The sequence below is a fragment of the Myotis yumanensis genome, unplaced genomic scaffold (assembly GCF_028538775.1).
Source record: "Myotis yumanensis isolate MYYU_CA2020_CCGP unplaced genomic scaffold, mMyoYum1.0.hap1 SCAF_10, whole genome shotgun sequence".
Lineage (NCBI taxonomy): Eukaryota > Metazoa > Chordata > Mammalia > Chiroptera > Vespertilionidae > Myotis > Myotis yumanensis.
Genome location: NW_027223761.1, coordinates 25615134 through 25687222, shown reverse-complemented (window position 1 = coordinate 25687222; position 72089 = coordinate 25615134). Strand labels below are relative to the sequence as shown.

General features: G+C 37.8%; 1 protein-coding gene across 1 annotated transcript; it reads left to right on the top strand.

Moving 5' to 3' along the window:
* The first annotated feature begins 34906 nt into the window (after nucleotides 1–34906).
* Nucleotides 34907–36016, top strand: LOC139018342 (heat shock transcription factor, Y-linked-like). The gene is given in 2 exon segments (XM_070426979.1): nucleotides 34907–35419; nucleotides 35843–36016. Coding segments are annotated over 2 exon segments (687 nt in total).
* Nucleotides 36017–72089: the final 36073 nt, after the last annotated feature.

The following is a 72089-nucleotide window of genomic DNA, read 5'->3' as shown; positions in this document are numbered from 1 at the left end:
TGGGGATGTGCCCGCAACCAAGGTACTTGCCCTTGACCGGAATCGAACCTGGGACCCTTCAGTCTGCAGGCCGATGCTCTATCCACTGAGCCAAACCGGTTAGGGCTATAGTGACATTTTAGATGGATGAGGAAGGAAGAAGGGGGAGAAATGAAAGAAAATACATAATTACTCTTTAAATTAGCTTAAGGATGCCATGCATATGATTAGCAAGGAATTCATAATAGTAATATTTGAAATGTTCATATGTCCTAAAATATGTAGTGAATTTAAATAGTTGTGATTATCTAAAAACGGTAAAATTGTAATAGTTTAATGATTTAAAGTTTTAAGAATCATTCAGCTAACCTTGATCTTAGACCATCAAATTCAGTCTGTTTCTAGTTGCACATGAAGATAAACCAATCAGCCAGTCTATAGGTAAATGCTCATTTGAAACAATATGATCACTATATGAATTTACCAAAATAGAGTAAAACTTTCTCCATATAGAAGATGTGATTTCCTTCTATGTACTTGATGTGTTCCTTCTATTATACTTGATGTGAGGTCATGGAGGTCTTTAGGAAACAATAAATCCTTGAGGTATGACTACATTGTTTTAGACAAAAAACAGGCACAGAGTGTACAACGAGGAACCTTTTTTTTAACGTTGACTGTTATCCCCCAAACTCTACCATTTCCACTAGCAGCACTCTATTTCCATCTGAGGAGTCCAAGACACACTACTTTAATAGCAATATGTGGGCAAAGATGGAGACTAAGATATCCGCAGATAGAGGCTGAGTCCTGGTTATATTCAGGAATAGTTCAGGAACCCTGCAATACAAAGGGGCTGAGGTAGAATCCCAAAAAGAGGGGCAAAAAGTTTAGGTTGATCATTCATCCTGCTTTGCCTAGAACTAAAGCTTTTCCTGGGACTTTCAATGATAAAATAAGAAATTCTCGGGAAAATTGAGGTTATTGTTAATCCTAGAAGAGAGAGATGGAGAAGAATTAAACTCATAAATGATTCATATAAGACAACTGCTAAAGACCTAAATGGCTTTGACTTGGGACATTGCCTGGCTCACTTTGCAATCTTGTGCAATAAGGCTCAGTCACTTATACTTAGGAGCTTAAAATCTAGATGAGGGACACAGTTACTTGTCCTACTCCTTCCCCAACGTCCAAACCATACACACAGTAAACAAAAACCTTTTATAAAAATCTTTTTATTCTTTTTATGGGTACCCCCCACTGTGCACTTACTTTGGGGAAACATATATGTGTGTACACATGACAATTATATAATTGTAGTTATATTTTACTAGGAGCTCAGCGCACTGTTCGAAATCGCGTGGCACCGCCTATCCTCTGGTCCAGACCTGCCTCCCTCTCCGGCCCTTGAAGCAGCTGTGGCTGCTGCTGATCAGGCCCTCCCCAGCACAGGTGCATGGAGGCCCCTGCTGCCCCGCCCCTGACGCTGCATGTGCAACCTCCTGTCCAGTCTACCTTACGGTGTCTTCGTTAATTAGCATATTTCTCTGTTTTATATATAGATGACTTATGTAGCATTACAAAAGCTTCTTTTCTGCATAGTTATCCTTTATTTTTTTAAAAAAATATATTAAATTAATTTTTGGAGAGGAAGGGAGAGGGGGAGAGAAAGAGAAACATCAATTGAGAGGGAAACATCAGTCATCAGCTGCTTTCTTCACAACCCTTACCAGGGATCAAGCAGGCCACGAATTGACCCGGCAACCTTTTAGTATTTGTTAAGTTATAAACCCAGAATAAATTTCTGGGGTCAGATCACAAGCTCTTTATACATGTATTTGTTTATAAATCTGGTGAATTGTTACCTTGCTAGTTTTAAGGAGTTTATATCAACTTGAATGCTAATGATACTAGACCCATACTTGAATTTTACTAAAACTATGCTTAGCAATGTGTATTTTATTTTTTTTTCTAATAATTTTGCTAATTAAGAAATAGTAACTCAGGGTTATTTTAATAAACATTTATTTAATCATCCCCCAACGTGAACATATTTTCCTGTGTATGCTTACTCTTTTTTTGTGTGTCAGTTGTCTCTTTTCATTTACTTAATGTTTACAGTTGCACTCCCATATGTGGAAGTTTACATTTAGGCATTTTCTTCTTTGGGTAGTTATAAATTTGCTGGCAAGGCTAAGGAGGAAAAAAAAGGTTTCATTTGGCATTTCCATTTGCAACACTGTTACGTCCATTAGGATGAATGACACATCATGTCATAGTGAGTGAAATTTAATAGATGGCTGGGACAGTTGGAGAACAAAACTCTGTAGATCATGTTTACAGCTTCAGTGAAGCCAGATGCTCTTTTCCTAAAGCTGACTAAATTTGAAATGGGTAACGGGCAAAACAAAATTAAAGAGAAAAAGTATGATAAATGAGTATTTGGAAGGCAATGTCAAGGATATAAACAGGTAACCTTTCCCTTGAAACCACATTTTTAAAGGCAGACTGTAATTCTTCTGAACCACATAATGTAAATAGGATAGAAGTTGTCTTTACAGTGTAATTGATTGTACTGTGTACAGGAAAACATAAATCAAGAGGCCGGTGAAACAAGGTGGGACATATAAAAAGCAACAGAATATAGGATTATGGCATGAGAATGATGAACAGAGATCTTGAGTTGTTAAGGAAATTATAAGCCGTTCATTTTTACTTTTCAATTGTTTTTCTAGGTAGTGTCAGTTAAAGTGATTAACAGTACCTGGTAATTGAAAAATAGCGTGCCTGGACTAGGAGTTCCATAGACTGTAGTGTGCAGTAATTTTTATTTGGCTATAATCAAGCAACCTCTTTCTCTTGCTTATAATGGAAGACAATAGATAAATGCTAAAGAAAGGTTCTGAAACATTGGGAAATTCCCCTAAGTCATGTCTGCCACTTTGGCTGATAAAACATCCCCCGTAAAATCCAATTCTTGCATTGAGACTGATTCGTGCTACTTGACTTCAGGAAAGTACACTAGTATACCTGTGCTATTTTTGCCATCCATCTACCTCGGATAAGGGTGTTCCTTCTTTCACTAGGCACCTTTAATACATTCTTGTGTAGTTAGGAAACAGTTCGAAGTATAAGTAATTGTGTGTCCTGGAATTTTTTTGCTTGTGATGATTGGAGACTGAATGGAGGCCGAATGGAGACTGATGCTCAAAGAATTCACTTGTCCTTCCAGATGGCCTAGAGAGACATTCAGTGCACCAAGTTCAAATTCCAAATCTACCATCATTCCAGGTGGTGTGGGTCCTGACAAATGACATAATATTTCTGTGTCTCCATTTTTCTTTTCCACCTGTAACATTTAGATAAAATGCTGTGTGATATCATTTGGAGAATAAAAGAGAGTTCTCTTTTAGAAATCTTCTGAAGTAGCCCTTCAAATGGAATATTTTCTTTCCTTTTATTTACATTTTAGCTGATGGTAGTGTTCAGGATATTTAATTTGTTCTCGACATTTTTCTGTGTTTCCTGGATAATTGCAGAAATGTTCCAGTAGACTTTAACTATGCAATTACACCTACATTTGGAAGACTGGTTAATCATTTTAACAAAGTTTGGAAACAATTAGTCTTAACAAAGGCCATTCTGATGAGGTCAAACCTGGGTAAATATACTGTAGAGACTGACAGATATGTATTTATGCTTATATGTGTGTTCCTTCACATAAACATACTCAGAAAATGAATTCAACATATAAACATACAGTATCATGCTTTTCTTTTTGTAACACTGATTCATGAAACATTTCCTATTCCTTTTTTTAAATATATATTTTATTGATTTCAGAGAGGAAGGGAGAGAGAGAGAGATAGAAACATCAATGATGAGAGAGAATCATTGATTGGCTTCCTCCTGCACACCCCATTCCTGGGATCAAGCCCCCAACCTGGGCATGTGCTCTGACTAGGAATTGAACCGTGACTCATAGATTGACCATTAACCACTGAGCCATGCCGGCCAGGCCTTATTGCTTTTTAAAATTATTACTTATAAACCTCTTTAATGGCTATAGAATATTTCATTTTTGAATATCAATTATTTAAAAATTCCTTTATTGAAAGACATTTTTGTTACTTTGGATTTCATGATTGAAATTTGAAAGAAGTTCTTTGCAATAATCTTTAATTTGTATTTCTATGGTTTCTTTGGGATAGATTCATAGGAGGAGTTTTATTATCCCTACGGATAGAAATTTGTTAAATTATAAGGATAGACATTGCCAAATTACCTTATAGTGAACCATATTTTAAATGCAGCAGCTACAGAAATATTTATAAAAGGTAAATAATAATTTGAAACTTTCTAGCTTAAATCCCTGTCATTTTCTGTTGCTCTCAGAGTAAAATGTACAATCTTAAACATAATTCAGGGTGTCGTATAATCTGGCTTCTGCTTATCTCTCGAACCACACTCCCACCCCCCACTCTTCTCCAGCCACCCTGGACTGCATTTGCTTTCTCAACATATCAGGACATTTCTTGCCTCAAGGTCACTATACTTGCCCTTGCTTGGATATTTCACTCTTATCTTTATCTCTTCCTTCACATCTCAATTTCAATACCACTTCTATAGACTTTCTTAAACCACCTTCTCTAAAGGTAACTTTACCTGTGTGCTCTCTATTGCATCAGAGGGTTTATTTGTTTTATACCTCTTATCCAAGGAGAAGAGAGGCTCTGTGAGGACAGGAACAGGGATGTAGGTACAGGATATCACATATTGCAGGTGTTCACTGTTTTTCAAATAGATATTGACTGCTAAGCATAGTTGCAAGGTAGCTGTCATATATGCTGCACATTGTTTCCTATATCATTTACTTTTATTTCTGTTTCTTATTTTATGGAGATACTTATGAATTCAAATGACAGAGTTATTCATTACCATTTTTAATTTAATCATTTTGCTTGCAAAGTCCTGGGCTACTGGAGATGAGTTCCTGATGATATTTTCTTCCAAATGATTATAACTTCAGCTTTTACACAAAACTATTTTATCTTCCTAAAAATTATTTTGGTATATGGCGTGAGGTAATAGCTAACTTTTTTTCTACTAGAGGCCCAGTGCATGAAATTCGTGCAGGTGGGGGGGGGGGTGTCCCTCAGCCTAGCCTGCACCCTTTCCAATCCGGGACCCCTCGGGGGATGTCCGACTGCCAGTTGCCCCTTACTGCCCCCCTTGCCGGCCTGGTTGCCCTACACAGCCTGCTGTTGAGTTGTTTGGTCATCCATCACTAACCCCCCTGCTGGCCTGGTCGCCCCACACAGCCTGCTGTTGAGTTGTTTGGTCATCCCTCACTAACCCTCCTGTGGGCCTGGTCGCCCCACGCAGCCTGCTTGTCGTTACTGTAACTGTGATGGCATCCTGGACAATTTGCATATTCCTCTATTATCAGTATAGATAATATTTTTTCTAACAAAACTCCAATTTTATTTGAGATAGCCATATGCTCAACTAAAAGTGTACATTTTTATCCATTCTTGCTAATAGGTATAATCCATAGTTTGGAGTATGAAATGGGGAGTTTCCAGTATAGCTATAATTTTTCTGAAAAACTGGGACAGATTCAGCTGGCCTTCATTCCCCCATCTACAACAAAGATGGGATTCCCCCAGAGGTGCCTCAGTTTGTGTATGAAGCAGACACAGCAAGATGGAAGAGCCTTGTTCTTTTAAGATCTTACTAGAGGCCCAATGCATGAAATTCATGCAAGAGTAGGCCTTCCTTCCCCTGGCTGCCAGCATCAGCTTGCCCTCTGGCACCTGGGACCCAGGCTTCCCTCCAGCTGCTGGCAGGCATCTGGGACCCAGGCTTCCCTCACAGCCTGGCTTTGTCCAGAAAGTCATCTGGAAGGACGTCTGGTCTAATTAGCATATTATGCTTTTATTATTATAGATAGGAGTGTTAGTGTGTTCAGATAAAGCCACTCCTAACTAATGCAGTTTAGGATTGCTCCAGCCATACCTCTAGCATTCTCTTAACTTTTAGGTCTTTTAAAATGATGATTCTGCATAAACTTTCAAAACAAATCATTTTTTAAATTTCCAAGATTATTTAAAGGACCTTTTATTGGGATTTGTAGTAACCCAAACAGTAAATGATTTTGAGGAAACTCAGCATGTTTGTAATATTTGTCTTACCATCCAGGATCATACATGATATACTTATTCACTTACTCATATATTTTTTTTCTGTTTCTCAGGAAAATTATTTATTTATTCTTACAAAACTCCTTAGATTGTTAGGTTACCAGTTCTCTAATAACTTTGATTTTTATTGAACCGATGGAACATCAGGATTATTGTGATCATTTAAAAAATGTTGTGTACCCAGAAACCCAAAATGAATAAACTTCAAATTATTCATATTGGTAAGAGGAATTGTGGTCATCAAATATAAAACAAATATCAGAAATTGATATATTTTTATGTATAACTAGTAACCAAATGATATGACAAACAGTTAGTTACATTCCCTGTATACAATAGTTACACAATTGTTAAAAACTTAAAATATTTAGAAAAAGAGAAGAAAAAGTGGGTTATCTACCAAAATATAACAAAATTGTCTCCCTGGATTAAATTCAAAAAAAGTATTTGTCTTTTTTTGTTTGGCGTATTTCACATAGCATAATGTCCTCAGGTTTCACCCATGTTGTCCCAAATGACAGGATTCCCTTCTTTTTAAGTCTGTAAAATATTCCTGTGTGTGTGTGTGTGTGTGTGTGTGTATGTGTATGTGTGTGTGTATACATTTAGAGCCTGAAATGTGTCTTTCTTGGTAAGGGTATTTTTTTCTGGTATACATGAACTGAAAAGTATATTTGGAGAGCTTTCTAGTGCTTCTGAATTCCTGGTGACATTTCTTAGCTAGAAATTACCAGCCTATAAGGCCTCCTGATGAACCCCTGATTTGAGACCACCCATAAAGAGGACAATGAATCCATCTGGAAGTTGAGACAGCAGGGGGACATGTTTGTCAGCAAATCTATGACCTAATTCTTTTGTTATAATTTTATGAGGCCAATTTTTAGACAATGAGATTGGCAACGTTTGTTTTGTTGGCGATTGTAATGAAAAAAAAATTGCATGTCAGTAAAAGAGTCAAATTTTATTTCATGCTAAATATAAAATCAGATTTTCTAGTCCTTCATACTAATTAATAGGCTGCTAAAACTTGCACAGTCGTAAGAATGAATACCTTAGTCTTGAATATTCTATTGTACTTTTATACAAGAACAGCATGCCCATGCTTATTTTAATTAAGTTTCGAAAGTGTTCAAGATGTGAGCATGCAGTTTCCTAAGTGTTGTGTACTGTTTTCAGCTAGTCAATAACCAGTGTTGTGGCTGGACTGGCCTTTGTGGTTTTTATTATGATTGCAAGTCCTCAGCAACAATCATCAGGAACTTTTGGGCGGGGGGTGGGGAAGGATTTATTTCTCACAGGTCCTTGAAAACACATGGCATACCTGGGGCCAGACAGCAAGGTTTAGATTAGAAACAGAAAGGGCAAGAGCCTGCTTTTATTGGGATTGAAGGAAGAGGCCAAGGGTTTTATGGGTTCACTCTTTACTGGTGAATTTGAAAAGTAAGAGTAGGAATTTAAGTGCAGGAAGAGCAAAAACATGGGGTCTACATGGTAAGTAGTCAAAATCAACCAAGATTTCTAAAACAAAGACGCCAGGGAGGGAGGACAAACCCAACTGTGATAGCTTACACTACACACAGCAATGTGCAATTATTCCATAAAAGTGGGAACTCAAACAGCATAAGGAGCCACACAGCAAAGGCTTGGGTGTCACACACAATGCATTAGTTTAGTAATAGAGCACAGTATGTTCTGAGTAATCATCTTTCGAAACCCGGTACATTCATATAACTTGCCTCCTGTACTGACTGCCTTTCATCTCTCTATGTCAAGAAACAGGCCCCCTTTTCAGTATGGAAACACTGGATGACAAATTGCCAATAATGCTCAGAGTATATTCTTCAGGCCACCTTTCAGTGGCTTTTTTTCTATTTTCTTAGTATAAGCGTTGCAAACCCTGAAATAATGTCACACATTTTATTTTATTTTTTTTAAATATATATTTTATTGATTTTTTACAGAGAGGAAGGGAGAGAGATAGAGAGTTAGAAACATCGATGAGAGAGAAACATCGATGAGAGAGAAACATCGATCAGCTGCCTCCTGCACATCTCCTACTGGGGATATGCCCGCAACCAAGGTACATGCCCCTGACCGGAATCGAACCCGGGACCCTTCAGTCCGCAGGCCGACGCTCTATCCACTGAGCCAAACCGGTTTCGGCGACACATTTTAAATTCAAGTAAAAATTTTCACGTAAAAATATTTTGCAATTTTTAAAATTTAGAGCAGTCCCTAATATTTTAGAGTACTTTATAGCTTTCTAAACTTTTACATATGCATTATCTTCTTTTGTTTCTAATTCTAACAAAAAATGATGGAAAAAGAAAACATCTATTTTCTGATTCTTTTTTTAAACATAAAACAGAGCATTGGTCAGACCATCAAACCTCAGAGGGAAGGTAGGGGAGGGTGGGGGTGAGGGGGAGAGATCAACCAAAGGACTTGTATGCATACATATAAGCCTAACCAATGGATACAGACACCAGGAGAGTGAGGGCATGAGTGTGGCGGGGGGGGGGGGGGGGGGGGGGGGGGTGCAATGGGGGGATAATGACACATATGTAATACCTTAATAAATAAAGAAAAAAATACTGAGCATTGGTATTAGAAGAATGTGACGCTCAGAGGTTCTAGAGGAAAGACTGTAACTTGCAAATACTAATTTGTGGTAAGAATTACTGCACAAAACAACATAAATACATGGGTTTATCCTCAAAAAAATGTTTTGGAGAGGTATATTAATATCCTGTTCCAAAAATTAAAAAAGGGTGGGGGGGCTAAGTAAAAGTTTGTGAAAGATTACTGGTGATAACAAGAGTAGATATGATAACGGTACTTCTGTAATATTTTTTTTTAAATATATTTTATTGATTTTTTACAGAGAGGAAGGGAGAGAGATAGAGAGTCAGAAACATCGATGAGAGAGAAACATCGATCAGCCGCCTCCTGCACATCCCCCACCAGGGATGTGCCCGCAACCCAGGTACATGCCCTTGACCGGAATCGAACCCGGGACCCTTCAGTCCGCAGGCCGACGCTCTATCCACTGAGCCAAACCGGTTTCGGCTGTAATATTTTTTTATTAATGACAAAATGGAGGACGTTGCCCAGGTAGAACTCTCAGAGGGATAAACAAAATCTACTAACTCCCAACACAAGTCTGTGTATTAGTTGGGAATAATCACTTCCATTGATATAACTTGGGGGTCGGGGGGAGAATCTGGCTGGATTTTGGGAATTAACAATATGGGCCTTATTTGGGGAAAAATAAATATTGTAGCAAACCAAGCATGGATATCTTTTCAAAGAAAAATAAGAAATGAGGTGTTCTCTAACACAAGGAAGGAAAGTAAATTTTAGGATTATTAAGCTTGATTTTAATCTAGGGGTAAGAACAAATGGCAATTTTATGCCTTTTGTTATGATAAGATGTCAGCATATCATTCTTACCCTTAAATTGCCTATGTAGAATATATTTTAGGTAATTTATGTATAATGTTAATTACATTATTTTCTCCCTGAAGAGTGCAGATTTATTTACAGGTGAGTTGGTAATATCGTTGACAGTCCTATATGTCTTAGCTTTTAGCACAAAGAAAACCTGGGAAACAGACACTTACCTACCTACACTAGCCACTAAATCTTACCTTGCACAGCTAATTTTAAACTTTGATATTATCTGCTACAATTGTATTTTTGAATGATGACTTTGTCCTCTTAACTTTTATGTTCCAAAATCTCATTCTGTCTTTGCACTTGAAACATCTGTGCCCTTTGTTTTCAATGAACAATGAAGAATTCATTTGGGTTCAGCACAATGCTCAGTGATTCATTATGTTTGCCATTCAGTGATGGGGAGATGGATACACTTTGTGTTCACAACAATATTAGGTGATTCTGACCTTAATTGAATAAATCTTTAGTGATGGATAAGGGTCATTATGACTCAAAACCCACCTGTTGAGCTGCAACCCTCAACTACAACTATCACGGGAAATATTCCAAAAAAGAGCATACCTCCTATGTGAAAAGCTATAAATCCCTTCTGCACTATTTCATCTATATAATGTATTCTAGATTAGATTGTGTTCCCGATATCTGTTTTTCTTTCTAACAATTTAAGTATGCTTTCTAAGAATAGCAAAAAACTATACACAAAGAACAACAAAAAATTAAGAAAACTGTATGAATAGCAACATTCTGATATTTTTCTAAGGTGATTTGTTAGAAATAAAGGAAGCTGGCAATGGTAATGCACCCAAACTCAGACAATGGTTATGTACCATACTCTGAAAAACAGAGGACTGAGACATGTTCAAGTGAGGTTGAATAAATTCATTTGTTCATTCCTTTACCCATCCAACAAATGCTTATTGTCCAATTATGAGTCATACACTGACTAAACACTGAGGATAGGTAAATAAATCTGACCACTGTAATTCCTAACCTCATGGAATTTATTCTAGTTGGTAAACACAGCCATTAAATTAATGATTCCATTAATAATAACAAAATGAAATTATAACTGAGCAAGTAAACTGGCAAGATGGAGATCTAGGTAGCCAATGGGTTAGTTCCAATCTGAGTCTAAAGTTCTTGGAATCAGGAAAGCTGATGTTTCTTTTCAACACTAAAGCAGGAATAAAGCTGATGTTCTAATTTGAAGACTATCAGGAGGAATGAACTCTGTCTTACTAGGGTTATGGTCAACCTTTATTTTCTATTTAGGCATTCAGCTGATTGTATGAGGCCCAGCCACATTAGGAAGAGCAATCTGTTTTACTCGGTCTACAAACTTATATATTAGTCTCATTTAAAACACCCCCCACAAAATAATGTTAGACCAAATATATGGCCACTGCCTGGCCTAGTCAAGTTGATCCATAAAATTAGCCATAGGAGTAAATTTCCTGGATTTAGTTTAAAACCATATCTAAATTAGGTCTTAATTTGTGAGAATAAACATATCTTAAAACAATTACTTGAAAGGCAAGTACTTATGCTACCAAGAACAATCTATCTATACTGTGTGTCTTTGCATGTGTTTATCTTTTGTTGATATTAGATCACCATTTTTATTAAAAAAAAACAAACAAAAAAAAACTAGGCCCAGTGCACAAATTTGTGCACCTCGAAAGGAACTGTGGGCCACAAGGCTGCAGTGGGCACAGGGGCGGGTCTCAGCCCAATCTTCAAGTCCCCACCCGGACCCCCCCACTGCGGCCCCTGGTTCCCTGTCTGCCCTGGCTCCCACACACTGATGGTGCGAGCAGCGGCTCTGGTGCCGGCAGTGGGTGCGAGAGATGGCTGCCGGCCCTGATTGCCCCTCAGGAGCAGAGGGAGGTGGAGAAGCCCTGCGGGGCAATTGGTGCCGGCAGCCACCGCTCGCACCCACTGCCAGTGCCCTGCACTGGCCCTGTTCACTCAGCACCAGCAGCGGGTGTGAGCGGTGATGGCACTGGCAGCAGGTGTGAGTGCAGGTCAGGACCGTGGCACGTGGGAGCAAAGAATTTTCAGGTACCACCAGAGGCTCATCCTGATGACAGCGACCAGTGCCCCACCTTGGTCTGGCACCCCTGCTCACCTGCTCCACCATCCTGCCGCTGCCGATGCCCATCATGCTGCCTACTGCCCATGCCCACCATGTTCTTCATGCTCCTCTTGGTGGTCAGCGCACATCATAGCGACCAGTTGTTGAGTTGTTTGGTTGCTCCGCAATTTGGTCTATTTGCATATTAGCCTTTTATTATATAGGATAGGAGAAGAAATTTGCAGTGTTGTCATTTCAACCAACATTTATATGCGGGTTCTAGTTGTATTGATACCAAATCATCTAAGAAATGACCTTTCTGTTTTTAAGTCATATGTTTTACTATATTCAGTTTTAATAATAAAAAATAATGGTTACTGTTTATTATGCCAAAACATCTGATAGGCCCTCTTGCAATATTATCTCAGATAATCTTCAGTATCCCCCTAACCATTGCCATAGTTAGTAAATGAGGCTACCAGGATTCAGATTTATAAACTCAAAAAAGTCCTGGCTCTTTATACTACTCATATATATAGTTCCTTTCTTAATTATAATTCATTATCATTTCATTTTTCACTGATTACAAATTGCATATATTATAAAACAGGGTTAACTTTGTAGCATTTCTTAATTCTATTTATTTGGATTCACTGGTGCAATCACTGTGATACCTAAGACCTAAGACCTAAGACAAAATTAAAATTGGTCTTAGCAGGTAATTAAATCTGCAGTTTTCTTTTTTTTTTTTTTTAATATATTTTATTGATTTTTTACAGAGAGGAAGGGAGAGAGATAGAGAGTTAGAAACATCGATGAGAGAGAAACATCGATCAGCTGCCTCCTGCACATCTCCTACTGGGGATGTGCCCGCAACCCAGGTACATGCCCTTGACCGGAATCGAACCTGGGACCTTTCAGTCCGCAGGCCGACGCTCTATCCACTGAGCCAAACCGGTTTCGGCTGCAGTTTTCTCTTATTCAGCCTTGATTCTCATTGGTAACCTGTATATAATCCAATAATAATAGAATATTAACTATCCACTGTGAGAAATAAAATTTTGTGTCCTAACAATTTGTTTTAATAAACACTAGGTAAAAATAAAATGACAGAGTTGAGATAGAATGGTAGAGCATGGCATGACTGTATTTCAACAATGTGCATGCCCACTTTAACAGGTGATTTTAAATTTTAATGACATTAGCATTTGCCCTAAAAATTTCTTGGTGCCCATAGTGAAAATCATCCTGGTTACTGAGAGAAGTGAATTAGATAATAGCACTCGAGCTATGAATGTTATGGTTCAATTACAGGACCTTGGTGTTCAGGGTGGCATTGAGAAAGCTGAAACATAAGAAGTGAAACTTGTATTATTCATTCACTGTCACATGTATCAACACAGATATCAAAGGAAGATAATTTTTCCTATTTTTGCAGAGGAAAAATAGGTTCAGGGAAGATTTAATGCCTTGACAAAAGTAGCATAAAATGAAGAAAAACCTTAAAGTTTCTAAAGCCTGTCAAACTAAGAAGAGACAGTGAATTATCTATGATAGCAAGATTGAATGTCTAAAATTGCTGGGCACCACCCTAATTGCTGGAGATGCAGATGTGAACATGATAAATTTCTTGAATTCACAGAGCTTGTATTTTGGGGAGGATGGTGGGAAATGAAGAAGACAACACATAAATATTACACTTTGGAGAGTGATGACTGTGGATAAAACAGCAAAACAGAATTTATATCTGCACTAATAAAAGAGAAACATGCAAATTGGTGTCACTCTGCTATGCCCACCAGCCAATCAGAGTGACTATGCAAATTAACCCAACAAAGATGGCAGTTAATTTGCATACACAGGTGCGGGATCAAAGACTGAAGGCTCTGGCTGGAGCAAAGACTGTAGACTGAAGACTGAAGAGGCTTGGCTTCTCCACTGCAGCCACCAAGCCTCGCTGCTAGCAGCAGAGAAGCCAAGCCTTGCTGCGGCCGGAGGGGAGAAGCCTAGCCTCGAGGCTTGGCTTATCTGCTACGGCCAGACCAAAGGCCTGGATCCCGGGTGCCAGAGGAAAACCAGTGCCAGCAGCAAGGGGAAGTGAGGCCTATTCCGCAAATCTTTGTGCAAAGGGCTTCTAGTATATATATAAAAGGCTAAGCGACTGACCATCTGACTGGTAGCTATGATGCACACTGGCCAACAGGGGCCAGACGCTCAACACAGGAGCTGCCAAGCTGCGGTGACTTGGCAGCAATGGTTCTACTATGATGCACCCCACAACCAGAGAGGAGGGAGCCTGATCCCAGGGCGTGTCACCCAAGAACCACCCTCTTGCAATCTGGGACCCCTGGGGGGGTGACAGAGAGCTGATTTTGGCCTGATCCCTGTAGGCCAGGCAGAGTGACCCCACCTGCCAGAGGGACCCTGCTCACTCCACAGACACCCTTCGAGCCATAGCACCGCCCCAGGAGGGACCGCGGGAGGTTGGCTGCAGGGTGTGCCCAGCCTGTCTCACCCAGTCCTGCCCCACTGTCCACCTTCTAATTAATTTCCTTTCCATGTGTATGAATCCAAGTGATGGGGCCCTAGTAGAAGTATATTGAGCAAAGTGCTTACATTTGAAATAAAGTTTCACAGGTAAAATTTGATCAAAGTTATGCAAAGGTCTTTCATAGGTCTTTTGGTCAAATCTCTGTGTTGAAAATGAGATGGAGATATTCTGTGGCTAGACCAGAATGAGCAGGAGTGATAGGATAGGAAGTCAGAGAAAGGGGCAGCAGTCTGACCATTCCTAGCCTTAAAGGGACTTTAAGGGAGTCAACAGAGTGTTGATGTAGTATTATTTTAGCAATTGAAGTATTTCTCCAAATACAGTGTGAAGAATAGACTTAGGTGTCTGTTACTAGTGAAGGCTGGCACAGCAGTAGGTGATGAGAAGTGACTAGATTTAGAATATATTTTTAAGTCAGAAGCAACAAGTATTGTTCATGAAATTAGATTAAAAGCTGCAGAGGTCATGTAGCTCAATGGGTTGGACTTAGCAATTTAAAAAAAACAAACAGTGGTTGCCAATGATTAGCATTTAGGAAGCCATATAGTAATTCAGCAGTGCTTCTCAGTTGGAGATCTTATTAAAATGAACATTCTGATAGTGAAACCTGAGACATGCATTTCTATTTAGCTTCCAGTTATCTGTACTGTAGGTCCCAACCCACACATTGAGTAGTATATTTCTAAAAAATATATTACTAAAAGGTAATAATAAATATTCTATGGGAAAGACATTCAAAAGTGATTACATCATTAGGGAAATCCTAGCTTAAATTCTGATAGTCTTTTTTTTTATAAGTATCTCAGAGCCATTAAGTTAAAGCACACAAAAGGTAGCTTAGGGCATACAAAAGTACACTGTTTGTCCTCTGAAAATATGTACACAACAAATTTGTAGTATTCTAGAGATAGTTTATGCATACATTTTATATTACAAAAATATAATCATACATGTGAATGCATTTTATTTAGTTGTCATAGAAGTAAAGCCAACTAATAGAAATTATTGCAGTGTTTTATGGGCCCAATTTAAGGGTCAATTCATTGTATCCCAGCAAACAATTGTTCAGTTCATTTCATCTTTTTTAAATCATAGTGTACCAGATTTTCTATAAACACACTACTTTCTGTGATTGAGATAAACAGCAATCATTATTTTATACTTCTAAGTTATAAAGTAATATGAAATTAAAATGACAAAATATTATGAAATTATATGTTTAGTTGAAGTCTCAGGTAAATTACAAATATTGTATTTTACCTTCTATGGAGATCAAAAGCTGTGTGAAAATTACATTCAAATATAATGTAATCAGTTACCCAGTGCCATAAGCACCTCTCTGATTTAGGATGATGTAAGAAAGTAAAACAATTGTTGATTAGAACTTAATGGTCTTCTAGAGAACCTTTGCTATAAAAGTATAATTGCACCAAATAACTTAGGCACAAATATCAGTGTTAAGATCATGAGCTAATAAATAGGTACTGATAACTTATCAGTCATTGAAGAAATGTTAATAATATATTGCAAATGCATCTACTTTTGGAAATACTTATAAATAGCAATTAGAAAGTCATTATTTTAATTGGCTCAAAAGTTTAATTGGAAAAAAGTATATACAAGTAAAACATCACTCATGCTTTTTCTGGACTTAATTGCCACACACAAGTATCAGATGAAATCAAACTATTACTGTTTTTACCCTATTTTTAAAAGGGTTATTTAGTAGCTCATATATATATATATATATATATATATATATATATATATATATAGTAGGGGCCTGGTGCATGAAATTTGTGCACGGGGGTGGGTGTCCCTCAGCCCGGCCTGCACCCTCTCCAATCTGGGGCCCCCTCAGGGTATGTGCGACCACTTCTCGCAATCTGGGACTGCTGGCTCCTAACCACTTGCCTGCCTCCCTGCTGATTGCCCCTAACCCCTCTGCCTGTCTGTCTGATCACCCCTGACCACCTCTACCTGCCTCCCTGATCATCCCTAACTGCTCCCCTACCAGCCTGATTGCCCCTAACTGCTCCCCTGCTGGCCTGATCACCCCTAACTGCCTCTGCCTCGCCCCATACCCAGGATCCAGGATTCCCTCCTCCAGCTGGTCACAGGCACCTGGGACTGGTGCCTATCCCTCTCTCCCCAGTTTTGAGTGTCTGAGCCATGATGGTGTGAGGGCGTGACAACCATTTGCATATTAGCTCTTTATTATGTAGGATATTTGCTAAAAGACCATCTCTTATAGAGGTTAAGTACACAGACTCTGTAAACTTATCTCTAAAATGGGAATGATAGTTGTAATTATACCCATCTCTTAAAATCACTGTTCTGGCATAGAGTAAACATTCTAAAATGATAGCTGCTGTAAATCTGAAAATATCCTTGGCATCATTCCACACTTCGTAGAAGGAGGTGACATTCTTCCCATTTTCACACCTTAAAAAACTGAGTCAAGAAGGTAAAATTAATCCTCCGGAGGCACATAAGGCAGCACTGTGAGTCAGGATGTAAATCCAATGAAATCTTGATGATTTCAGACTGCCCATAATTTCCATCTTGCTGTGCTCCTTATTTCACCTTTCTGAATCAGAAGTCAAGCAAATGATACTTTTATCTCTGCAGCAAGCCATTAGCATGCACCATAGGTCAGTGTAAGCTCTTCATTAAGCACAGTCTGTAAGTTTTCAAGGATCTCATCTTCCATTACATCAAGATACTGTTTGTTTTTTATAATAGACTTTCATCTATCTTATTAACTCTATCAAAGTAAGCACAAGAATATTTCATTTTAAAAATCTTGTGCAATTTTTGAGTTTGAGTACTTTATATTTCTCCATAACCTTATGAACCCCAAGTCAGACTCAATACTCTAGGGCTCTTCCTAAAATAGAATTGAGAGTTTGCTCTAACATACCCTCTTGGGACCTTGTGATTTTTTCCAACTTATTAAAAGCTACTGTTTTCTTCTACTTTAGTCCTTGTAATTATATTTCATAAAGACTTTTCATTGTTCTCAAATAAAATCATGACACAGTCCAATGACTTCCTTATCAATAGCTGATTGCTTGGCACTAAAACTCATTTTCAGAAACACCCAAATCCTTATTTCTCTTTCCTTGAATGAGCACCTTTGATTTAAGAAAATATCTATGGTAATTTGAGAAATGCAGATATGGATTGATAAATTATATTTTTGCTAGGAGATGAGTTGGAAAGAAAGTAATATAAATGTTGCACAGTATGGATGCATCCAAATAAATAACTTTTCCATTATGTGCCTTTGGAACTTGTGATAAGCTGGCTAACTTAAATGTTTCCACTGTAACTATAATTTTTATACCTGTTCTGTGTACGATTGTTTTTCATAAATTAAGTAATGATGGATTAGCTCGCTACAGACAAATTTGTTCCAAAGACCAATTGCAAAGCTGGAAAAATACAATAACAAAACAACACAAAAAAAACCTTGTTTTATTGTTGCTTTGGCATCAGAGAGCTTCTAAGACAGTCATATTTAATAAGAAGCTAGAGCACAGAAGGAAAAAAATTGATCAAGATAAAAGACAATACTTTGTTTTGCTTTTGTTCTCTGAGTATTTGTTAACTTGTAAATGCTCTTGAGCTGAGAACCTATAAAATCAATCAGAAAAAGACAATTGGAATATTGGGACCATGAGCAGAGTCTGTCCTTTCGTTAGCTGGTGGAAATAAAATTTGGCATTCAGGACAACCAATTAACCGGTACCTGAAAAACACAAAGAATTTGAATGGAAGAGAAGCACACTGAGGTAAAACTAATATTCTACATCACTTATCCAAATGGAACTTTCCAGTAAGTGACTAGAATGTAAGAAGTGGGGAAGCAGCTCTGAAAGCTTCAACTTGGAGAATCCATAGCAATAAACATTCTCTCTGAACTTGGATTGATAACAATTAGAGCTTATGTATTATGAAGAAGGAAAGTACACAGCAGATACTTCAGAGTTCCAGTTAAAAACTAGGGTGGGTATATTGTGGGAACAAATGAGAACCAGATACAGACCATCTCTGTAACAAGCATTAATAAAGCTAGATTTTAGTATGAATTAAGGGAATATGTCCCAAGTCTAACTTTCTGTCAGAAAACGCAAATAATCTAATCAGTGATAAGGTAAGAGTAGCTTTATCTTCAAGTATCTCTTCAGATCAATATGAAAATGTGTTTAGGTTTGCCAAGACACAAAACACCAAAATAATAGAAAAAAAACAACAACACACACACACACACACACAGAGCTAATAGACAGATGCAAAAGTGAAATTGTCAAATGCAGACTTCCAAATAACCATCTATACTGATAAAAGTGTAATATGCTAATTAGACTGGGAGACCTTCTGGGAGACCTTCCGGACATCCTTCCGGACAAAGCCATGGTGGTGGGACCAAGGCAGAGGCAGTTAGGGGTGATCAGGCCAGGAGGGCAGGGCAGTTGGGGGTGATCAGGGGCTGGTGGGGGGACAGTTGGGGATGGGAAGGCCAGCAAGAGGGGCCAGTTGGGGGTGAGTAGGCCAGTGGTGGGGGGCAGTTGGGGGTGAGCAGGCTGGCAGGCAGAATGGTTAGGGGTGATTAGGCAGGCAGGCAGGTGAGCGGTTAGGAGCTAGTGGGCCCACAGGGATCGGGCCTAAACTGGCAGTCGGACATCCCTTGAAGGGTCCCAGATTGGAGAGGGTGCAGGCCAGGCTGAGGGACACCCCTCCCCGCCCCCAATGCACGAATTTCATGCCTGGGCCACTAGTCTATAATAATAAAAGTGTAACTTGCTAATTTGACCAGACGTCCTTCCAAACATCCTTCCAGACAACCTTCCATACAAAGCCGGGGCTGCAAGGGAAGCCCAGGTCCCGGGTGCCAGAGGTTAGCCGGTGCAGGCAGCTGTGGGAAGAAAGGCCTACGCTTGCACGAATTTTGTTCATTGGGCCTCTAGTGATTAATATATTCACATATAAATCTTGGTCCAATAGCTGGGTTTTGGTTGAGAAATCACTAAATCTACAGTTCATTTTAGAGTTAAATGATATTATTAAAATACTTACTTCATATCCAAGACCATGATCTATTTCTTCATTTATATAGGTAGTTAATACTATTCAAATTATATTTTCTCTTTTAATTAGTTTACTGATTAATCATTGGTAGCATTTAAAATAATAACTTCTGTTGTAATTACAACTGTTTATTATTTAGTTTTTATGCTGACTTTGTATTCTGTGACTTTGTTATATGTAGGCAGTAAGATGAATAGCTTTTCTGTGTATTCCTTGGGATATTCTACAAACAAGAGTAAGTCCTCTGCAATTCCCATCAGTCTATAGATTTATTTTTATTTTATTTCCATCTGAATGTTTTGTATTTATTTTTCTTCCTATATTGCACTGGCTAGGAATTCCAATATAATAATTTAAGAAATTGTCATAAGAAACAACTTTCTAGCTTTATCTTATTTTGGTTAATTATTTTTGTAGATGTCCATTATCATATTGAATAAGTTTATTTTCATACATAACTGGCTTAACATTTATTTTCATGAATTGGTGTTAACTTTTATCAAATGCTGTTTTTACATCTATCTTTTGATATATTGCATCAAGAGGGTCTTATTATTTTTCTACATTAATCTGTTAAGATAATGTTGCTGATTTCCATTAATTGTTATTCATATATTCAAAATAACATTGCATTTCAGGGATAAATGTGAGCTGGGCTTGCTAGAATATTATTTTTGTATGTTTATAAATTTAATTTGCTATATGTTTTAAAGAAACATTTGGTCTATATCCATGAGGATTATTGGCCTGTAGTTTTCTTGTAATGCCTTTTTCCAGTCTTGTATTAAGGTAATGGTTATCACATAAAAATGAGGTGGGAATTATTCAACTCAGTTTATTTTCTGAGCTGTTTTATAAGAATTATATACTTTATTCATAAAGATTTCATAAATTTACCATTGGAGCCTTTTTATCTAGAATTTGCTTTATGAAAAGGCTTTAAATTATAAATTCAGTGTGTGTGATTGATATAGGTGAATGTAGATATTAATTTCTCTTTTGAATTGTTTCAAAATTTCTCTCATTCACTAATTTTCTGTTTTATTTAAGTTGTCAGTTTTGTTTTAACATTTCATTATTATCCTTTTTGTTTCTCTGTGATATACAGTGATATTTTCTTCTCTTTTTCAAACTTCAAAAAGATGTATATTAGGTTAAGATTTTTCCACAGGTCAGGTGATTTGTTTGTTTTTATAGACTTTTTATGCTTAAATTTGGACAGTTTCTATTACTATGTCTTGATGTCACTGACCATTTCTTCTGTAATACTTGTTCTGCTCATCAGCACATGCATTTGATTTTACATTTGAGGATTTCTAATTTTCAGCTTTGGACTACCCTTTTTTAAATAAATACTTTATTTATCTCTTATTTTTCCAACTTTTTCATTACACTGTTGAGAATATTATTACTTATATATTTAAACTAGTGGCCCAGTGCATGAATTCATGCACATTAAAAGGAAATTAATTAGAAGAAATATTTAATATCACTGTTCGCCCTTTCTCTTTAATAGAAGTGTCAGAGATGAAAGAAAATTAGTAAAATGTATATGAAAATAATATATAAATTGACTAATAAATAAACAATAACAACATGATATAACAACAAAGACATATAAAGAGAACAAAATTATATAAAAACAACAAAAACACAATATAAAAACAACATCGATAAAGACAATGACTGATAAATTGATTTAACTTATTCTAACACTGAGGCCAGTGTCAGACAGGGACAAATCAATTCTTGGAATCAGAACAACCTCTCCTCCGCAGATCCTGTTAATACTTCAGCTTTGATTATGTTAGGTCGCAATTTTTTGATAATAAATCTAGTACCATTACAAAGACCCCATTTACTATTAAGATTTCTCAGTAGTATGATGATTGCACCTACCTTCAATTCTAATTTATGACACAGCATTCCCGAAGGAGTAATACCAGTACTTTTAAGAAATTCGATGGGAAATTTTTCCTTTTGAAAGGCATTAACCCTTGAATCTAGTGTTATTGTTGATTACACTGTAGTCTCTAAATCTTAATGCAATATCCATTTCCCAGCCTTTTTCACCATGTGGGAAAAGAATAGGATACGTCATTGCATCTAATGTAGGAAACAATACTGATTTGTTTCATTTTAGTGGCATTCGGATTATTGGGATCTGGTTTGCAATGAATGAGCAAGTCCCTTTCTAAATGAGGTCCTCCATCTTTCTTTCTGAATATGACAGCAACTTCGGTTACACGGGGATAATTATATCTACCCGGATCACTATTATGATCACATGTAATCGCCATTGTTACTTCCATGTGACGCCGAAGCTTTCTTTCAGCTTCAGAATGTCAACAAAAAAACCAAAGTCACGATTGACAGTGACAGATCAAAGCACAAGCGTGCGATTGGTGCCAGCAAGAGCTTTATACTTATTGCGCATGTGCAAGTCAACTTAGCTTTTTATAGATACAGGACAAACTTGCTTAATTAGACCTGCTTTCTGATGTAGCTAAAGATTTTTACAACACAGCAATAAATATCAACAGGAAGCACGTTATTATTATAGATCACACAGGGAGAACAGAGGGTAAAATATTTAACTGCAGCAGTGTTTGACTATATTCTGTGCAGTGAGAAAACCTGAAGTCATTTTCAAGGACCACCATTTCTTACTTCTTTTCAGTCGGGTCAAGTTTCTAAGCTTTCTAAATCTCCGTTTTCCGGCTAATGAAAAGAAAATAGGATTCCACCGAGTCTCCTATCTACTGCCTACTCCAGGACTTATCTGAGGATCAAATGAGATGAGGCACAGGAAAATGCTTCACAGATATTTGGTTGCAGTGTAAAGTGTTTCCACCTAAGGCTAGTCGTCGCTAGGGACAGGAAGCCAGGTGTTGCTACTTGACATCATTACCCCAATGGTCAGACACTTAGCATATTAGCCTTTTATATAGATAGATACCCTTGCCTGAAATTCTGTCACATCTGTCATCCTGACATATTTTTTTTTTGTCTTGGCCATTGCTATATATTTATATTTCTTCACAAGTCTAGTAATAGTTGGATATTAGATAATGTGGGTTTTACATACATTCACCTTATATATTTCAAATGAATGTTAAAATAGCATGCTTTTAATACACTTAGGATAAGTTTAGCTCAGAGTCAAGTCCAGGTAAATTTCTGGTGATCCAGAGGAGCAGATATTCATTTATCATATTAAGAATATATATAAATAGTTAACAGAGAAGTTATCCAATGGTTATTCCAAAATCAACTAGGGTCTTTTGATTTTTTTCCTTTGAAATTTTCTATAGGAGTTTTCCTTTGTGTTATTGAAGCATTTTACCAATAGTGATCCACAGATTATTATATTAGGAGACAATATTTTAAACAGACAATATAAGTGACCAAAGTCTTTGAAAAAATGCTATGTATGATTGGCATCTTCTTAGAGATTCACAAAGCACTTCTTCATATTGCGGATTTTAAGAAGTGTTGCTTTAAAGAAACAACTTGATTAATTTCATTCTCTTAGAGTGACAAATATTATAGTCCCTGATGACCCCAAATAAATGTTGCTCATTCAAAAAAAATAGCATGACATTCTCTAGTATAATCTGGGGAAGGAAATGTGAACCCTTTAATAATGCTGAGCAAAATCTAATATACAAAGGCAGGTTGAATTATTGATTAGGATTTTTATATGGCTCTTAGAAGAAGTTCACTTGGCATTATGGTACTTATCTCTTACCCTGTACTTAATGAAATTGAACAAGTTGTATATAGGAAAAATATTTATTAACATTGGAGAATAAGCCACTTTTTCATTGAGCTAGCATTGATTGAACATTTCACACTGGGCTATGTGTGAAAATAAAAAACATGTTATCAAGACTATATCTTTTCACTGAAAAATGTAGGATCCAACAAGCCCTATCACAGCATGGACCAATTTTTTCTTTTCACCCCAGTCTCCTCTCTATATAGCACACTATTTACAATCTGTAACCTGACTGATGAAAATTTAGCAACTATTGAACGCCCACCATGTCCCAGGGATTATATATTATTTGATCCTCATAAAAACACACAAAAAAACATACTTTATTATTTGCATTTTACTCTTAGAAATTAAATCCAAATTCAAGCATAATGTAAAGTAGCTGGACCTGAAATACAATCCCAAGCCTAGTGTATTAGACAACTCAGGATGGTGTAACAAAATGCTATAGACTGGATGGCAAAAGCAACAAAGAGTTATTTTCTCACAGTTCTCGGGGCAAGACGTCTCAGATCAAGATCCAGCAGAATCGCATTCTGGCACAGGCTTTCTTTCTGCATGGCCGAGCAGCAGCCTTCTCGCTGTGAGCTCACATGGCCTTTCCTTGGGGTGTGCATGTATTTAGAGAAAAATAGCTCTTCTTCTAATAAGGTTACCAATCCTATTGGAGTAGGACTTCACCCTTATGACCTCATTTAACCTTAATTACCTTCTATAAACTCCATCTCCAGATACATTCAGAATGTTAAGTCTTTAACATATAAAATTCGGGGGAGCACAGTTCAGTCCATCACACCCACCTTATTGTTTTGGGAGTTTTCTATTTTCTTACACTAATAAATTTTAAACACTAAACACTATTTTAAACACTAAAGATCAGAGACCCAAATTTTCATTACCTAGAATATTGAGGCTGAAGCAATTCTACCAACGTGTTAAATAGGCCTGATTATTAAGTAAGTTTTAATAATTGTGAATGTCTATAATTTTAGCTAAAGATTTACTTGGCTGAAGAGTTACAATAAACACATTTCCATGATTCTTGTGTTGTTTTTTAAATTTTGTGAAGGTTTGTATTACTTTTGACTAAGTGAGAACTTAGATGAGGTGAACTAGATACCAATTCTTTTAACAGCCTGACCTTGAGTACTGTACCTGAAACAAAAGACAAAGGATAATTATTTTGTGTTCTATTAGTTACTTTTCTATTCAAGGAAAATAGCTAAAGATTGTTTTTATTAGACCTTAATTAGACCTGCTTATATATTTAACATCAAATGTTGTTTAAAAATAAAATTAAATAGTAAAGCCTTCTGGGAAATATGTCATTTTCAGAATCTTGGAAGCAAACAGGGCTTTAGAAATGCCTGGTCCATTATCTATCTGCCACTCTGCCCACCTCTCCCATGACGTACATTATCAGTTACATAACCTATTCCTGATTTGGTATTCTCATTTGCAAAGTAAAAACTATTGTATAATGTAGCTGCACAGGTGTTCGTTTCTCACATTGGTCACTGAACACCAAGGATGAAAACTAGGTATCTTTTCTCCCCAACTTTTCTCATACAACATGGTCTCTAAATTAGGATGATTTCAGTATTCCATTGTCTTCATTACATGCCTTAGAATTTCAGGAGAGTCTTGCCTAAGTAAATGTCTTCATTGTTTACTATAGGAGTTTTCCCCAAATTAGGATGGATCCTTTTAAAAAAGTCCAGCAATTCTCTAGTAGAGAGCCTTACCAAGTAGTGTGTGAACTAAGGTTCTTCTGAAACTGATACCTCAAAACCCTCACTTTGATGTTCACACCAATACTAATCTTTCGAGAAAGAAAAGCATAAGCAGCTTCACAGAATATCAGCATCAGACAAGGCCATTCTATGACCACCATGGGTCAGCACAGAATCAGAACAAATTATAAAGAGTCTGTAAAGAGACACAAGCAGAATGAGGCCCCAGAGCAGGAGGGCGGAGGGTGGAGCTGCCTCCACTGGCCCTGCCCCCTCCCAGCCAGGAAAGAGGAAGAGGGAGAGAGGGAGGCAGGGAGGCCTAGAGGACTGTTGAGAAAGACAAAGAGGGACAGAGGCTGGGATCGAGAGATGGAAACAAAACAGACTGGGCCTGAAGAGGCCTGGATGGAAGGGAGGCCTGTGGGGGCATGAAACTGAAATGTTTCACCAACCCCTCCCCAACTCACGTGTGGTGCTCAGAAATGAGCAGGGGAGCCAAAGCTACAGGCAGGAAAGGAGAAGGGTGCCCTCCCCTCTGTAGACCCCCAGTATCTTCAAACTCCCTCCCAAAGGTGTCCCAAGTCCCTCTTCCTCTCCACACTGCAGCGGCAGTGAGTCCTGGGTCACCATGGCCCCCACAGAGAGGCACCAGGAGAGACAGTGCCCAGCACTCACACTCACTCACAACCGCACATGCACACACACATCCCATGCCCACCAGCTCACAGCCTTTTCTCCTTTTCTTTCCCTTCCTCCAAGCTCATTCTCAGAGCCTCTCTCAGAACCCCCAGGGTGGGCAGAGGGTGGAGCTGCCCCACTGGCCCCGCCCCTTCCCTGCCTGGAAAGAGGAAGAGGGAGAAAGGGAGGCAGGGAGGCCTGGAGGACTGCTGAGAAAAACAGAGAGAGACAGAGACTGGGAGAGACTGGGATGGAGAGATGGAAACAAAATAACAATATTAAAATATTTCCTCTAATTAATTCCCTTTTAATGTGCATGAATTTTGTTCACTGGGCCACTAGTTTAAGTATAATAGATTAAGGTATCTTCAGAATTTATTCTTAAAATTTCTGGTGTGAGATTGTTTGTTTAGGGCAATGTATAGTTTTTGAGGACACAGCTCAAATTCCTAGAATTTGCTTTTTTCCACATGGCATTCTGAGTGAGCTAAATTGTCATGTCATGTGCATTTTTAAAACCATTTGATGGTTTTAAGTTGCATTTAAAATGCAATCTCATTTCTTACCTTGGCCTATAAGACCCTAACTGATATGGCACCTACTTATCTGTCAACTCTAATCTCTTGACACCTTTCATGAGTTTAGCCCAGTTGGCCTGCTATTCCTGTCTAATACATGTAAAATTTAGCCCTGCCTTAGGCATTGGCATTCACTACTTCCTCTACATGGAAATGTCTTCAAAATTTTGCATGGATCTTCATCATTCAGTAGACTTTTCTGGCTGCTATATAGTACCACTAAGCAAACATCACTTTGGACATTTTGCTCCATTAACATATCTTGCTACTTATTTCAGTTTTTGTTTTGTTTTTTAAATCTCAAACACATTTATAAAAATACAAAATTATATAATCAGTTTTTTTCCTATTTTTCAATTTTTTTTTATTAATTAAAGTATTTATCAGTTTTCTTGTGTAGTCACAAATTCAGGTAATATAGCAGTTGGATCAAATTTACCAAATCATGCATCGAAAAAAATCAATTAAAGATCAAAGTTAACATTTGTTATTATCTTAAAACTAGAGGCCTGTTGCATGAAATTTGTGCATGGGGAGCATGTGTCCCTCAGCCCTGCCTGCACCCTCTCCAATCTGGGACCCCACCGGGATCGGGCCAAAAGAGGCAGTCAGACATCCCTTTCACAATCCAAGACTGCTGGCTCCCAACCGCTCGCCTGCCTGCCTGCCTATTGCCCCTAACCACTCCCCTGCTGGCCCGATTGCCCCCAACTGTCCTTCCCTGCAGACCTGGTCCCCCCCAACTTTCCTCCCCTGAAGGCCTGGTCCCCCCCAACTGTCCTCCCCTGCAGACTTGGTCCCCCCCCCAACTCTCCTCCCGTGCAAGCCTGGTCCCCCCAACTGTCCTCCCCTGCAGGCCTGGTCCCTCCCAACATCCCTCCCCTGCTGGCCATCTTGTGGCCACATGGGGGTGGCCATCTTGTGTGTTGTAGTGATGGTCAATTTGCATATTATCTCTTTATTATATAGGATAAGATTGACTCAACAATTAAACAAACCAGAGCATTGGAATTGTTATGCCATATGTAAGAGTTGCCATGGAAAGAAAAGCTAGAGTAACTGGTATTTGCAAACGAACAAAATTTGGTGCAGAAAATAAAATCCTACTGTTCTAGGACTACTTATTTTCTGATGTGGGGCAGGTTGTGTGGTGTATGTATGGATAATATCTCTGAACTTCCTCTGAACTTTCCATTAGATGTGGGTGATGGTAATGTCTTGTACATATTTCACTCACAGAAAATAATAGATTCAAAATGATAAATATTACTTATATAAATTGCAAAGTACTGTAAAAATATATTAGTTATTAGTGATTTTAACTGGTGTTGCAAAACCCATTTCATAAAGATAAAGGATGTTGAGAGGTAAAAGCAAGGAGTGTGTCCAAAATAAAACCAGCCCCAGGCTTCAAAATTATGACTTTGTAAAAGGGCAAAAAGGACTATAACTGACTGAGAGATGTGATATGTGATTTGGAAGTGAAGAATACTTCATGTATAATGATGCTCTAAAGTTCATTTTAGAGCATGATGATGACAGTGATATGAACCACAATTTTTGAATACTTAATACTATTTGAAAAACAATTTTTATTTGCTTAATATGTATCATTTTACTTAATCCTCACAATAAACTGCTGGGGTCCAGCCCCAGCGGGTCCAGGGTTTCCCAAAGGTGTGGACGGAGTTGGCGAAGGATGTTTTACACAGAGACAGCATTCAGAACTCTCTAGCTTTCCTCAGTCTCCGTGGATCTTCACTGTGCCTGGTTGAGGCCACAGAGAGAGATCCCAAGGCAAGCTGAGCCTTTATTTTATAGAGAGAGGTAAACAAGGTAGTGGTTTCTATAGTTACACAGTTCTTGTGAATTTCACTTGTTTTGACCATAGTTACACTTCCTGCACTTCCCTCAGCCCATTAGCTTCCCAGATAAGATCTAGAGAGCCTCATAAGGTCAAGCCTAATTATGCTAAGAGAACTGTGCCCTCTAAGCTGGGAATTGTTTGTGACTTTGCCCACAGGTCAGTCTGAGGCTTAACCCTATATCAGCTCCCCACATCTCACCCTTCTTTTATTTTTTAAGCTACTATAATGAGAGTTTTTACACTACCATAATGACAGTAAAACTTAAGCATCAAACTTGAGCATCAAGAAAAAAACTCTGGCTATTAAAACAATAACAAAACAATGCCAAGGCAAAACCCAAAACATTTTAAAACTTATGCATAACATTTCAAGAACAAAAAATGTTTTAAGTCCAAATTTCAACGTCCAACAGTTCTGAGTCCAAGTTTCAATGTCCGACAGTTCCTATGTGTACATGTCAGCAATGATATTTCAGTTCTGGATGGTGGACAAATGGTGGCAATGCAGGTCCGACCCTCTCTGGTTTGATCCTGGGCAACCTGCAGCGACACACAGCTGCTGACTGCTAGCATGGCAAAGCGTCGTCAGCGTCCTCCATCTCTGGATTGTTTTTCCTCTTGTCTTCATGGCTGGAGCATTCCTGATAATTCCTCTCTGTTGCAGGAATCCACATGGTCTTGAAGTTGTTTTCTGAAAATATACAAACATATTCTCGACCGAAGGTTAATAAAGGGAATTTTACTTGGGGTCCTTTTTATATTTGCCCAAATGATTTTTCTTTGGCTTATTTTGATACCATGTGTGTTTTCCTGGGTGTCTTGCTGTTAGCATTATAAATGAAAAAAATTTTTCTAGATGTAATGTAGTTACAGGATATTTTTCCTTACATGGTATTTTTCCACTATCTCCCCCTTTTTTATTTAGTCTAGATAACTTTAAATTTTAATGTTTTTGCACAAAAATATGACTGTTTTAGGTTCATTGCATGTTAATCAATTTTTCCATGAAATGAAAATTTTGGTTAATACTTCTTGAGCCAATTTTAATTAATCTGAAAACCTAACTGCTATTTTACTGTCAAATTTAATACTTTAAAAACAATCTTTGTTTACACTGTAAATATTAATGGAAAGGATTATTTTGCATCCTTGAGAAAGCCCTGAGCATTCCTGGTGTTAGGCTGGATGTAGATATAGGGTAGCTGTTGTCAGCCAAGTCTCTGTTGTCTGGGTACTGATCTCAGCTGGGCCAAGTCTCTTTCTGTTACCTGGGTCCCGATCTGGGCTGGGCATGGGAAGTAAGAAGCAGCCATGGGGACAGGAGACCTTCCTCAGAAGGGGCGAGTGTTCAAGCCCCTGCACAATTGGGGGGGTGAGGATCTGTGCCCCACCTCTGTTGACCCCCAAGTTCTCTTCTGCTGGCCCCTCTGTGACTGTGCCTGTCTTAGGTTGTTCCTCCTTGAGGAATCTTACCTGTCGTTGACTAACCAGCCATCCTCCGGGGCCAAGCAGGGTGATGTGAGGTTCAGTTCTGTCTCCTTGGTAGCCTATGCCCCTCTGGCCTCCATGCCCAGCAACTGCCTTTGGATCCCCTCGCCTGCTGGCAGGGCCCCGGCATTGATCATGGGGAACCCAGGTTTCTTCTCCAGAGAGGGCCCAGCTTACGCCATTGGGCAAGAGACAGATCCATGGTACCAGCCTTTCATGATCCCAGCTTGAACGGAGAGCTTGGATAACAACTGTAGACAATTGGAATCCTCTTGGCAAAAAAAGGTCAAGAGAGGTCAATATAGAATGCTTAAGTGCCTTCCCAGGAGGGAATAAATCCCCGCAATGTCCTTAAAACATTCAAAGAATTAATTTGTAAGTTTGTTTGGGATAAATGCACAATATACTGTTGTAAAGCATCAAAAATTAAGAATAAAACTTGTAGAATAATACCATGTAAGAATATTCTTTGCTCTAGGTCATGACAACTTAATTTTAAACTGGCTGTCTCAAGGTTTGGAATGAGGAACCTAGTTAGCAAAAACAAAAAAGCAATTTACAGAAGCAGAGACAGCATGCTGTGCAAATTACAGTTTTGGGTAAACACATTATCTAGAGTCCTTGGGTAACCTAGGTTAAATTTAGGCATGTTATCTAAATTTACAGTTTTGGGTCTCCAGAACACTGAGTTGACACACTAACTGGAGCCCTCTGACCTTGGGATAGCTGTGCTGTCCTTCCAGGTAAAGGAAAAATGTGCCTTCTAAGACCAGTATGAAAAGTTATAGTTTTTACCTGAATTAATTGTTACCATACTTCACTTTACCATGCCCCAGGTGGTCTCTGGGCTGTTGGTTGTCTGGTTTGTCTTCCTCCTGCTGGGTTATACTTGGAGAAATTCAATTTAAAAAGAAATCTTTTTCTTTTACAAAAAGTAACCTATAGGGTTACTTCCTGGATATTGACTGATAGTGCCGCAAGGCCATATATTACAAGTCAAAGTCATGAAACATTTATGGTGACTGTACTTTCAGATTTGGTATTTTAACAGCAAATCATTAGATTATTCTATAAATATTAGTGGAAAATATTTCAAAATTTTAAAATTTCTTTTTTTTATTAAATTTAAAATAATATTTTTAAACAGCATTCCCTTTTGGCTTATTTGCATATACAGAGGGACCATGGGAAGCCTTCAGTAACTTTTTTAGAAGAATTTTACTTTACTAGGATTCAATTGCTTACAAAGATTAGTAAATTTAGTAACGTTTTATTCTGATACAGGAGGTGCAAACGCTGCCCCACCTCCAGCCTAATTTAAAATGCAGCTGTGTGGAGCTTTTGTTATTATAAATTACATCCTAAAATTCTGCTGCTGTATTTTAAGAAATATCAAACAAAATAACTTGTTTTGCCCTTTCTTAGAAGCAAAAACTTAAAATATATTTAATAATTTATATTTGATAAAGCTTTCCATGTGATTTCAAGTATATTAAATTGGCTTTATTAAAAAATCCTTTAAGAAGAGAGAATAAATTTTTGAAAACATTTCAGGGTCCGTGAAATGTCTCAAAGTCATTCCTTGGTTATGGTTTTGAAATTCAACTTGAAAGACCATCAAATATATATGTGTATATATGATTTAAAGATTACATACCTTTTATAATTATTAAGAGATATCAATTAAATTCAAACTGACCTTTGTATTTAAAAATTTCGGTTGGGATTACAGAATTTATCCTCTTTTTTCAATTAGACAAATGTTGAAATTTTACTATAATTATATGATTTCTCCCAATTTATTTAACCAGAACTTTAATCTCTTAGATGGCAAGTTAAATATTTAGCATTTCTCAATCAGTAACATTTTTAAGAATAAACTTCAAAAATGCAAGACATAATCAATAGATTTAATTCTGTCCTCTAGATTTTTCATGAGGGAAATTTAGATTAATATTTTAGCATTTTGTTATTTTAGAATATCTAATTCAATTTAGCAAACTCCCAAAGCCTTGGGCTGCCATTGACTGGAAACAGGTAACCATTAAAATGCAAATTAGTTACATTCTTTCTACCAAGGATGGGAATCGGGGAAGCAAGCCTCTCTTTAGAAGTTTCCACTGGCAGGAAATTTTTGGCCTACCTGCTTGTCTGTTGCGGGGAGGGAGGCTAGCCCTTCCTCCATCAGAAATTGCCTTGGGCATACATACTCCTCTGTATTCACAACTTCCCACTTCAACCCCAAAAGCCGCAGCTTCACATTTCTACCGTGAATTGGCTCCACCCCTGAGCCTCAGCACCTCAAAACAAAACCCCAATTTTGAGCCAAATTGTTAATTTTACCTTTTGTGTCAAGAGCTAACTTTGATATGTTAAAAACTAAGTAAAATCCACTTACTCAATCCAAAACAGGCATTAAAAAGAAAAACCCCAAATGCTCTCTTGTATCCATTTTAAGAGTAGGATTGGTGCTTTCCACTATTACCTGAGTCCTGATCTATCACCCCAGGGAGAGCTTGCCAATCCTGCACTTTCCCAGGGTGGAAAGGCTGCAGTGGGGTTAAAGATAAGGCTCCTTGGGCCTACCTTCTCCCATGCCTCTACATTTACCTTTCCGGCACCTTTCCTTCCTCAGAAAAGCATGGACATGTTAAAAGATCAATATGGAGTCTTTTTTTCTTCTAGACTCAGTACGGCACATCTTCTCATTCTAAAGATCAATACAGAGTCTTCTTTCTTCTAGACTCAGTATGGCACATCTTCTCAATCTAAGTTCTGTACTATCCACCCAATTACCCTACTTATCCTCTATAGGGGGGTCTGCAGCACCCTACGGTGGAGTCCTATCCGTCCCGAGTGTGGGGGTTCTCAATGTGTGTGTGGGGGCTTACCTAGGGGAATCCTGTTCGGGCGCCATATGCTGGGGTCCAGCCCCAGTGGGTCCAGGGGTTCCCAAAGGTGTGGACGGAGTCGGCGAAGGATGTTTTACACAGAGACAGCGTTCAGAACTCTCCAGCTTTCCTCAGTCTCCGTGGATCTTCACTGTGCCTGGTTGAGGCCACAGAGAGAGATCCCAAGGCAAGCTGAGCCTTTATTTTATAGAGAGAGGTAAACAAGGTAGTGGTTTCTATAGTTACACTCCCCACAATAAACAGATGAGTAGGTAGTGCTAGTATTAAAATCCTCCAGTACAGATGATAAAGGTAACTAACTTTACCATATTGACAAAATTTATAACAGCAAAGATTCTAATCCAGGCAATTAGATTCCAAAGTCTATGCTGTCAACCGCTATACCAGCTTTCTTTTGATTAGTGTTGCAAAATGTCTCTTTTCACTCTTTAATTCACAAGCTTCCTTTGTGAACTTATGTCTTAAGTATCTCTTGCCAGTAAGATAGACTTGGATTTATTTTTGTCTAATTTAAGCTTGATATCTTCACTTGGGACTTTATTTTAAATTTATGGCCATATTTGGAATTATTTCAATCATCTAATTTTATTTAAATTTATTCTGCATTTTCAATAGCCTATCTGTTCCCTTTCCTGGCTTTATTTAAAAAATAAAATTGAGTCTGGCTGGTGTTGCTCAGTGGTTGAACATTGACCCATGCACCAAGAGGTCATCAGTTAGATTCCTGTCAGGGCACATGCCTGGGTTGCGGGTTTGATCCACAATAGGGGGCGTGCAGGAGGCAGCTGGTGAAGTTGATGCATAGATAGTTTTATCTCTCTCCTTCCCCCTTCCTTTCTCTCTAAAATAAATAAAACCATATTAAAAAATAAACTTGAGATACCATATGTAAAGTGGCATTTCCAACATTAAATGCATGGCCTATTGATTTTTAATCCTATATAATGAAAGTCTAATATGCTAAGTGTCTGGTTATCCTGTCAGCTGTTCAACCAATCAAAGCGTAATATGCTAATGATATGCTAAGGCTGCTCAACCTCCTGCTGTGATGTGAACTGACCACCAGAGGGCAGACGCTCTGACTGCTAGGTTAGCTTGCTGCTGGTGTCCAGCTGATCAGGACTGAATGAGATGGGCGGGACATACCCTGGAGCCCTCCAGGGGTCCCTCCCCGGCTGGCGAACCTCCCACGTCCCTCCCTGGCCCTAATTGTGCACTGGTGGGGTTCCTTAGCCTGGCCTGCACCCTCTCATAATCCAGGATCCCTTGGGGGATGTCGGAGAGCCAGTTTTGGCTCAATCCTGAAGGCCAGGCCAAGGGACCCCACTGGTGCATGAATTCGTGCACCAAGGCTTCTCGTGTACCTATAAAATTATGTAATTACAACCAAATTAAGACACAATATATTTATCTGTGTCATGGTTAAATTTGTGCAAACCTGATTGGGCCACAGGGTGTCCAGATAATTGGTAAAATGTTATTCTGAGTGTATCTGTGAAGGTATTTTTGGATGAGACTGAATTTTGAATTTGTGGACTGTTTAAAGCAGATTTTCCTCCCCAGTGTAGGTGGGCCTCATCCAATCAAGGACTGGGTGAGGGAGAATTTGTTCCCTCCTCTCTGCCTACCTTCAAGCTGGGACACCAGTTGTTTTCAGACTTTGGACTCAGACTATATAGAACTCACACCATTGGCCCTCCTGATTCTTAGACCTTTGGACTCAGATTGGAACTATATTATCATCTCTTTTGGGTATCCAGCTTGCTGTTGCAGATCTTGGGACTTAACCTCCATAATCATGTGAACCAATCCCTTATAGTAAATTTCTCTCTTTTTCTCCTTTATGTTTTCTGTTCACTCTTTCTCTCTGTGTGTGTGTGTATATATATATATATATAAATACATAAGGAAATATATATGTACACACACACTTGTATATATGTGCATATATGAGCACACACACATGTATGTATACATGTGTACATGTATATATAAGTGTATGTGCGATTGTGTATGTCCTGTTGGTTTTGTTTCTCTGGAGAATCCTGATTAACACACTTTGACTTTTTTGTTTTGCTGTTTAACTCATTTTTTAATTGTTAATTTAACTGTCATATTATTGCCATCGATTTAGTAAGCATTTGTATGTAGAATGGAGGAAATTACTTTTATTTCAGGAACCAAATAGATTAGTGTATACATGTTTTACTTATTAAAAGATTCCATAGCAAAGAGATTTTGCTGTTCTCATTTTTTTTTAGTTCCTGCATAAATAACTGGCCTATATTTAATTTTAATTGAATAAAATGTCTAGAGTGAGAAGGCAACCTTGGCTGAATGTTACATTTAATTGCTAGGAGACCAGTCGTTTTGTGATGTCACAGCAACTCAGGTTGAGGACCATTGTGATGGTGTGAGCAGTTCACTTGTTAGGCCTGCCAAGACAGCCTTTGAAGCCGCAGTGTTCAAAATTATGCAGATGTGCAAGGCAGGTGAATGAAAGTTTGAGATGGCCCATGTTTCTTCAGAAATTCAAATTGTTTCTCTTAAAGATGGATCAAATGATTCAGAAACCTCCATTAGATCTGCATTGTGTGATCACACATACCCTGGGGACTTGGAATTGAGGTCTATGATTGAAGAAAGTGCCTTTCAGGCTTTATGTGAAGAAACCTTAATAAAAAGACTGAGTTACTCATTTTGTGCCTCCAAACCAGATGAAGATTATGATTTTCATTCTATGACCTTTCCCAGAAAACTGTGGAAAATAGTTGAGAGCGATCAATTTAAGTCTATTTGGTGGGATGAGAATGGAACTTCTGTAGTGATTAATGAAGACCTCTTTAAGAAAGAAGTTTTGGAAAGAAAGGCCCCTTTCAGAATATTTAAAACTGATAGTATGAAAAGTTTACTTCGCCAACTTAACCTTTATGGATTTAGTAAAATGAGACAGAATTTTCAAAGATCTGCTTCTCTAGCTGACTTTCTGGCAGAAGAGAAAGAAGTCTCTGTTTTAAACAAGGTACTCAGAAATTTTCAGTTACAATTTATATAGGGAATATATATGTAAGATTTTATTTGTACATCAATATGTTAATATACATAAGCTAAAATAAAATTTTTAAAAGTATATTAAAACTGTTAAAATATTTTTTTTACAAATCTAAGAGAGTTTGGACGTAAACATTCAGGATTATAAGAAATTTTGCTTGTAACTTTTAAACTTATCAAATGAACTCTATTTAAATAAAGGCCCTGAAACCATTTGAAGTGGTACTCAGTTACTGAAATAATAAGTAAACTTTGAAATATATTACCAGTGTACATGTATTACTTGATGACATTAACTTTGTGTGATAAAACTGAAATTACATTTTATGGACTAGGCTTGTTACATCCTCATATATTGGTTTTACACTAAAATAACTTTTTCTTTTGGTTTTAGTTACAGCTCTTTCATAATCCTCATTTTAAACGAGACTGTCCCCAACTTCTAGTAAGAATGAAAAGAAGAATTGGAATTAAAAATGCTTCTCCAGGATCTTCATTATTTCGAGAAGTCAACTAGGAGCACTTTGGAGCAGAGGGTCATGTGGCTAACATGCTTCCTTCTAAGTAAACAATATTAATTAACTGTTTTAAAAAATCATGGCTGTAAAGAAAAAAAGAGAAACTATTTTAAATGATTTTTGAAATAGTCCAGGATGAATCAAATGAGGGCCTAAATAAGGATGGCATAAGAGGATATATACAAATAAAACATAGAAAAGGTAAATACAGTGTACAAAGTAATTACTTTAGCATTTTCTCAATTACATTCTTTTAGGTATTGTAAAGCTTAAGTACTTGTATTGGCAGAAATTTTCTTCCTTAAAAATATTTTATCCTTGCATACTCGGACAACCCCAGTAACCATGATCACCATCATATATTTACTGAAATAATAAATATGACATGATGTAGTAATAGATTTCATTACTGCTAGGAGGTGGTGGTATTTTACAAATATTATAGAGGTATTTTTTTTGTTCTGTCCTCAAAGTTTTTTGCTTATTTACGCATTAAAATGTCCACATTTTAAATTTTCCGATGCACATTTGTATGTTGCTTCATGTGCCATCCAAATACAGGCTTAATTCTTTATCCTGGCTTCTGATTTCTTTTAGATTCTGATCCCAGAATCTCAGCATGAAATAACAAGGCACTTGAAAATCTCATATCTGTTTATTTTAGAAGTTCGTGTCTTCTCATCCATTGTCCATCTGGTACTGCATTCAGACAAGCTATTCTCAGCCATACAATCTCAATTTCACAACTTTGCTCCAGCATCCTTTCTGGCATTAGATGACCTTCTCTTCACCTATTAAGGTTACTAATTTCCCATTCTGAAAATAGATATAACTTCTTCCTGATGTTTCCTGTCTGTGTTTTCTTTCTTTAAAAAATTGTCTTTATTGTTGAAAGTATTACAGATGTCCCCTTTCTTCCCCTCATTAACCCTCTCCTCCCCGCTCCTGCCCCCTCCCCAGGCCTTCATTACCCTATTGTCTGTATCCATGGGTTATGTATATATGCATATAAGTTCTTTGATTACTCTATTCCCACCCACCTCACGCCCCTGCCCTTTTACCTCAGAGATTTGTCAGTCTGTTGCATGCTTTCATGTCCCTGGATCTATTTTGTTTGTCAGTTTATTTTGTTCATTAGATTTTGCACATGTGAGTTCATGTGACATTTGTCTTTCTCTGACTGGATTATTTTTCTTAGCATAATCTTCAGGTCCCTCCATGTTGTCTCAAAGGATAATAGATCCTTCTTTTTTTACAGCTGCATAGTATTACATTGTGTAAATGTACCACAGGTTTTTTATTCAATTATCTACTTACTAGAGGCCCTGCTCATGAAATTTGTGCACGGGTGGGGTCCCTAGGTCTGGCCAGTGATCAAGGCCAATCTGTGGGGTGACCAGTGGGGCAATCAGGGTGCCCCTGCTGACACCCACCTTGGCTAGCCTGGAGTCTGCAGGCGGGGGGCAGCTCCTTTGTTGAGCATATGCCCCTTGTTTTACATATTAGCCTTTTATTATATAGAATGGGCACTTGAACTGTTTGCAGATCTTAGCTATTATAGATAGTGCTGCTATGAACATAGGGGTGCATATATTCTTTCCAATTGGTGTTTCAGGCTTCTTAGGATATATTCCTAAGTGAAATCACTGGGTCAAATGGCAGTTCCATTTTTAATTTTTTGAGGAAATGCCACACTGTTTTACATCGTGGTTTTACCAGTTTGCATTCCCACCAACACTATATTAGGGCTGCTGCTTTTCCACATCCTCGCTGGCACTTGTTGTTAATGATAGCCATTCTGGCAGGTGTGACATGGTCCTGCATTGTCATTTAAATTTGCATCTCTCTGATAATTAGTGACTTTGCATTTTGTCTCTTGGCTATTTGTATGTCCTCTTTGGAGAAGTGTCTATTCAGTTTTGGAAGCTGGTATTTTTTTAGGAATTTGTCCATGTCATCTAGGTTGTCCAGTTTTTTGGCATATAGTTTGTTTATAGTATTTTCTTACAATCCTTTGTATTTCTATGGTGTCAGTTGTTACTTCACCACTTTTGTTTCGATTTTATTTATTTGAGTCCCCTCTCTTTGTTTTTTGATAGGTCTGGCTACAGGTTCATCAATCTTGTTTATCTTTTAAAGAATCAGCTCCTGGTTTCATTGATCTTTTATATTGTTTTTTTAGTCTCTGTGTCATTTATTTCTGCTCTAATCTTTATTACTTCCTTCCTTCTACTTACTCTGGGCTTTTCTTGTACTCTTTCTAGTTCTTTAAGTTGTAAGGTCAGATAATTTATCAGCAATTTTTCTTGTTTCTTGAGGTAGGCCTATAGGGCTATGAACTTCCCTCTCAGAACTGTTTTTGCTGTGTCCATAGATTTTGGGTTGCTGTGTGTTCATTTGTGTCATTCATTTCATTTGTTTCATTCATTTCTATTTTGTCAGGAAGTTTTTTTTTATTTCTTCCTTGATCTCATCAGTAACACTGGTAACCTGTTTATTGTTCAATAACATGCTATTTAGCCTCCATGTGATTGAATGTTTTTGGTGTTTTTATTGTAGTTGATTTTTAGTTTCATGCCATGGTGACCTGAGAAAATGATTGATATAATTTCAGTCTTCTTGAATTTGTAGAGACTTAGTTTTGTCCTAATATGGGGTCTATCTTTGTGAATGACCTATGAGAACTTGAGAAGAATGTATATTCTATAGATTTGGGGTAAGATATTTTTTAAATATCAATTAATTCCATCTGACCTAGTGTGTCATTTAGGATCACTGTTTCCTTCTTAATTTTTGGTCTAGAAGATCTAGCTCTTGAAGTCACTGGGGGTGTAAAAGGCCCCTACTATGACTGCATTGTTGACAGTTTCTCCCTTAAAGTCCTCCAGAAATTATTTTATATTTGGGTGTTCTATATTGGGTGCATATATATATTGGGTGTTTACCAGCGTTATATTCTCTTGCTGTATAGATCCATCCAGTATTAGGTAATGTGACCTTCATTGTCTTTTGTTAGGCCTTCATTTTGAAGTCTATTTTTTCAGATGTATTTGCACTAAGTTCCTTATAGTTATCTTTAAGTTATGTGAGCATTCTTATAACCATTACTTTGAACTCTATATCTGATAAATTGCTTGTCTCCATTTCATTTAGCTCTTTTTCTGTAGATTCCACCAGTTCTTTCATTTGGGGGTCTGTTTCTTTGCCTTTTTTTCTGTTTCTTTGTTTCTGTGTTGGAGAAGACTGGTATGTCTTCCAGTCTTGGTGGAATGACCTTCCTGTGGGACTTAGTGGTGCACTCTCTTTGATATTCTGAGCTGGGTGATCTAGGAATGACCCTTGTGTGGGTAATGGGTTTTGAATTTGGGTCCTTACTGCTGTTGTTCCATTTTTGGATGAGCTCAGCCCTCAGTTGACTGTGAGTCTCAATCCTGACCACATATGCCAACTGTTATACCTGTGCTGACAGAACAAAAAAAGACAAAACCAGATCAAATAAAAACACAAAGGAAAAACAATAGCAAATGTAAAAACATACATACAAAGAGAAACACCAAAAGGCCATAACAGCCTCAACCCAAAGACTAAAAATCAAACAAACAAAAACTGGCACACACACACATACACACAAGAATACTAGAATACACAATACTAGAAGAATTAGAGGGAAAAAAAGAAGAAAAAACTAAAACAAACTATGAAAGCAAAGCATGAAGAGACTGGAAATAAGTAAATATAAAAATAAAAGAATGAATGAAATAATTTTAAAAAATAATACTCAATAAAATAAAATAGAAAGGAAAAAGAAAAATGGGAAAAGAAAAAAAATTGAATTATAAATTAAAAAAAAGAGAAGGGGAATGAAAAAAATTTAGAATAAAATAAAAGTTAGGAATTAGAAAATACAGGAAAAAAGAGAGCAGAGAGAGAAAGAAAATCTAACCCAAACCCAAAAAAAAAAGGAAAATAAAAAAGAAACACAATAACAAAAACAATACCCTTTGGGTTTGCTATTTGTGGAACTCACTGGATTTTACTTCGATGCTGTTAGATCTGGCCCCTTGGTGTGTGGGTCCAGGGCCTCCTGGGCTATTCTTTGGTGCAGGCCCATGTGAGTCGCTGTGTCTGTCAGACCTTGGGCAGCCTAGCTGAAGCCCTGCATGGTGGGTCCCCAAGTATTCCAGTGGGGGGTGCATAGCCAAGAGTGGGGGCTCCCTAGCCAAGAGTCTGGGTCTGCTTTGGGCTAGCCCCTTGAATATATTTGTTCTGGACTGCTTCCTTTCCCCCCAAAACTGAGGTCTGCAGGGTATCTGGTCCTGGTCAGGATGGTTTCAACACATTTGGGTTGGGCGTGGTGCTCATAGCTTGTTCGGAGGGGCAGGCGGGGTGTTTCCTAACAATGTCTCAGCTCTGTCTGCGTCACTGGCATCCCCAAGTCCCCACTTGTAGTAGTCAGATATTTAAACAAAACAAGTAAAACAAACAAACAAACAAACAAACAACAACAAACAAACAAAAAAAACCCCGCCCTGCTTGGCTGCCTAATCTTTCAGCTCTCATTGGTCTGGGCTTCCGCTCAGGCTTCCACCTGGTCAGATGTCCAGGCACCACCAGACCCAACTGCTTCCTGCATTTTCGTAGCCCAGAGCCTTTCCACAAGGTGTAGGAGAGGATCATGCCTCTTTCCCAGGACAATCAGACTGGCCCCCATCCTGCTCTTTGCCCAAAGTTCTTTTGGAGAATAATCAACCCCTCAGATTCACTGTTGGGTGGTCTGCTCAGACCCCTCTGCCCGTCCAGAGTTGTGCTGAGCGCCCCCTCCTGCAGACACCAATCCTAGCGGACTTCACAGGCTGGTCTTTGAACCCAGCACTCGCTTTTTGCTTGGAGTGAGGCCGTCTGAATTCCCCCGGTGGACTGAATTACCACTGATTGATTCTCAATGTCAATGTCCGGTGCAACGTGGGCTCCCCTTCCCTTGTCTGTTGCTCTGGTTTGGGTATCCCTGTGTATGGCTGAGACCCCACGCTCTCAGAGGCAGGAACTGTGCTTCCAGCGAGGTGTTCAGCTGCACCTCTAGGCTCACCCACTCTATGCCTATCCTGTTCTCTCCACACTTCATGCTAGGAATATTTCCAATCAGCTTTTTTCAGCTGGTCTTTGAAGTCCAAGAGTTGGGAGCAGGTGGGTGGGACTGCCTTAGACTATAGCCATTTTCCCCCCATCCACTTTGACTTTTTGAGTTTTTATTTAGTATTTTTTCTTTAATTTTTTTATAGTTATAGACTATTTTTATGTCATTAGTGATATTCTTAAGTTTTAATCTTACTACATAATTTTTGTTTCGTTCAAATCCATATCTTTCTGATACCAGAAAGGGAACTCTTAACCCATATGTTTCATTCCATCCCGATGGCTATAAAGGCAATGCAGAGAATACAAATTACTCTAAAGAGAATCTCACATCAGAGTGAACTTTGTATGTGAATGAAGTGCTGCAGTTGTGCTGACTTCAGAGGAAAGGATGGGCTGCAGGAAAGGGATTGAGGAAGAAGGTCTTGCATATCATGTGGGGATGCATGTGGGGAAGGAATAGGACTGAAACCACAGGATCATCTCTTTTTTTTTTTTTAGGAATTTGTAGCACAAACCCAGAGTAATTTCTTAATAGTTAACTTGGTTCCCAAGTAAACACTTTTATGCACTTTGCTATCTTTAGTTTTGCTACATTGTAAAAAATATTATTCAACTTAATTAGTCTTTTTGGAGACAAGAGGGATCTTAATTTATGCTAACATGGAAAATTATCATCAAAGAAAAGACATGAAAATGCACAAAGGTCATCAGCATTAAATATATTTGAACAAATGAAGGTAGTTTTATATTTCTGCTGTGAAGCTTCTCAGATTGTGAAGAGAAGTGCATAGAAAGACAAATTAATCATTCTCAATCAAAGCCATGTAACTCAGTAAATAATTTACTCTTTTAAGGAATAATTGCAATATTTTGGCATTTTGGATTTTATATGTAATAAAAAGTATTTATTTGGGAGTTGAATTGTTGAACACTTAGAGAAAAGGAGAATTCTATATGACTTAGGCTAATATATGTGAAGTTTATGTTTAAAAGGGTAAACTATTTAGTAAATCACTTTTTAGCTATGATCTGAGAGTTTTCTCTATTATCTTTCATAGTTTAATCATAAAAAAACTCTTAATTACCACTTTTGAAAATAGAAAAAAAGTCCCTAGGAAAAAAATAGCCAATTTCTTCAGCTACAGCTTAATTTATGCTCTTTAGAAATATTTGTCTTTAAGTTCTTAACTAAGTTATAAAATATTTTTGGATTAATACACCTCTACTGAGCTCCTTGAATTAAAAAAAAAAATTCTTCTAATTATTTTCACCTCTTATCTTCATAAATAACAGTAAAATATTTATTAATTACTTTGTGCCAGCCATAGTTCTAACTTGTTTAATTATCATGGTGATTCAATTGGGATGTACTCTATATAGATAAGAACTGAGGCACCATTAATAAACTGGGGCACAGTTAATAAAATTAATAAATGGATAAACCACTGATAAAATTTTAAAAGTAGTGTTGGAATATGTTTCTAAAAAGTTGTTGTGAACATTAAGCTAGCTAATTGATTAAAAAATTTTTTGTACACTATAAAATTCTAACCACACATAAGCAGTTTATCTTTACTAGTAGTAATTATAAAGTATTGGTGAAACTAGTTATATCAGTAGCTTTTCAACAATTAACACAAAAGTGCATAATTTTGTATACAGACCTTTTGTTCTGCTTTATTTTAACCAGAGAATAACTTCAATTTTACTGCCAACAGTAGATTCTTTTCATAGTTTATAGTGTAGTTGTTACAGTTTTGACAAGGTCACGGTTCTGCTGTGAAGTGTCTAGAAGAAAATAGTGTGACGAAAATAGCTTTTCAGTGCTCCTCAGAATGGATGAATTTGAACCACAGACCTCTTTATGGTCCAAAATAAAAAGACTTCATCAATTGAATTGATTGGGAGTCTATTTTCCTCAAATAGCTGCTCTTTGTAAAGGCTCCTATAACTTCCTGGCCCTGACCATTACTGACATTCAGACTTTGACATACTTGAAAAGAAAAGCACCATGTAACCAGGGAATAAAGTGCCCTTTAGTGCACACGTAGCGCTCATATTTCTTCACCTCTCATCTCCCAGATGGTCATGCATTTTATTTTAACAGGGTACCACTTTACAATAAATGGCCAGCTAGTTAATCAGAAAGCAGAAATATGGTTGTTCACCAAAATCACTGCAGTTACACTCAGATACCATCAGAGAATGTCTTGAAATATGCAGGTGTGGTGGTAGTTATTTTAAGTGGTACATAAAGGTCAAATGTATTCTTTATTTAATTTGTGCAAGAGTAGGCCTTCCTTCCCCCGGCTGCTGGCACTGGCTTCCCTCTGGCACCCGGGACCTGGGCTTCCCTCGCAGCCCCAACTTCATCCAGAAGGTCGTCCGGAAGGACATCCAGAAGGATGTCCGGTCTAATTAGCATATTATGCTTTTATTAGTATAGATGTTTGAATTACTAATTCTTGAGCCTCCTTAACCAAAGGTGAAAAGGTCCGTACAGATTTGTCAGGTCCAATCATCTACAAGGATATGTAACACAGCTAACTTATTGCCTTTAGTACTAAGCGTGATTTACTTTAGAGACAGGAGATTTATTTTTTTATCCCACTGTGTATCAAGGCAAGATGATTGTTCATTATTCAGTACAATCTACCAGTTGCTTATTAATCCTTAACTTCACTGAGGCTAATCAAGTTTTACAAATATTTTAGTGCAAACAAGATTAACTCATCATCTTTCTAATGTGACAATTTTTAATGTCAGTACTTATAAATTAATGAATTTATGTAAGCCAAGAACTAACATCCTCCTTTAGACTAGAAACACATTGTTTCATCTTGGTCTGAAATCTTTTCAAGACTCGTGCCAGTTTGGGTCTTTCATGAAGCAGACACCACTGTGGATTTAAAAGTACAAAAGATTTATAGGCGGTAACACCTGTGAAAGATAGAGGAAGCAAGAGCAGGCTGAAGATCTCAGAAAACTGCCGATGCGACAGCTCTGAAAGACCTCGGGGAGGAAGGAAGGCTGGTTAGACTGTCCTCACCATGCAGTGCAGCTAGGAGGACATTACAGCCACCCCGGTGGGGACATCTAGCAAACACTGCCCATAGAGGAATCTCACTTTGGGGCAGAACTAGAGCCCACAGTTCCTCCAGGCACACTTGTGGTAGGCAGCATAATGACCCCAAATATACTCACATCTTAATTCCCCAAACCAGTGAATATGTCATGTTACATAGTAAAGAGAAGTTAAGATTACAGATGGAATTAAACTTCTTCCTAATCAGCTAACTTTAAAATAAGGACAATAATTTAGATTTTCCAGGCATACACACAATGTAATCTTCATTGTCCTTAAAAAGTGGAGACTCTGCACTTTCTCATACACGTTGTAATATAAAGATATGTGAAGCTCTTTGATAATATAAGATCACAGATAAATTAGGGTTGTCTCATGGCACATTGTTTGTTTATATGCTCATGTCCATCTAAACTTTTATGTCTGTAAAAGTGAACTTTTTAAAGTTATCCTAAGTAATAAGTAACGTAGTCCTTAGAAAAATTTGACATCTGAATAAACTTTCCATTTTGTTATATTAGCAATAATATAATCTGTTTTGCTCAACAGTGTAATCTCAGTGCCTAGAAAAATGTCTGATATATATTAAGCACTCAATAAATAATGTGTAAATACATTAATGTTTTAAATGCAATAACTGCAAATATTTGAAATAGAGTTCTGGGAAAGGACAGAAAGATAAAATGTTAAAAAGAATTGACATCTTAGTATGAGCAACTTTGAAAGTACTTTATTTCTAAAATTGAAGGACCTAACAAAGTCAGACTCATGAAACCTCTGTATGGGTAATTCATAAAGAGGTTTCATGAGTCCCAAAGAGTCAACATCTGGTTCTAAGGCTGCGTTGGGTCATGAATATCATCCAGGAGATGAGAGGCAGAAAATAGCTTTGAAAATGTGTGTCTCATGCCCCAGGCTGGTTCTGGTAAAAAGGAGCTGACGGTGACAGGTCTTTTCCCTTCCTTGTGGGCTGAACTTCATTGGTTATTTTGCATCGGTCGAGTCCTGCCGTTACCAACTTTCTTCCTCATTTTAAACTCACTCCATGGATCTGTAGACATGCAGTTATGGATAATCAAAATGACCCTTCACTCTTGAAATACCTTAAATTACATATTTCAGAGAACTCATGGCATGATCATCTTTTTCTAGTCTCTACAGGTCAGCTTCATAACTATGTACTACTCCCATTACTCTGGAATCGAGGTAAAGTTTTACAGAGTTAGATTAAAGATCCTGCACATGATACTCCTGTTATCACAGTTGTGACCTATATCCCTCCCTTTGGTCTGGGCAAACTATTTTGACTAATAAAATGCTGAGGAAGAAAGGCCATGTGAGTTTAGGGACTAGGCATTAAGGAACTGTTAGATTCCATCTCCTTTCTGGGGGCACTGTCTGGGAGAACTGACCTACCAGGTAAGAAATGCACCTGGCCTGAGAAAAGCAAGTGTGGGCACTCTAACTGAGAGATCCAGTTGAGCCCATCCTTCCAGCCATCCCCAAATAAACGGATAAAGCCACTTGGATGCTCCAGATAATCCTGTTTTCGAGCTGACTAAAAACTGTAATCAAAATCATATGTGGGAGAAGAATCATCTAGCAGAGCCCTGACTGAATTTATTTTCTTTTTCTTTAAAGACTTATTTTTTGGAGCAGCTTTACGTTTACAAAACAAATGAGATGAAGGTACAGAGATTTCCCGAATACTCTCTGTCCCCCATATATGCATAGCATCACCCAATATTAACATCACTCCCCAAAATTTTTATTTTTTTTACAAAAACCTATATTGACATTATTATCTAAAATTCATAATTTACCTTAGAGCTCAATTTTACCTGTCCTCACACTAGTTCCTGTTGTAGTTTTAGCTTATGAGTCTCTGCTCTGGTAAGCGGTGTCTCCATGTACTCGCCTGTCTTTCCAGTTTTGGGGCAGTGGTTTGGCTTGTGTATTCTCCTCTCTACGGATCCAAGAAGATTTGTTGATCTTCCAGTCTGTTCATCTTTTTACTTGTTATGATGGAGTGGCAGCCTGCCAGCTCTTTACATGGGGAGGTGTAAACTTAAAGTTTCCCTGCTTGAATATCTGACCCAAAAGAAAGCCCACCAGAAATAATAATAGCATTATAAGGCACTACGTCTTGGGTCATTTATTACACAGTAGGACTTAACCAGAAGAGTTGACTACATACAAATCATCATGATCCAACCAGATGTGCAAACCTGTATGTGAAGCAATTGTTTTTCCAAAACAAAATTGTTTTCTTTCTTTCAAAATCCCGTCTTGATTTGTTTTGTTTTTTGAGGCTCAAAAAAGTTCATAGTCAGAATGAGATGGGTCACTTTACAGGTTGTTGTCTGGCAGTTGCAGGTATATGGTAGGAGGAACTAAAGACATCAGTTCAAGGTAGTCATGAGTCAAATACTCAGTAATTGTTGAGACTGCAGGCACTGGTGAGACGAGAAATGTGATTGATACAAGGGGAGCTATAATAATGTGAGGAATAGGGAAGAACCAGGAAATGAATTCTGGTAAAAGGAATTAGCTAACATCTTTTAAATTTAGTAGAGAACTTGGTGAGCCAATTTCAGTCAAAGAAATTTGCAGAGTATAGCTAGTTTTAGACACATAATTTATGAGTCTTGATGAAGGGCGGAAGAGAGGAGAGGGAGAGGGAATGCTGTTCTTTAAATTCCTGGGCACATAAACATTTGCAGAACGGTAATACAATATTATATGAGAGTTTTGCTTTCAAAAACAAGTGAAAATAGCATAAAATCATCCAAAAATGACCTATTAAATGAAGCAGGATGGATAGGGCTAGTTGGACATTTTCTTTAGGCAAGTGTAGTACCATTTAGAATGATTTAATTTTTTTAACTTTTTTTATGATTTCCTCTCTGAAATGCTACACATATCTTTTGACATGAGGAGAGATTTCTGCATGGAGATAATTATTTTCTGCTAAACTATCTGATGGTATATTCATATATTTTAATTGTTTTATTCAAAGTTAAATTTCTGGAAATAATAGATTATTTTTTCTTGTGTTTCTATGCCTGTGCCACTGCATAGAACTGTTTCTTCCACATTACAGATTCTTACACAGGAACAGCCTCTCCCAAAAGTCGGTAGACTTTCTATTCCATTCCATTCCATTCCATTCCTCATCTATCCAATGACCAAGTCACTTTTTTCATTTTTAAGTAATTGTATGTTGCTCCCTGAAAGCTATAAGATAAATACTAATCATGTATTTAGACTTATTTTATAATAAGTAATTATTTTATAATAAGTACTTATTTTATAATAAGTAATCTATCTAGATAGATTAAAATAAATTGCATAAACTTTCTAAATGGTAGTATCCTTGTAGCATATAAGTGGAATGTCTAAAAGAAATTAACTAGAAAATAATTTATAATAAGCACACTTGAATTTGTAAATATTATTTTCCAATATACTTTTCCCCTTCTATTTTTAATCTATTTTTATTTATTTCAGAGAGGAAGGGAGAGGGAAAGAGAGATAGAAACATCAATGATGAGAGAGAGTCATTGATCAGCTGCATGTCCCACACTGGGGATGCAGCCCAATTCCGGGCATGTGCCATGACCAGGAATTGAACCCTGACCTCATGGTTCATAGGCTGATTCTCAACCACTGAGCCATGCTGGCTGGGCTCCCCTTCTTTTTTATCAATAAGAACATGGATATCATGAATAAAATCTATATATCCTGACCTCCAACACAGTTAAATGTGATTCTGTGGCTAAATCACAGAAATCTCTGTAAAAGGCAAGGGCATTTTCTTCATTTGCCTTCTGTTTCTGCCCCCTTGCTGAATTGTGAGTATGATTTGGGAGGGGGTGGGGGTCATGTAGGGAAGCATGCATAACAGGTTAATGAGATAGAAAGACCTTGGGTCCTTGACACGGCGGAGTCCCATTCTAGCTCTGACTCTCCACTGGAATCATACATGATAAATGAATCAATTCTTTTCTAACTCATAGCTACTTTTTTAGGGGAGAGGGGTTTATTCACTCATGGCTAAACTTTAGCAATATATATATGACCATCTTTGTTTTGCCAGAATTCACATATAGTGTCATTAATTGCTGTTTTTCTATAAGTTTATTTTACTAAAATTTATATGAATCCTTCAAATTTTCTTTTGATTTTCAACAGAGATCCAATACTCATTTGCATTTGAGGAAAAAAAAGAGAGTCATAACCAGTGTCCAACTTAATGCCATAATGTACCAGCCTCAGGAATAGTTCTGCCACTGATTGGAGACAAAATGGCTTAATTTCTTAATTAAAAATGAACCCTTGTTCTAATGAAATCATATCAAACTGACAGGTAGAATCTAATGTTTGGGCAGAGGATGGGAATTGTATCCCTATGGCCTAATTAAGACCAGACTCTTCACATTTATAGGGTGAAAAATAATGTCTGTTTTCCACTTATAAGTTCTGCCTGAAATTAGAATATTATTTCCACTCACAGATTAAATTTTCTTTTTTTTTTTTAAATTCATTGATAGAACAGGTTAGGCAAAGAACTAGAATGACATATGATAAAATTTTCTAAGAATTTACACGGAGAAACAAATGTATATACAGGATGAAGTAAAAGTAGGTTTACAATTGTAAGTATGTGAAACACAGAGTTTATTCTTATATTAATACTTATTAATTATTGAGTTATTTTTCTTATGAAGGGCTATAAACTTACTCTTGCCCAATTCTGCTTTAATATGCATATATATTTTTCCACCTTCTAAGAAAGATTATTATTGTCATATTTATGGAAATAGGCAAACACCACATATTCTAACAACTCCCCAATGTCATGTGCAAAACCATTATCAAGTCTAATGTCCAAGATTGGAACAATAAGGAAAATACTGAGATTCTTTATATTTCTCCAGAACTTACTTTCAAATGATGCTGGTAAAATAAAAATAGAAAATCATTTTACTTCTGAAACTTTTAAAAGTTTTGGGTGTTTGTTTTTTTTAATAATCACATTTATTTATTTTTCTTTAATTCTTTATTGTTTAAAGTATTACACATGTCACCTTTTCCCCCCATTCACCTCTCTCCGGTACTCCCACCTCCCAGCATATGACCTCACCCCCCTAATGTCTGTGTCCATTGGTTATGCTCATATGCATGCATACAAGTCCATAGGTTGATCTCTTAACACACACCCCCTACCCTGACTTCCCTCTGATGTTTGACAATCTGTTCAATGCTTCTCTGTCTCTGGATCTATTTTTGTTCATTAGTTTATGTTGTTCATTATATTCCACAAATGAGTGAGATCATGTGATATTTATCTTTCTCCAACTGGCTTACTTCGCTTAGCATAATGCTCTCCAGATCCATCCATGCTGTTGCGAATGGTAACAGTTATTTTTTACAGCAGCATAGTATTCCATTGTGTAGATGTACCACCATTTTTTTAATCCACTCATTTGCTGATGGGCACTTAGGCTGTTTCCAAATCTTAGCTATTGTAAATTATGCTGCTATGAACATAGGGGTGCCTATATCATTTCTGATTGGTGTTTTTGTTTTCTTGGGATATATTCCTAGAAGTGGGATTACTGGTTCAAATGGAAGCTCCATTTTCAATTTTTTGACGAAATGCCATACTGTTCTCCACAGGGCTACACCTGTCTGCATTCCCCCCAGCAGTGCAAGAGGGTTCCTTTGCACTGCATCCTCGCCAGCACTTGTCCTTTGTCAATTTGTTGATGGTACTCATTCTGACAGGTGTGAGATGGCACCTCATTGTTGTTTTGATTTGCATCTCTCTGATGATTAGTGACTTTGAGCATGTTTTCATATGTCTCTTGGCCTTCTATATGTCCACTTTCAAAAAGGGTCTATTTATGTCCTTTGCTCACTTTTTGATTGGATTATTTTTATTCCTTATTGTTTAGATGCATAAGTTCCCTATACATTTTGCAGATTAGACCCTTATCAGAGATAACATTGGCAAATATGTTCTCCCATGCAGTGGGCTTTCTTGTTTTGTTGATGGTTTCTTTTGCTGTGCAGAAGCTTTTTATTTTGATGTAGTCCCATTTGTTTATTTTCCCCTTAGTTTCCATTGTCCTAGGAGCTGTATCAGTAAAGAGATTGTTACAACATAGGTCTGATATTTTGCTGCCTATGGATTTTTTCTAAGATTTGTATGGTTTTCTATCTTATGTTTAAGTCCTTTATCCATTTTTTTACTTTTGTGCATGGTGTAAGTTGGTGGTCTAGTTTCATTTTTTTTGCATTTATCCATCCAATTTTCCCAACACCATTAATTGAAGAGACTGTCTTGATTCCATCATATGCTCTTACCTCCTTTGTCAAATATTAATTGAGCATGATGGCTTGGGTCAATTTCTGGGTTCTCTGTTCTATTCCATTGGTCTATATGTCTGTTCTTGTGCCAGTACCAGGCAGATTTGAGAATAGTGGCTTGGCAATATAGCTTGATATCTGGTATTGTGATCCCTCCAACTTTGCTCTTCCTTCTCAGGATTGCTGCGGCTATTCGGGGTCTTTTTTTATTCTGTATGAATTTCTGGAGAGTTTGTTATAGGTCTGTAAAATATGCTGTTGGTATTTTTGGGGGGATTACAACGAATCTGTAGATTGCTTTGGGTAGTATGGATGTTGTAATGATGTTGATTCAACCAATTCATGAACACGGTATATTCTTCTATTTGTTTATGTCTTCCTCTATCTCTTTTCAATGTCTCGTCATTTTCTGAGTATAGGTCTTTTACCTCCTTAGTTAAGTTTATTCCTAAGTATCTTAATTCTTTTGTTGCAATGGTAAATGGGATTTTTTTTTTTAGTTTCTCTTTCTGTGAGTTCACTATTGGTTTAAAGTTATGTTTTATCAGCTATTATGAATTACCACATTCTACTTTAACTAGGAATAAATTAAGAAGTAATTGTACATAGCATTGAATATTTGTCCAGTTTCAATTAATGCAAAAATTATAAACCAGGTATGAATATATACTCTATTATGCTAACTTTGATTCTCTTGTTATATCAAGTTTGAAGACTAGCAATGTTTAAACATAGCATTATTATATCACAGGTGATACGACTATAGCTTAGGCAGCTAGCACATTTTTTCTATGAAAATGGGAATATGTAGAATACTTATGTTTTGGGCCTGAGAAAAGGAAGTAATGACTTTGAAAACATTTTAAAATAATTTTCTTTTCTCATAGGTTGAAGGGAGATAAATCTGTTTCCAATCACAGTGCACTCACAGTGCTCCCTAATTTGGTAGGTGGGGGTGAGAATACCCACAGTAATAATTCTGATATAATTATTAACCATTTATAAAGATTTCACATCACATTTATTTTTCATAATTTCTTGTCTCATAACAAGGGAGTTTTTTAAAGCATAATTACTTATCTTTCCTTCCGAAGGGGCTGTATTACCTGGTGAAAATTATAGCTTTCTTGGAATAAAAACTTATTAGTGATCTAATCAATGGATATAGGTTTAGTTCATTGAGATTCAGCTCATTTATCCATGAGTTATACTGTAGACCTAAAGTACTTGACTTCATTCTTTTTTTTTTTTTTCAAGAGAAGAGAATCTGAAAAGACCACATAGTTGACAGAGAAAATCCTGGGCTTTAGCAATAGTTAGCCAGAACTTAAACCTCAGCTTTACAACTTAACATCTGAATGTAAGTGGGGAAAGAAAATTAACTGAGGCTCAGATTTATTGTCTACAAAATTCAGACTAAATAATATTTGCCTTGCAAGGTAGATATGAGGATTAAATATAGTAACACATTAAAACACTGCAGTGCATATGTAACAGTTATCAATTGCTATAATAATGTATATTCTATATCTATCAAATTTCAATCCTTAAAACAATACTAGAGGCCCGGTGCATGAATTCATGCATGGGTGTGGTCCGGCTGGCCTGCCCTGATTGGAGTGTGGGGGGCCGATTGGGGGTGGGGCCAGCCGGGGGAGAGGGGCCACAAGCAGTTGGTGGGCCAGCCCCTCCCCATGGTCCAGTCCAACTTCCGGTGGAGGGGACAATTTGCATATTACCTTTTTATTATATAGCGTACATTTACATATTTCCTTATAATTTTTGCATCTGCTGAACAGATCTTTTCATCTGCACTACATGAAACTGGCCTCAGCTGGATTTCTTCATGAGTGTGTGGTCAATTGGTAGTAGGTCAGGGAGGGAAGAGTTACTTCATTTCACATGCCCTTAGCTGTGATGAACTGGTTTTCCTCCATGTGGTCTCATCGTCAACATTCCAGCATGCTGGCTGGTACATGTTTGCATAGTGATTAAGGTTGCTAGACAGAAAGGTATGGGGTTCAAGAGTGAAAATGGAAATACAAGTCATTTGAGCCCTTAGACTTGGAACAAGCACACAGTTACTCTTACTGCTCACTACTGGCCAAATCAAGTCACAGGACCAACTCAGTTTTGAGGTGTGGAGAAATAGACTCCTCTTTAGGAGGCTTTGTGGAAGCTATTAAAAGGGGCATATATCAAGCCAGATGGAATGGTGTGCATATTTGCAAACAATCAACTAGAACCTGGCACAAAGGAAGCAAAGCATAAACAGAATAATTCTCTTCTCTACCTGTAAACACTCTGTATAAATTATCTACGAAGTACCCCATAAAGTGCAGTATTTGATACATAAATAAATCCAGAATGCAGAGTACTGATCGTTCTGAAGTGTAAACATGATGTGACTTCCAGTAAATACTTTTAAAGATTTGCCTTCATCTTGCATATAGGGCCTAATGCAGCTCACCTGCTAGGCCACTGTTTCAGTCTCATCAGTCCCTGGTAATATCCACCAGGAACTTGCTCTTGGAGGGATTTTGAACATACTTTGCCATGTGCATTTCTTTTTATTTGGCTGATATCTTCATACACACAAACTTTCAGTTCCGGCATCCACCGGTCCCATGCCCAATCACCTCTTTCAGAGCTTGGGGTTTGTCCACCAGCCTCCTCAACTAGATCATGACATCCTGTAGGAGGAATTTTCACCTTTATCTCTGTGGCCCCAGTGCCTGGAACAGAGAAGGGCTATTGTATACTCCATGAAGGAAGGAATGTGTCTATCACAAAATAATGTTCTATAGTGAATGGCATTTCATATAGTTAGTTCCATTTTTTTAAAACCAAACTAGGGCAGAGGTCTGTACTAAAAATAGTGTTAGAATAGTAACAGGAGTGGAAGATTCCATTGCCAAGAGGATTGCTGTTTTAGGGATAGAAAAAAAATAGATTTAGAGAGAAATACCATGAAGCACTATATTTTCCACAACGGATTCAACTTTTGAAGTCCATCTAGCATGTTTAATATCCAGAATGCTTTCTCCAGTAGAATAAAATAATAGTGCATGTAAACTGTAATGATTTTGAATGGAAATGATTTTAATTTGAATGGAAAATCTAGTGAGATATAGTTGAATTTATTGTTGAAAACCCTAACTTATAGGTTCTGCATTCTGTCTTGATTGCTTGATCCTGAATATATATTGGCTCCATTTGTAGATTTGATAGAAAATAAATAATTCACATTGAGCAACAAGGCAGGAGAATATATTTAAAATCTCTAGAGTTATTAAAATGAATTAATATAAAATATTTTTAGAATAATGAGGAATTTGCAAAGCTAATATGTGGTAATGATTACCTGCTGACTTTGCCTGAGATAATTATTTGGGTTAAAGCAGACATTTCCAAAGGATTTAGGGGAACACATATCCAGTGCAGCTGTTATGTTTTGTCACTGGCACACTCAAAAATTGTCTCCATTCAGCCTTCAAGTGGCAGGAAGATTTGTTCAAGTAGAGAGGACCATTACATCCAATCATACTCAACTAGATGGAAGTACCTAAAAACATATTTGCCACTGACTTCATATTCTGACACCTGTACACTTTTGCTATGTATTTGATCCCTAGTTACTCAGCACAGTTGTTCATAGTAATAAACCATCAATTCCTGCGTTTGGTAGAAGGAAGTGTAGCCATTGTCTGTCAGATCAATTACATGATGAACCATAATGGCTCCTAGAGAAGCATTCCTTGGTCTGTTAAGGTGTGAATTTAAACTATCCCCAGCTCTCAACTAGGTAGAGTGTGTCTACTTACAAAGACTAAGACTTTTCAAATACAAGTTGGAAAACAATAATTCTAGGAGCTTTGGAAGAGAATACATACTTTTTCATTAGAAGTAGAATATGTAGTATCGTATCAAGCATCAGTATCTGAGTCATGTAATTAAGTCATCTCTAGCTGTTATAATGTAATGGTTGTTACACAAGAATAAACTCAAAATGGATAAAAGACTTAAATTTAAATGTAAGTCATGAAACCATAAAAATCATAGAATAAACCATAGGCAGCAAGATCTCAGATATCTCTCATAGCAATACGTTTGTGGATACAACTCTTAGGGCAATGGAAACTAAGGAGAAATAAACAAATGGGACTACATCAAAATAAAAAGCTTCTGCACAGCAAAAGAAGCCATCAACAAAATAACAGGAAAGCCCACTGCATGGGAGAACATAGTTGCCAATGTGACATCTGGTAAAGGGTAAATATCCAAAATATATAAGGAACTCATACAACTTAACAAAAGGAAGGCAGACAGTCCAATAAAAAACAGTGGGCAAAGGACCTAAATAGACACTTCTCCAAAATGGACATACAGATGGCCAAGAGACATATGAAAAAATGCTCAAAGTTACTAATCATCAGAGAGATGCAAATCAAAATGACAATGAGGTACCATCTCACACCTATCAGAATGGCTACCATCAACAAACCACAAATGACTCATGCTGTCAAGGATGTGGAGAAAAAGCAACCCTAGTTAAAGTAGAATGTAGTAGTTCATATTAGCTGATAAAACTTAATTCAAAAGTTTCAGAAGTAAAATTATTTCTATCATATTAGTGGGGTTTCTTCATTTTACCAGAATGATTTGAAAACAAGTTCTGGAGAAATATAAAGAATCTCAATATTTTTTTTATTGTTTTGATCTTGGATGTTAGACTTGATAATGGTTTTGCACATGATATTGACTGGGGAGTGGTTAGAATAGGTGGTGTTTGCCTAATTCCATAAATAACTTAAATAGGTGTCAATGTTTAAAATTTTAATAAATATCCAATAATTACCCTATAAAATCAAAATAGCCTATTGTTTTGGTAAATTTTAATCTGAGAATACTTTATTTCAGCAAAAGAATTGGAAATGTTTATTACTTTGAATTCAAACATTCGTAGACCCACTGCAGCTAGAAAAGGCACTGAAAATTAATTCTAATCCTAAAAATACTTCTTTTACAAATGAGTAAATTAACTCACTCAGTGAGTGGTTTAGGCCCTGTAGCAACTTAGTACTGACTCTGAGAAAATCACTATTGGAATGACTTTTTAAAATATATTTTTGAATTAATTTTAAAGGGGAAAGAAGAGGAGAGAAAGATAGAAACATTAATGATGAAAGAGAATCATTGATTGGCTGCCTCCTGCATTCCTCACACTGGGGCATTAAGCCTGCAACCCAGGCATGTGCCCTGATCAGGAATTGAACCCATGACCTCCTGGTTCATGGGCCAGCACCCAACTACTGAACCACACCGGCCAGGCTGGAGAGACTTTTTAAAAAATTCAGTATTGACCTAAAATATTACACTTATTTTCTAATGTTCAGTCCATTTGAAAATCTCATGAAAGCTACAAATTCTCTACAGAAAAATATGCACTCTTCTTTATACACACATAATGCAATACTTATTTTAAATTTATCTGTAGACTCTCAGCACCCAGTAAAAATAGGGTGGGGCATAAGAGATGTCTATAGTATCTCAAATTAATCATCCAAAGGTATTTAAAATTGATCAGTTATAATGTAAATACCAAAAAAAGTTAGAGAAGATGAGATTGACTAGTTTAAGAAATCACTGGCCACCACTGCATATATGAGGAAGTCTTATCTAAAATCCATCATTGAAAAAAGAGGAAGTCTTATCCAAAATCCATTTCATCATAATACACACTAAAAATGAATGAATGAATGAAAGAAAACCAACAAAGAATACTGTGTTCTCTTGAAATAAAAAAGAAAATGAATATAAAAGATATTGTAGGAAAACATTCATAATTTTAGATATTTTACATATCTAAAATACCACATACATACATACCATGCTTTAAAAAAAGTGATCTCATTTATAAAACTTTGTATTACATATAATTCCTACATTTGATAAAAAATTAATTTGCTCTTTCTCCCAAAGGAGACTTATATAACTTTAATCTTTTAAAATGAAATTCATTTTTAGTAGCACAGTAACCAGAAGTTCTGTTAAAATTATTTTTGCATAATTTAGGAACTGAATTGGCTCCTTACACATATGTTAATGATTCAAGCAAGTATTTTCAATGTTAATCACAAGATAATATCTTTTAAAGGATATTATCTGATGGCACAACAAAAACCTGAGGCTCAAAGTTAATCTTAATGTTTTACTGTGTGGTGTGTGTACAGGATGGATGGATATATATATATATATATATATCTACACTAATGAAAGAGAAACATGCAAATTGGTGTCACTCCGCTACCCTTCCCATTGGCTAATCAGGGCGATATGCAAATTAACTGCCAGCCAAGATGGCGTCCGGCAGCCAGGCATCTTGAAGTGAACATGAGGCTTGCTTGCTTCAGTGACGGAGGACTCCAATGTTCCCCGCCTGCCACTGCTGGCCTCTGAGCTTGCAGTTTGAAACATTGTTACAAATATAGAAGCTAAACAAAACCCCAGAAACCTGCTTTCAGCCAGCCAGGATCTCAGAGCTGGAGTTGAAACAGTGTTTCGATTATAGAACCCAAACAAACCAGATACCTGCTTTCAGCAGCCGAGGCCTAAGAGTTGGAGCCAAGCCTCAGAGCTAAAGCTGGCCCAGAATAAAAAAGAAAAAAGAAAAAAAAGGACAGGTTGGGAGCTTCAGTGACCTGCCAGCCTGAAAATGGCCCTCAGCCCCTCACCCAGACTGGCCAGGCACCCCAGTGGGGACCCCCATCCTGAAGAGGGTGTGACCAACTGCAAATAGCCATCATCCCCTCATCCAGGCTGGCCAGGCACCCCAGTGGGGACCCCCACACTGATCCAGGACACCTTTCAGGGCAAACCAGCTGGCCCCCACCCATGCACCAGGCCTCTAATCTATATAGTAAAAGGGTAATATGCCTCCCAGCACTGGGATCAGCAGAGCCACGAGGCCTCCCGGCACCGGGATCAGCATGACAGGGGGCAGCAACCAAACCCCCTGATCGCCCTGCGGCTCTGTGTGTGACAGGGGGTGGGGCCACAACCTCCCTATCCACCCTGCTCTGTTCGTGACAGGGGAAGGCACCCCAACCCCCTGATCAGCCCTGCTATGTGCCTGATAGGAGGGAGCTCTCCAACGCCCTGATGGGCCCTGCTCTGAGCGTGACAGGGGGGAGCTCCCCAACCCCCTGATGGGCCCTGCTCTGTGCACACACAGGGTATGGAGGCGCCGCAACCTCCTCATCGACCCTGCCTTGAGTGTGACAGGGTGCGGTGCCCCAACCCCCCAATCGGCCCTACCCTGAGCGTGACTGAGAGTGGCATCGCAACCTCCTGATCCGCCCTGCTCTGTGCATGACAGGGGGCGGCACCCCAACGCCCCAATCAGCCCTGCTCTGAGCCCGACCAGGGGCTGCACCTAGGGATTGGGCCTGCCCTCTGCTACCCGGGAGCGGGCCTAAGCCAGCAGGTCGTTATCTCCCGAGGGGTTCCAGACTGAGAGAGGGTACAGGCCGGGCTGAGGGACCCCCCCCTCCCCCCTGAGTGCACAAATTTTTGTGCACTGGGCCTCTAGTATATATATATATTTGAAGTAGAGGGAGAGAGAGAGAGAGAGAGAGAGAGAGAGAGATCAATGTGAAAGAGAAACAATCCAGGTATGTTCTCTGACCGGGAATCAGACAGGCTGGCAACCTTTTATTGTTCATACTTCCCCACCATACTCATCATTAAATAATTGTCTGAGAATTTAGGCAATATTCAAAGACCCATGCTTGCCATGCATCACCTCAGTTTAGCCCAATATTGCTCAAGAGTAATTTTTTTAAAAATTGTTTATCTATAAAAATATATTATGTATCAGACACTGCTAGCTACTTATGAGTATAGTGATGAAAAAAATATTCTGGTTTCTCATATCAAAGAGTATGGCCTTTTGACGCTGCCTTGCTTGTATTTCAGCCCATCCTCTAGTGTGTGTGAAAATGAGTGAAATTGAGTGCATACAATGGCAAAAAAAAGAGAAGCTTCTGACTGTTCATCCCACTTCAGGAGGAAAAACCATTAAAATGTTGTGGCTTTATTCTTGGTTTAAGAATAACCATGAATTTGGACTATATTATCTTGGTTCCTGGGATAATTGATTTTCTTGAGTTGAATTAAAACCTTGGTTTGTGCAAATTTTATTTTAGAGCTTATTGCTTGGAATAGCTATGCTCCTTTTGTGTTTCTGGTATCTTTTCTAGTCCTTCATAATGAGAATTGCAAAACCGACTGTATTATACCTCACACTCCTGGAAGGTTGGAACTAACTGTAAAACACAGCCACACAAATACCTTGAATATTGTGACCTTACTAAAGGCCCCGTGCACAAATCCATGTATGGGTGGGGTCCCTTGGAGTGGCCTGCGGGGATCGGGCCGAAACCCACAGTCCAGCGCCACCTGCAGCTCCTACCTGCTGCTCCCGCTCATCCCAGCCCCATTATGCCAGCTGCGAGCACCAATGCAGCACCTGAGCCCTGTGACTGGCACCCTCCCAAGGGGAGTGGCCTGTGAGATCAGGCAGAAACCGCCTCTCTGACATCCCCAGAGGGGTCCTGGATTGCTAGAGGGCTCAGGCCAGGCCGAAGGATCCCACCGGTGCACGATCAGGGTTGGAGAGGGACCACAGAAGGGCTCCAGGGTGTGTCTGGCCCATCTTGCTCAGTCCCGATTGGCTGGACCCCAGCAGCAAGCTAACCTACTGGTTAGAGCACCTGCCCCCTGGTGGTCAGTGCATGTCATAGTGACTGGTCGACCAGTTGACTGCCCCTTGGTGAGTGGTTGAGCAGCCTTAGCATATCATTAGCATAGTGTGCTTTGATTGGTTGAACAGTCGACCTGTCACCGAATGACCAGACATTTAGCATATTAGGCTTTTATTATATAGGATTATCAGTTTCATTATCTGCTTCACTCCACTTGCATCCTATTTCCCCACTCTGGGTCAACCTTATGATTTCTATTTTTGCTCTATTTGCATTTTCATTTGTGTTTGATGTTTTACATATAAAAGCATGTAGGTTATATAATATTATCATCTATAAATATGAGAGAAATTCATACTAGGATTTTGCATTTTTTAAAGTTAATGTAATTTAAACAAATGAGACACATATAACTAATTAAGGCCCTTTGCCCTCATGAGACTTTTGTTGGTTCAAAACTCTGAAACATGTTCTCTTAATATGTGTTTTATGACTTTAATGCAAGAATTAATGCAAGCAGATGAGTCTTTGAGGAATAGGATCAAATCAATCACAATCTGGGAAATTATCCACAATTGCAGTAATCACCTTGACTTACTCTATCGGCAATATTCCAACTCCCAGGACCCCTTAGCCAGTTTATACTAGATTCGCTGAGGCCCTGAACAATTTAAATAATGAAAATCTTGGGACCTGGTGGCCCCATAGCTTAAAAGACATTTTTGCTATTCCTATTGGAATCTATTATCCCTGCCAGATCAAAAGCTTTTTTAGATTGCTTATTTTGGCTCTTTATGGTATCTCAGTAGCAAGTAAAAGAAAACTGGAAACCATATTCATTTTTACTTATCAAATATTTGTAATCTACCATATCTCAGGTAATACTCTAAGTTTTGTACAAATGTTAATTCTTACACAGTCATAGGGGGTGGTCTCTGTCATTATCCTAATTTTACAAACATGGGATTTGAAGGACAGAGAAGTTAGTAAATTGCCCAAATTGCATATGTGTTAAGAGTTAGCATTTAAACTCCAGCTCTCTTGTTCCAAAGTTCACCTCCCACCAACTCAGCTGCTGTCTCTCCAGAAATAATGAGCATCACAGGAATGGGGATGTTAATAAATAGAGAAAAGGGGAAAGTTTGATTCTGTATAAATGATTTTGTATACTCATTGTGGATAATGTCAAGAAGGCTGTAAGAGGGAACATGTGAGATCAACGAAATAAAAAATAAGTCTATTTTGAGTTAAAATTTGTGAAAGGTGTAAAGAGTGTTTCTAGGTTGAATTTTCTGTATATGAATGCCCAATTGTTCCAGCATCATTTGTTGAAAAGTTCATTCATTCTTCATTGGCTTGTGTTGCTCCTTTTTCAAATGACCAGCGGACTATATTTATGTGAACCCATTTCTGGGTTCTCAATGCTATTACATTGATGTATATGCCTATATTTTCATGAATACCAATGCTGTCTTATTTATGGAAAATTTATAGTACAATTTAAAATTGGCTAGAAAGTGTCCTCTAAGCTTATTCCTCAGGAATGTCTTTTTATGATGGTGCAGCAATTATGTCTAACAACCCAAACATAAGCACTTTAAAAGGGCCTGCTGACATTATGTCTGCTAACATCTCACTTGCCAATGTAAGTTAAATGGCCAATTTCAGGAACAATAAGAGGGCACATATACTTTACCTCTTGATAGGAAAAAAGAATCCTTAATTATATACAAAAGGATGCTTTCAGAGAGTAATGAAAAATTGCTTTCATCAATTAAATTTACTACATTGTAGTCCCTATTGCAGCTTTCCTTTTTTTCATAGCACTTGCTGGCATAAAAAGTATCTTTTTATATTTATATGTGATTGTTTATATTCCCAACTATAATATAAGCTTCGTGAAGGGAGATAATTGTCTTTCTTATTATTATACCTCTGGCACACAGAAAAGTAATTTTATATATTGAGGCCTAAGTGAGCATTTGACGAATGAGAGAATTAGTAAACTTATTCTAACAGATAACGATATTCACAAAGCCTACCTTTTATGTTGGCATCAGGTATTTAAACCTTAACTAAGTTTAGCTCTGTTCCTAAACATTGACAGGGAAAGTGACAATTTAAAAACAATTTAGGTATAGACAAGGACAGAAAGATAAAAGAGAATTACAAATTAAATGGCTTCTCTTCTCACCTATTTGTCCTGGACTTCTCTATAGCCTGGCACACTGTGGACACAACTGTCTCATGGAAATTCTTCTTTTCTCTTATTCCTCACTCTCTTGATGATCCATTTATGTGTCTACCTATTTATTCATTGGCTTCTCAACATACTCTCTTATGTACAACTTGTGAATTTTACAGTATTTTCTGCTCTGATTTTCTTTGTACCTTCTTTGTTGATGACCACATTCATACACATAGCTATTCCTATGCTTATTATAACATATTTATTAACTTCCCATTTAACAACCCATCTTTATTTCTGAATTTCAAGCATTCATTTCTTCGTAAAAGGATATTACCTGCACTCAAATATGTAACAATTGCACCCTAAGTTTCAAGCCCAAACTTACTGTCTCAATTCCACCATTCTTCATAATGGTCATTATTTTCCTAGCCCACCTCCCTCACATAGATGCACCCTCGTTTACACCAACATTACATCAATAATTTTACCCCGTAATTTCCAGCACTGTGATAGTTTTGCCAGATGTTTTCTTGTTGTCGTTTGCTCCGCTTCCTCAATTCAAATCCCTCACATCCAGCATGTCTTAGTCTTAAGGCTTTTCAGATTAGAAAACACTGAAATCTTCTAATTTTTACTGAGTAACAAACTATTAAACTGTCATTTTAATCCCTCTGCAATCTCCTCTTTATCTCCCTCTGCAGTCTTCTCTATGACTATGTCTCTTATTTTTATTTGGAAGAGTGAGAAAAGACTTTCTGGTTTGTGGATAATGCTCTTTTCTTAATCTAGGTGCTAATTATACATATGTTAAGTCTGGATGATGTATCAATCTGCTCACCTATGCAATGTGTGCCCCTTACATGTATATTATACTTCATTAAACTGTTCAGTTAAACAGGGTTAAAGAGAAGGTGAAAGGGGTTGTGTTAGTTAAAATATTTCTGGTTTTTATATTGCTCAGGAAGCAACTAAAGCTGTGGATTACATTTAGCCCTAAGACACCCATGTCTTGTAAATATTTTATATTTTTACCCCTAAAAGGGGTTAAATTTACAAGGCCCAAATCAGTGAAACTTAAAAAGAACCAAACAAAATTCAGAGAAATAAAAACATAGAGACAAAGGAGAGGTTGTTTTTTATAAGGAGCTTTCTACCCATAGTTCCCATGTCAGTCTGATTCATGTAAATGAGTTTTCCAAATTGTCCAGTGTGGATTGGTTGGTATAACTGCAAATAAGGGTACATTTTGTATAATTCTGATTGTTCAGGGAAGGTTGTAGTATATTGTTGGGTGATAGTATGACAATGAGGAACAAGGAACTTCCCTGCAGTGGTTGACTCGGGCAGTATGGCAGGGCGTACTGTGGGAAACTGAGAAGCCAGCTTGAGGTTCTTTCTGGCATACAACATACTTCAGAGGCTCCTGTCAGTCCATGGCCACTAGACTGAAATTTTGAATTTTGGCCCAGTTACCCCTAGGGAGTCTAAGTCCATTTCAATAGAATGTCTTGGGTTTCACATTAGGTAACGTTCTTCTCTAGGTCCACATAGCTAATGAACCTAAAACACAAAGAAGTGAGCTAATTTACATGATTCCTAGAACCTGAGAGGTATCTACACTAATAAAAGAGAAAAATGGTAATTGGCGTACGACCGCTACCCTTCCCATTGGCTAATCAGCATATCCTTATGCAAATTAACTGTCAGCCAAGATGGCGGCCGGCAGCCAGGCAGCTGGAAGCGAACATGAGGCTTGCTTGCTCCAGGGACTGCAGACTCCAACATTCCCCGCCTGCGCTGCCGGCCTCTGAGCTGGCAGTTTGAAACATTCTAACAAATATAGGTCCGGGATCTCAGAGCTGAAGTTATACATTGTTTCGATTACAGAATGGCAAACAAACCAGCAGCGGAAGCCTCAGCGCTAGAGCCAGAGCTAAAGCTGGCCCAGAAGAAAAAAAAGAAAAAGAAAAAAGGAGCGGTTGGGAGCTTAAGTCAAAACCGCCAGCCTGAAAGCAGTCCTCAGCCCCTCACCCAGACTGGCCAGGCACCCCAGTGGGGACCCCCACCCTGAAGGGTGTGTGACCAGCTGCAAACAGCCATCATCCCCTCATCCAGGCTGGCCAGGCACCCCAGTGGGGACCCCCACCCTGATCCAGGACACCCTTCAGGGCAAACCAGCCGGCCCCCAGGCCTCTATCCTATATAGTAAAAGGGTAATATGCCTCCCAGCACTGGGATCAGCGGAGCCGAGAGGTCTCCTGGCACCAGATCAGCATGACAGGGTGCAGCGCCCAAACCCCCTGATCACCCTGCGGCTCTGTGTGTGACAGGGTGTGGCATCCCAACCCCCTGATCGGCCCTGCTCTGTGTGTGACGGGGTAGAGCCATAACCTCCCCATCGGCCCTGCCCTGAGTGTGACAGTGGTGGCGCCCCAACCCCCTGATCCGCCCTGCTCTGTGTGTGACAGGGGGCGGTGCCCTAACTCCCCTATCGGCCCTACTCTGTGCGTGACGGGGGAGCTCCCCAACCCCCTGATGGGCCCTGCTCTGTGCGTCACAGGGGGTGGTGCCTCAAGCTCCCCATCGACCCTGCCTTGAGTGTGATAGGGGGCGGTGCCCCAACCCCCCAATCGGCCCTACCCTGAGCGTGACTGAGGGTGGCATCGCAACCTCCCAATCCGCCCTGCTCTGTGCATGACAGGGCGCGGCGCCCCAACTCCCCAATCAGCCCTGCTCTGAGCCCGACCAGGGGCTGCACCTAGGGATTGGGCCTGCCCTCTGCCACCCAGGAACAGGCCTAAGCCAGCAGGTCGTTATCTCCCGAGGGGTCCCAGACTGCGAGAGGGCACAGGCTGGGCTGAGGGACCCTCCCATCCCCCCCGAGTGCACAAATTTTTGTGCACCGGGCCTCTAGTGATATTATAACTCTTTCTGAAGTAGCCATTACCTAACAGAACAGCTAGAAACAAATTATTGAATATATACAAGAACACAGGAATTAATAGATGAACAGCAATAAATGTATTAGTCCTGATTAAATCTGGAAAGGACCAAACAGATCTTACAAAAATAGAGCCATAATATTAAATGACTTTGCAGTGTTCATACAACTCTTAATAATGAAGATAAACGTTAAATTTTTCTGATTCTCATTGCCCACGATCTTTCCAGTGGCAGATTGTGTACCCAGCTCATTGGGGGACTTTGTACTATCATGTAAAGAGGTACAGGTATAAATAAAGTTTGCCAGGTGTTGGTTTCCATTTGATAGAAAGCTAGGAGTTAGGGTCATGAATGATTTTATCCCCAGATAAATTGCATTTTTCTGCCATGACTCAAAAAGTAAATAAATTGTTATCTCCCCTAACCTAAAACATTCCATTCTAAAATGTCACTTTTAGCTACCAAAATTGTTCTTGAAGAATTTTTCATATAATATAAGATATGTCTGTATTCAATACAAAGGAATTTAATGTGTGAGTTTAAAATTTGCTTATATTTACTATATATTATAGTAAATTATAAACCTGTTCCACAGCAGTTTGTATTTTAATTAAAATTTTTGCTTATAATACTTGCAATACAGAAATGCATGAAAAATTCCTTATAACCATCTGTTTTTAAAACATATAAGTACATTTATTTTTCACTTACTGAGCACCTTCTATCTGCCAGTTCTTTCGAAAGTAGAGAAAACATGACAAAAAATACTTGCCCTCAAATAAATTACAGCCTAAGGGAGGATGTTGGATGATAAACACATCAACAAATATTTTTGCCAATGCAGAATAGTGGTGAGCTCTGTAAGACATCAACTAAGGACATGTGATAGATGATGTCTTATAGACTAGAAAGCAACAAGCAAGCGTGATCAGGTGTGTATCATCAAGGTGATGTTATAAATGAGACATAAATACTGAGTGGAATACAGCTGTGTGGATTATGCAAGAAAAATGTTCCAGGCAGGGGGCTCAGACACCCTTAAATGGAAATGAGATAGATGTATTTGAGAAACAGGAAAAATAAGATAATTGATCTGGACATGATGGGTGAGTAAAAGGTATTAGAGTAATAGTTGGGGTCTTATTATATAGATCTTTTATGTAAATCATTTACATTTTATTTTAATTTTAAGTGCAAAGGAGGCTGGAAGGAAGGATCTGTTGGTTGGCTGCAAGGAGAAAGAAGCAGGTCAAAGCATAAGAATGGCCTTGGAAAGAGTTGTAAGATCCAGGGTAAATTATATCATATAAAATTTACAGCATCTATCCTCAGGTGAGATTTGCTTCTAGTGAACATCAAGGGGAACAGTGACCTGTAGTTTCAAAACAATTATACCAAGCAGTATAAATTTAACAGGTAATTAATTATGTTATGTAGGATAATGAATCTTCATATCTTGCTGCTAGGACTGGGAAGCCAAGCCTGAGTGTACATGCTGTGTCTTTTCAGTATCTGAGTGCAGTGATAATTCATTTTTTTTAATTATTTGTTAATTATGATAAACCAATTAAGGTAAACTATAAGACTGTTATAGATCCAACTTCTTGATATATGATTTGACGAGAAGAGCCAAGATTTAAATAAAGAGAATATGTGGTCCTTGGACAACAAGATGATAGCTATCGCTGCTTCCTGCCCAATCTGAGCATTTAATGTCTGCATTTAAAAGCCACAGAAGCTTTGGATGCTGTCCAAGACATGACACTGTCACATTGACTCTATCCCCATGAGCCCACAGTAATACCCAAAAGAGAGCATGTTTACATTGCTCAGTGCCAACTGGCTGATTTCACCGGACACAGCCAATATGAGACTCTGGCTTCTTGTGAGAGAAAGGCAGAGGCCAACCAACATGATACCCATAGAAACAGTAATTCAGTCTGTTTCATTTTATATTTCCTTTCCAGTGAAATAGCTTATAACTTTTTTCCACTGCCATAATGGAAACAATACGTATGTTCTCTGTGTTGAATCATTCATTGAGAAAACAATATGGTTGGTTCTGTGTACATTGTTGCATAAGATAGACAAGTTACATATGCTTATTTAAGGTTTGTTAATTAAAATACATTATTTATTATAAGGATAACAAACACAAAGTGATTAATTTAAAAAACGGTCAATTTCTATGTGACATTCATTTCTGTTTATCGTTCTTCCTACCATGTTTCATCACCTCTCCATTCAGGTGTTTACACTGTCTTAGACAACTTGAGAGGCAAAATTAGTGAAAAGTAAGAGCATGTCAAATTTCTAATGCATGCCTAGTGACTATAGTAGCTGCTTGTATTATGGCTTCTCTTAAAAATACCTTTTTTTCCATATGTCAAATATGATTAGAAAACATAGTACCAGGGACTGGGAATGACCAATGTCATGGTTTCAACCCTCAAGAACTGGTCATTTAAATGAAAGATTTCTAAAAAGCACATAATTGTGGCTGTTTTGAGAGGTTTATCTCTGGTACATATTAAGCAGGGCTCTCGTTGGCTTGGTTATTTTATCAAGCAGAGACAATAGCCAGATGGCTCTATTGATGCAGTGGGTGCAGTAATGGAGTCATATTTTTGTTCTAACTTGTACAGGGGACTTGCTCCCAGGAATTAAGCTCCTCTTCTATGTCTCTCTTATCCCAAGGCCACAACTTCTTTCCCTAAATGAATGTTAATGAGCCATCCAAATTACTCCTAAACTCAGGAGTTTTCTTTCTCCCGTTGCTTTATGTGTCTAGAACATTTTGGTTTCTTGAATTTCACTTTCATTTGAGCTCAGATTTACATTTTTGGTTACATTTTATTAGTATTTTTAAGTATTTTTATAGTGGGAGCTGGACAGGAGAGAAGAACATCAAGGATTGCCTGCATTAGTTTATTCTGCCTCATTGCCTAAATCAGAACTTACTCATGTAAAATTTTTAAGTCATATTTTTCATATATAAAATTCTAATCACCATGCCAGATTTAGAACTGGTGATAGAAAGGCTCCTTTTTCTTGTTTCAGAAAATAAAATGCCATGTCTGCACACCTTAAAAATACAGGTTTGATTTCAACCTGGGCAAGAAATATGTGCAAAATATTAAGAAAAATCATCCCAGTCCACTTATCCATTATTATCTTACATATTGAACAATTAGGATCAGTATCTTCAAAGACTATGTCTTGCTCTCTAGGGCTAGGAGACTACCACATCTCTAAGGGGACCTGCTAATCAGCCAGGGCCTCCCTTCCAAATAAATCTTTTGCTACTATATCAACACATTGGGAAGGTAGCTCTTAGTTGTTACCAGGCTACTACGACATTACTTAGCAATCCTGAGGAAGGGAGAAATGATTTGTATGAATATGTGGCAAACACATTGAAGTCTAAGCCTTTACTTCAAAAAGATGTCAGGACTTCAGTTTTCTACCTCAACATGCAAAGAGCTTGGACGTCTTATCTCCCACCTTAAAAACAACAACAACAAAAAGAGCTGAACAAACTAAACTGGAAGGACATTTTTAAGATCCATCAAAGTGTTGAGTTCACAGGACAAACCTCCACACTGAAAACGGGAGATAGGCAAATACAGAAAATACAGGTCAGTTTACCTGAATCAGAAGCTGCTGACGCCTGCAACCAGTAGGAGCACTTCCCCAGTAACCTTGAGGAACTGCTGGAGGCTGAGTGTGGGTTAGTCTGAGAGTTAAAATGTCCTGGAGGGAGCTCCAGTCTAAGGGGATCCCTGCCCTTCCATGTGTTTGCCTCTAGGAACTACCTCCACACCCTTTCCAGGTTTAAGAGTATATAAAACATTATAAGATTTATTTTGGAAAATATTTTAATTGATTTCAGAGAGGAAGGGGGAGGGAGAGAGAGTTAGAAACATCAATGATGAGAGAATCATTGATTGGCTGCCTCCTGCATGCACCCTACTGGGGATTGAGCCTGCAACCTGGGCATGTGCCCTGACAGGGAATTGAATGGTGACCTCCTGGTTCACAAATCAAAGCTTAACCACTGAGCCATGCCCACCAAGCAAGATTTCTTGGAAGAATTAGGACTTCTTAAAGGTCTTCAAAGAATTAAGAAGAATGAGGACTTTTTCAAAGGGAGGATATATTTACTTATCATGGTCATTGTGCATTTCTGCCATATTTATGCTTTCATTTTTCATTCCAATTTTCACAGTCTTGGATCTGGTCTTGATCATTAATCATTTGGCCTAGTACGACAGCTTAGTGCTTATTTCTCCTCTTGCCTGCTTATCATCACGTTGGCCACACTGCTGGCTTCCACTGTCTAAATCATCAGTCTGCATTCTGTAATTTCTCAATCCACTCATCAATTCATCATGCTCATCAGCTACCAGGTCAAATCTAACTATAGCTCTTTATGACAAGCCTCAATCTACCATTCTAGCTTGTAATTTTCTACCTTTAGTCCCACTTACCCAAAAGGGTAATACCCCCTTCATACCTAAATACAAGTGAGTGACTTTCATGTTTAGGGACCTCAATTCATTTTGTTCTCTCATCTTGGAGTGTCCAAAATTGAGTAAATTAATTTCTAGATGACATCTGCTTGAAGAGAAAGTTCATTATAAATTCATTTTCATAAATGCTCCTTCTCAATCACAAAATTTAATTGTTCAGGAACTGTTTCTGGGCCATCTTGATAGCCTGAGGGAGATTCTTCATGAGTTTTACATTATGCAGTCTTCATTCCCTTTTAATATTTATGAACTAAACTTTATAAGTTTAAAATTGAATTCCTATTGCAGAAGCACTTCTTTTTATTTATGTTTGCTTGTTTCCTAAATCTCTTAAAAATGTTGTCTCATAAATGCATAGGTATTTCATAGAGTAGCACAGAAAATGTGCTCATCTTTTTTTTAAAACCCAATAATAATAACAGCTAATTATTAATTAAAATTTTATTTGCAAGAACCTCACAATGTAGAAAGTACTATTCCAATCACTTTTCACGAATGAGTTCATTTATATTCATACTAATAAGTCCTATTATTATCTTCATTTTACAAATGAGAACACTGAAACACAGAGAACACACATCTAGTTGAATATTACAAAACCAACCAAATATTGAAGCTTTGAATTCAATTTAGACTATTCTAGTTCCAAATTCTCTGTGAATGATTAACTAATCCTCAGAGATGACTTATTTATATTAGGAAAGAGGGCGATAATTTTTTTTTTTAACAGAGTGAGAAATAGTTGTTTTTATATATTCTTTTTCAGAGGAACACTAATGAATTTTTAATCCAATTATATAAAATGTTTTAGACTTTAAATTTATGGTACATGACATGACATGTAATAATCCTATCTAATGACGTAATACGAAAGTTGACCAACACTCCAACACACAAGATGGCTGCCCCAATATGGACACAAGATAGCCAGCAGGGGAGGGCAGTTGGGGCGTGACCCAGGCCTGCAGGAAAGGGCAGTTGGGGGTGACCAGGCCTACAGGGGAGAGCAGTTAGGGGTGACTAGGCCTGCAGGGGAGGGCAGTTGGGGTTGACTAGGCTGCAGGGGAGGGCAGTTGGGGGAAACCAGGCCTACAGGGGAAGACAGTTGGGGGCAGTCGGGCTGGCAGGAGAGTGGTTAGGGGCAATCAGGCAGGTAGGCAGCAAGGCGAGCGGTTGGGAGCCAGCAGTCCTGGATTGTGAGAGAAATGTCCGGCTGCCTGTTTAGGCCCGATCCCGAATTTTGTGCACTAGGCCTCTAGTGTGTCATAAAATGGTATAGCTTTTGTTAGAAATTGCTACAGTTGATGTAACATTTGCCCTCTTCTTTAAATACACATTTCATATGAACTTTCAATAATTGTCATTGAAATGTAATTATAATTATAAATATATAATATATAATATATAATATAATATTATAAATATAATTATAATATAATTATATATAGTTATGTTCTAATTCTATATAATTATATATAACTATATATAATTATATAGAATTATAACATAATTATAATATTTAAATGCATAAAGCCGTAAATCTTTGCCTGCGCCTAATGACCCAAAATCAGTGGGGAAAATTGTATTTTAATAATGTTTCATTATAACCACTAATATAATTTAATTATGTTGTATGTATGGAGTTTATAAAAATTCCAAATGATCAGTATCCCCTTCCTTACTTGTTCTTATTCCAGTGTAAATCAGATAGAACCCTGAGACAACCACATTGAAGGTCATTTCATTTGACCTTTAGCAGGAAAAGACATTTTATGATTTTGGTAAATTCCATTGGTAGCCCTAACCAGTTTGGTTCAGTGGATAGAGCGTCAGTCTGCGGACTGAAGGGTCCCAGGTTCGATTCCGGTCAAGGGCATGTACCTTGGTTGTGGGCACATCCCCAGTAGGGGGTGTGCAAGAGGCAGCTAATTGATGTTTCTCTCTCATCAATGTTTCTAACTCTCTATCCCTCTCCCTTCCTCTCTGTAAAAGATCAAATATATATATATATATATATATATATATATATATATATATATATGGACTTTCTTTTAAAAAAATTCCATTGGTAATTAAATTAAGAGTGAATATGACAAATTTTACTTGAACTACCTCTTTGCATCTAATAGTAATCAGCTCTCCTCATGTGTATAATCACACACTTTCAAGTCTTATATCCTTAACCATTGAGAAGGAAATCAAAATCGATATTTTTTTAGAATATTAATTATAGTACTTTATACTTTGTTAGTACCTTTCATTCAAGGACTTCAAAAAGGCACAGAGTGTTAATTAAACTTTTGTGAGATTTTATTTCTTTTTAAATATGGGTGGAAAAGGATTACAATATCATTGTATATTACTAGTTGTTAGAGTCATCTAAATTATTTTTTCATGTTTATTAGTTACTTTAAAGAAAACACAACTTTTTCTACTTTCTCTTTTTTTAACTTTGAATATATATGAGAAACCCATGACTAAATGTAATATCTTTTAAAATAATCTCAACATATTAAACTCTGATATTTAAAAATTGATCAAAAGGAAGAGTTATGCACGTCTTCATGAAGTATAAAAAAGAGAACATTTTAATAATAAATATTTTAGTAAAAATAGCTTTTTTTCACTCATTCCTAGCATGAACTCTCTTTTTTTTCACCTTTGAAACTAATTCAACACAACCATTCCCAGTTTCCTCCTAAAATCCAAAAAATGCCAACTTTCCACTTTGCCGCTTTGAACATGCCTACAATTCACCCACCAATAAACTAATTTTTCTAGAACAATAAATGGCTATTTTATTTTTGGAGGCTCACAATCCCTTCTGAGGAATTTTATATATCATTTATTACACTTATTTTATAGAAAAATATGTCCTAAAGTATATTTTAAAAAGCAGATAAATTAGAGAAAAATGTGTGTAATTTGCATGCTATGCATTCCAGGGCAGAAATGGGAAGGAGTCATTTTCCTGAAAATTTGGATTTGAAAGGCACCCTACCTTGGATTCTAGTTTGATTAGTTTATAAAACATTTTATTTAAATGAAACTTTTAGAATACTTAACATTGATTCTCAGGCAGATTTTAAATGCTTG